This window comes from Ooceraea biroi, chromosome 8 (genome assembly GCF_003672135.1).
Source record: "Ooceraea biroi isolate clonal line C1 chromosome 8, Obir_v5.4, whole genome shotgun sequence".
In the NCBI taxonomy this organism is placed as follows: domain Eukaryota; kingdom Metazoa; phylum Arthropoda; class Insecta; order Hymenoptera; family Formicidae; genus Ooceraea; species Ooceraea biroi.
In genome coordinates, this window is record NC_039513.1 from 929,953 (window position 1) to 1,002,041 (window position 72,089).

The 72,089-nt window shown below is 38.2% G+C and overlaps 4 protein-coding genes across 4 annotated transcripts; 1 reads left to right on the forward strand and 3 right to left on the reverse strand.

The window, feature by feature from the left end:
* Positions 1 to 7,711: 7,711 nt before the first annotated feature.
* Positions 7,712 to 8,308, forward strand: LOC105278572. The gene has a single exon (XM_011337749.2). It carries the CDS (start codon positions 7,712 to 7,714, stop codon positions 8,306 to 8,308), a length of 597 nt encoding a protein of 198 aa, XP_011336051.2.
* Positions 8,309 to 18,488: 10,180 nt separating this feature from the next.
* On the reverse strand, positions 18,489 to 19,148 carry LOC105278573. Its single transcript, XM_011337750.1, has one exon. It carries the CDS (start codon positions 19,146 to 19,148, stop codon positions 18,489 to 18,491), a length of 660 nt encoding a protein of 219 aa, XP_011336052.1.
* Positions 19,149 to 27,887: 8,739 nt separating this feature from the next.
* On the reverse strand, positions 27,888 to 30,574 carry LOC113562419. The gene is made up of 6 exons (XM_026971852.1): positions 30,282 to 30,574; positions 29,102 to 29,226; positions 28,968 to 29,026; positions 28,699 to 28,761; positions 28,411 to 28,614; positions 27,888 to 28,302 (listed from the first exon to the last, which is right to left on the reverse strand). Exons 1-6 carry the CDS (start codon positions 30,572 to 30,574, stop codon positions 28,036 to 28,038), a joined length of 1,011 nt encoding a protein of 336 aa, XP_026827653.1. The 3' UTR covers positions 27,888 to 28,035.
* A 12,561-nt stretch (positions 30,575 to 43,135) lies between these two features.
* LOC105278958 lies at positions 43,136 to 55,758 on the reverse strand. The gene is made up of 5 exons (XM_026971853.1): positions 54,565 to 55,758; positions 53,372 to 54,284; positions 48,443 to 48,576; positions 45,105 to 45,247; positions 43,136 to 43,490 (listed from the first exon to the last, which is right to left on the reverse strand). The coding sequence occupies exons 1-5, from the start codon at positions 55,756 to 55,758 to the stop codon at positions 43,136 to 43,138; spliced, it is 2,739 nt and encodes a 912-aa protein (XP_026827654.1).
* Between the last annotated feature and the right edge of the window lie 16,331 nt (positions 55,759 to 72,089).

Consider the following 72,089-nt stretch of genomic DNA (forward strand, 5'->3'; position numbering starts at 1 on the left):
AATGGAAAATAATGTTAATTAATGTTAAAAAATTGATTTCGAGCGCACTATATTAATCTTTATTAAGTCAGCAATAACAAAGTACACACTTTTCTACCAAAAGTTGAAAAAATTTGTGAGCCGCTGGCGTTAGTTTTATCCAATGCGTACCACGTGGAGGTCGCACGGTCGGATTTACGCTTCGTTTTGTGTGTGGTGTATGTGTGTGCGTGCGTGTATGTGAGCGCTCACGGATTGCACGCAACTGGTGGAACGTCTTGCCGCTAGGCGGCGACAAGACGTAAGACGTTTCTCGTAAGTGAAAGAGTTCAGCTACATTACTTAAGATCGCGCATTCGTACTCACATGTGCTTATACTTACATACGCATACGTATACTGAGCTGTTCGGAGTTATTCTATTGGCGATTTTTGATACTGTCTGATATATCACCAGTTAAGGTTTTTACTTATTCCTTTACTTATTTTTACATTTCTTCTTTTCTTTTATCTATTCTGTTTTCTCCTCCTTCCGTTTTCTGCTCGTTGTTCTTTTACGATGCCTATGCGTCATTTATCTGAGACAGATTTTACTCGTATTGTGACTCTCCTACAGGAGAATCACAGTCAACGGTACGTTGCCAACCAGTTTGGAGTAAGTCCGTCCGTCATTAATCGGATTTATTCCCGGTTTCGAGAGACTGGCTCATACCATAGACGGCCGGGTCAGGGCCGTTCTCGTGAAACAAGCGCTCGGGAAGATCGAATGATCGTCTAGCAAGTTACAAAGAATCGCTTTGTATGCGCATGTAGAATTGCCGGCGATATTAATTATAGTCGACAGCATCCGATCTCGGCTTCAACGATAAGAAATCGTTTGAGAGAAGCGGGATTGCACGCTCGTCGACCAGTGCAAGTTCCATACCTTACCCATCGTCATCGTCGTCTACGAATACATTATGCTCATTCTTTAGTCAGTAGGCGACCTAGGCAATGGAATTCTGTACTGTTTACGGATGAGTCTAGATTTTGCCTTTTTGGCAATGACAGACGAGCCCGAGTTTGGCGACGTCAAGGAGAACGCTATTCCGAAAACTGCAACAGACCGGTTCGAGCTTTTCATGGTGGTTCCGTAATGGTATGGGCAGAAATATCTCGATTTTCATGAACACCTCTTGTAATTATCCCTCCACCAGGATTAACTTCTAGACGATATGTTCATGAAATACTAGAGCCATATGTTCTACCAATTAGAAATCGCATTGGTCAACGGTTTCGCCTAGTGCATGACAACGCACGACCGCACACTGCTCGTTACACCCAACAGTTTCTGAGAAACCATCAAATCGATACATTATTGCATCCGCCAATGAGTCCCGATTTGAATCCAATCGAGCATGTTTGGGATATGTTAGAGCGCCAAGTACGCGAAAACTATCCCAACATCGTCGATTTGGCTTCGCTTGTCACAGTTCTTTGCCGAACTTGGCAGCGAATCCCTCAAAGAGCAATACGTCGTTGCATCAATATGTGAAATCGATTGCGAGCAGTCATTTTGAATAGAGGCGGAAATACACGTTTTAAATTCTTTTTAGCGTTAAGCACTCCATCTTGCATTAATCACTAAACACTCCACATAATACATACGCACACACACGCACGCACACACATACACTCACACACAAAACGAAGCGTAAATCCGACCGTGCGACCTCCACGTGGTACGCATTGGATAAAACTAACGCCAGCGGCTCACAAATTTTTTCAACTTTTGGTAGAAAAGTGTGTACTTTGTTATTGCTGACTTAATAAAGATTAATATAGTGCGCTCGAAATCAATTTTTTAACATTAATTAACATTATTTTCCATTTTATCTTACTGAAATTTAGCAATTTCTTAGTTTTGTCCCATAAAACCACAGTGGCCACCATGAAAAAAATCTTATAGCTATTCGGCAAAGTTTTGTCAAATTCATGGTATTGAAAAGTATAAAAAAATGTGAAGAACAAATTTTTTTGTCATTCTGTACGATTGTTTTTAAGGTCAAAATGACAAAGTGAAAAATCATTCATTTTTACGTTATATTCATCCATTTTCAGCATGGTTACATGTTTTCGAAAAAATTTGGGCAAGTATACCGTTCAATAGAGCAAAGTTTCAGCTTTAAGAATCCGTTTTTTAAATTGCTGTGCGATGATTTTTACCGGAGTTATGAGCAATCAAAGTAAACAATGCCAATTTTTATTTAATCGGCGATAACTCAGTAACAAAAACTCGTAGAAAAATTAAAAAAAAGTGTTTTGTAGGGAAAACTTCATTCTTTTACAATAAAAAGTCGAGAATTTTCGTAGAATTTTTTTGATACGTGACAGACCTTCAAAGTGAAAAGAAAATTTCTTATTTTGTCCAGTTCGCAGTTTTTTGTATGTAAAAATTACCAAACGTCACAGACATTTAAACTCATGGCAACCGTTCGAAAGTAGAAGTTTCAAGCTTTAAAATCCTTTTTTTTAATTTAAATTTCGATCATTTTTAACAAAGTTACAGCTGCTTGAAGTTTGCCTATTTTTTAAGAAAAGTTTGGTGTTCCTCTAATTTTTGTGAGTAGTTCGCCTCTAGGCAAACTTCAAGCAGCTGTAACTTTGTTAAAAATGAACGAAATTTAAATTTAAAAAAAGGATTTTAAAGCTTGAAACTTCTACTATCGAACGGTTGCCATGAGCTTAAATTTCTGTGACGTTTGGCAATTTTTACATACAAAAAACTGCGAACTGGACAAAATAAGAAATTTCTTTTCACTTGAAGGTCTGTCACGTATCAAAAACAATCTGCGAAAATTCTCGACTTTTTATTCTAAAAGATTGAAGTTTTCCCTACAAAACACTTTTTAAAATTTTTCTACGAGTTTTTGTTACTGAGTTATCGCCGATTACATAAAAATTGGCATTGTTTGCTTTGATTGCTCATAACTCCGGTAAAAATTATCGCACAGCAATTTAAAAAACGGATTCTTAAAGCTGAAACTTTGCTCTATTGAACGGTATACTTGCCCAATTTTTTCGAAAACATGTAACCATGCTGAAAATGGATGAATATAACGTAAAAATGAATGATTTTTCACTTTGTCATTTTGACCTTAAAAACAATCGTACAGAATGACAAAAAAATTGTTCTTCACATTTTTTTATACTTTTCAATACCATGAATTTGACAAAATTTGCCGAATAGCTATAAGATTTTTTTCATGGTGGCCACTGTGGTTTTATGGGACAAAACTAAGAAATTGCTAATTTCAGTAAGATAAAATGGAAAATAATGTTAATTATGTTAAAATTGATTTCTAGCGCACTATATTAATCTTTATTAAGTCAGCAATAACAAAGTACACACTTTTCTACCAAAAGTTGAAAAAATTTGTGAGCCGCGGCGTTAGTTTTATCCAAGCGTACCACGTGAAGGTCGCACGGTCGGATTTACGCTTCGTTTGTGTGTGTATGTGTGTGGTGCGTGTGTGTGCGTATGTATTATGTGGAGTGTATTAGTGATTAATGCAAGATGGAGTGCTTAACGCTAAAAAGAATTTAAAACGTGTATTTCCGCCTCTATTCAAAATGACTGCTCGCAATCGATTTCACATATTGATGCAACGACGTATTGCTCTTTGAGGGATTCGCTGCCAAGTTCGGCAAAGAACTGTGACAAGCGAAGCCAAATCGACGATGTTGGGATAGTTTTCGCGTACTTGGCGCTCTAACATATCCCACACATGCTCGATTGGATTCAAATCGGACTCATTGGCGGATGCAATAATGTATCGATTTGATGGTTTCTCAGAAACTGTTGGTGTAACGAGCAGTGTGCGGTCGTGCGTTGTCATGCACTAGGCGAAACCGTTGACCAATTCGATTTCTAATTGGTAGAACATATGGCTCTAGTATTTCATGAACATATCGTCTAGAAGTTAATCCTGGTGGAGGGATAATTACAAGAGGTGTTCATGAAAATCGAGATATTTCTGCCCATACCATTACGGAACCACCATGAAAAGCTCGAACCGGTCTGTTGCAGTTTTCGGAATAGCGTTCTCCTTGACGTCGCCAAACTCGGGCTCGTCTGTCATTGCCAAAAAGGCAAAATCTAGACTCATCCGTAAACAGTACAGAATTCCATTGCCTAGGTCGCCTACTGACTAAAGAATGAGCATAATGTATTCGTAGACGACGATGACGATGGGTAAGGTATGGAACTTGCACTGGTCGACGAGCGTGCAATCCCGCTTCTCTCAAACGATTTCTTATCGTTGAAGCCGAGATCGGATGCTGTCGACTATAATTAATATCGCCGGCAATTCTACATGCGCATACAAAGCGATTCTTTGTAACTTGCCAGACGATCATTCGATCTTCCCGAGCGCTTGTTTCACGAGAACGGCCCTGACCCGGCCGTCTGTGGTATGAGCCAGTCTCTCGAAACCGGGAATAAATCCGATTAATGACGGACGGACTTACTCCAAACTGGTTGGCAACGTACCGTTGACTGTGATTCTCCTGTAGGAGAGTCACAATACGAGTAAAATCTGTCTCAGATAAATGACGCATAGGCATCGTAAAAGAACAACGAGCAGAAAACGGAAGGAGGAGAAAACAGAATAGATAAAAGAAAAGAAGAAATGTAAAAATAAGTAAAGGAATAAGTAAAAACCTTAACTGGTGATATATCAGACAGTATCAAAAATCGCCAATAGAATAACTCCGAACAGCTCAGTATACGTATGCGTATGTAAGTATAAGCACATGTGAGTACGAATGCGCGATCTTAAGTAATGTAGCTGAACTCTTTCACTTACGAGAAACGTCTTACGTCTTGTCGCCGCCTAGCGGCAAGACGTTCCACCAGTTGCGTGCAATCCGTGAGCGCTCACATACACGCACGCACACACATACACTCACACACAAAACGAAGCGTAAATCCGACCGTGCGACCTCCACGTGGTACGCATTGGATAAAACTAACGCCAGCGGCTCACAAATTTTTTCAACTTTTGGTAGAAAAGTGTGTACTTTGTTATTGCTGACTTAATAAAGATTAATATAGTGCGCTCGAAATCAATTTTTTAACATTAATTAACATTATTTTCCATTGTATGTATCTTACTGAAAGTTAGCAATTTCTTAGTTTTGTCCCATAAAACCACAGTGGCCACCATGAAAAAAATCTTATAGCTATTCGGCAAAGTTTTGTCAAATTCATGGTATTGAAAAGTATAAAAAAATGTGAAGAACAAATTTTTTTGTCATTCTGTACGATTGTTTTTAAGGGCAAAATGACAAAGTGAAAAATCATTCATTTTTACGTTATATTCATCCATTTTCAGCATGGTTACATGTTTTCGAAAAAATTAGGGCAAGTATACCGTTCAATAGAGCAAAGTTTCAGCTTTAAGAATCCGTTTTTTAAATTGCTGTGCGATGATTTTTACCGGAGTTATGAGCAATCAAAGTAAGCAATGCCAATTTTTATTTAATCGGCGATAACTCAGTAACAAAAACTCGTAGAAAAATTTAAAAAAAGCGTTTTGTAGGGAAAACTGCAATCTTTTACAATAAAAAGTCGAGAATTTTCGCAGAATTGTTTTTTGATACGTGACAGACCTTCAACGTGAAAAGAAAATTTCTTATTTTGTCCAGTTCGCAGTGTTTTGTATGTAAAAATTACCAAACGTCACAGAAATTTAAACTCATGACAACCGTTCGAAAGTAGAAGTTTCAAGCTTTAAAATCCTTTTTTTAAATTTAAATTTCGTTCATTTTTAACAAAGCTACAGCTGCTTGAAGTTTGCCTATTTTTTAAGGAAAGTTTGGTGTTCCTCTCATTTTTGTGAGTAGTGTATATATATATATATATATGTGCAAATATACAGGGTGGCCCATTTTAATTTATACAGTCGATTTTTTAAAAAACTAAAAGAGATACGAAAAAATGTTTTAGACAGACATGTCACGATTTCGAGGGGGACATAAGATGATACCATTGGTTTGACCTTGAATAGTCGTTTGAAGGTCACGCGAAGATCACCTTCAATTTCTTAAATTGAAACCCCAACTTTTTTTTGCAGATTCTTATTCTCCATCGAAAAGTAAGTAACTTTTGTCTGAAACATTTTTCCGAAAAATGTCATCTTATGTCTTTAAAATGATCTTCAAGATGAGTTTTGAGGACATTTTAAGGACATAAGATGACATTTTTCGAAAAAATGTTTCAGACAAAAGTTACTTACTTTTCGATGGAGAATAAGAATCTGCAAAAAAAGTTGGGGTTTCAATTTAAGAAATTGAAGGTGATCTTCGCGTGACCTTGAAACGACTATTCAAGGTCAAACCAATGGTATCATCTTCTGTCCCCCTCGAAATCGTGACATGTCTGTCTGAAACATTTTTTCGTATCTCTTTTAGTTTTTTAAAGAATCGACTGTATAAATTAAAATGGGCCACCCAGTATATATATATATATTATATACATATGACAAATAAAAATATTTTATTCATTATTACTATCCATTATTACGATAACATAATCCTTGATATTATACATAAATACATTTAAGATAAACCCGATGTAACGCCAGGAAGAAACCAAATAATCAATAATTATCACGACCAAACTGGCAGTTTATTGGAGGAAAACGCACAACGTTTCGATTGCAATTTCGATCCTTATCAAGTGCAAATACAATGTAAAATCTCTTTCTACAACAAACATGTAACAAACATATAATATAATGGTAGTAAACTTGAATAAAAGGAAAAATATAATTACAATTGAACAACTTACTGCCGAAAAGAAATTCAAAAGACGAGGTGAAAGACACGGAGAACTTGTAGAGACCACATCCGTGATGTGTGGAAAGTCACAAACAAGTGACACCAAGTACAAAACAAGTTACATATTTGCCAGAACGGTATCATAAATGCAAGACAGGTTTTCAATGTCCGTCTGAAGATTGATCGCATTGTTGTGTCTTCTAATGAAAACCATTTCAGCGATCTCCCTCTTTCTTCGCTTATGTTCACAATGCAAAATGTTAACATTGGTCCAATCGAATTTGTGATCGTTATGCGTTCTGTGCTTGCTGACAACAGACCAAGAACTTTCTTCCTTACGTATGTCTAATTGATGTTCTCTGATTCTAGTGTTTAAATGTCGCTTGGTCTGGCCTATGTAGCAAGCATCGCAATCCATACATTCAATTTGGTATACGACCTCTGTTTTTTCACCTTTGGGAACCTTGTCTTTACTTAACTTAACAAGTGAATCTAGCTTTTTATAATTTTTGTAATGAATTAGTTATATGGAAGCGGATCTCACTGATCACTTCATCTGATATACGTAAGTTGCTACCCTAGAAGTTCTTAACCATATCTAATACTAAGTTCAAACGATCGCTTTTATTATTTTTGTCGAAAGGTCGAAAGGATAGTTGAGAGTTTGTCGAGAAAGTTCGCAACTTACAGATAGACAACAGCGAACTATTGGTTTCTCTCGATGTAGTTTCGCTTTTCACCAACATACCGAAAGAATTGGTTAAAAAAGGCATAAAGAACAGATGGCAATTTATTTCTGCTACCACTAAGCTGAACTTGGATCAGTTTCTATATGGTATTAATTTAATTATGGAGTCAATCACGTCGTTCACTTTCGATGGAAAATTTTACGACTAGATTTTCGGTACTCCCATGAGTTCCCCTCTTTCTCCGGTGTTGGCTGACATCGTATTGGATGACATAGAGATTTCTTATTTCAAGAACTTAGATTTCGAGATTAAAACGTTTTACAGATATGTGGACGACGTTTTCACTGTTTTACCGGCTGACAAGATTTCTTATGTTCTTGATCTTTTCAACAGCTATCACCCGAGACTGAGTTTTACAACTGAATTAGAAGCTGATTGCTCTCTCAGTTTCTTGGACACCACTGTCATTAGCGTCGACGAGGGCCGCCTGACCACTAATTGGTATCGCAAACCTTGCTTCTCGGGCCGATACACTAATTATTTCGCGAACAACTCGTGGTCACATAAGATTAGTGTTGTCACTGGTTTAATAGATCGGGCCATTTTACTGTTAGACGGGAGATTCCATGAGGACAATATAAAAATAGTCAAATCTATGTTGTCAGATAATTGTTATCCACTCGACTTTATCAACAAACATGTAAATAATAGACTGAACACACTTAGGCGTAGGGGTTGTTTTAGGAATGACAACACAGCGGAACGTAGTAATTGTAACAATGACTCCGAAAGGACTGACAATAATAACAAAACCTTCTAGTATGTATTACGGGTTAATGCTTCCAAACGTTTTTATTAATTATCCACTAACAGTATTGCGTTTCCAATTGATGACTTTATAATAATTGTACAGTTGGACTTCTGTGGTAGGGTCGTTGGAGTACAGATTGAAAAGTGAGACGGGAGAGATAAAGAGAGATTTGTGAGGAAAGTGGATAGAGGAGAGAGAAGAGAGATAGGGGTTGAGAGAGAGGAGGTAGGGAGAAGGAGTGGCAAGTGGAGGTGAGAAGGGGGAGGGTGGAGTGAAGGAGAAATCAAGGGTGAAAGAAAGTGAAGGAAGGAGAGGTTAGAGAGATAGGAGACAAAAGTCATAGAGTGAGAGAAAAGGAGAGGTAACAAGTAAGAAGTAGTTAGTGGGAATTGGTAAGTGGTGACATCTCTGGGGAGAGGGGCGAAGGTGAGAGGTGACGATAGGTGGCGACAGGGAGTAGAGGAAAGGAACTGATAGAAGGTTATTTGTAAGAAGAAAATAGAATAGAGGAAAGGATGGAGGAGATAAAGAAAGGAGGAGTGGGAAGGGTAGGAAAAACGGAGACGAAAGTAAGAGAGAGAAGTATGAGTATAGGCAGCACGGGAAGTATAGAGGAATTTTTAAAGAGAAAGAGGGGCGATAAGGGGGAGGGAGAGGAAAAGAGGTTGACAGATGAAATTTTTAAAAGGAGTAGGTTGACGGAAAGATCGCCGGAGGGGAAAAACGTAATGGTGGTATTAAATAAAATATTGGAGGAGATAAGGGAGTTAAGGAGAGAGCAGAGAGAACAGAGGGAGGAGAGTAGAAAGGAGAGGAAAGTAATTAGAGAGGAGATAAGAAAGATGAGAGTTGAATGGGAGGAGAGGGAGGAGAGAGAGAAAAAAAAAGGGAGGGTTTGAGGAGAAGAGTAGAGAAGTTGGAGAGGAAAGGGGAGAAGGAAAGTGAGGGGGAGGGGATGGAAGAAGGTAGAAAAGTAGTAGAGAGGAAAGTTAGAGAGTTAGAAAGATGGAGGGAGATAGAGGAAAGGGAGAGAAGAAAGAGACATGTAATAGTGAAGGGGGTGGAAGTACAAGGAGAAGGGATAGAGGGAGCAGTGAGAAGAATCTGGAAAGAAATAGGAGCGGAGGCAGAGATAGAGGAAACGAGGGAAATAGGAAAGAAAAGTGAGAGAGGAAGGAAGATGATACTGGTAAAGCTGAAGGGTAGGGAAGGAAAGAGGGAGAAGATGAGCAAAAAAAGGGCGCTGAGAGGAAGGATGGAAAGGATAGAGGATGATCTGACGATGAAGGAGAGGAGAATGCAATGGAGGCTGGAGAGGAGGAACAAGAGAGAAGTATGGGTAAAGTATGCGAGGATATGGATAGAAGGGAAGTGGTGGAGTTGGGATGAGGAGAGGGAGGTGTTGGTGGATAGGGAGGGAAGAGAGAGGGGGAAGGAGAAGGAAGAGAGGAGGGGAAGGGTGGTGGGAGAAGAGAGGGAAGGGAATGGGATTGAAGAGGTAGAAAATAGAGGTGGAGGGAAGAGGAAGGGAGAGAGAGAGGGAGGGGGGAGAGAGAAGGATAAGAGTGGGGTGTGTGAGGGAAGGGGGGAAAAGAAGAGAGGCTTAAAGGTGGGGTTCTGAAATGTGGCGGGGGTGAAGGGAAAAGATGAGGGTTTTTGGGAAAGGATAAAGGAATGGGATGTGATAGGTTTGGTGGAAACATTGTTGGTAGAGGAGGAATGGGGGAAGATAAGGAACAAAGTACCAATGGAATTTGACTGGAGGGTACAGATGGCAAAGAAAGAAGGAAAAAGGGGAAGAGCAAAGGAGGGAATAATGATGGGAGTGAGAAAAGGTTTAGAAGGTGAGGAAGAGGAGGTAGGGGAGGAGAGATTAATATTGAGGGAGGTGAAATGGGAAGGGGAGAAATGGAAAATGGGACAGTATATATAAGGGAAAAAGTAGAGGAGATGTTGAAGACAATAGGAAGGATAAGGGAAGGAAGGGAGAGAGAGGAGGGATGGATAGTAGGAGGCGACTACAATGCAAGGACGGGAGAGAGAGGAGTGATGGAAGAGGGGTGGGATGGAGTGGAGAGGAGATCGAAAGACAAGATAATGAACAAACAAGGAGAGGAGATGATAAAGTGGATAGAGGAAGAAGGATGGGGGATAATGAATGAGGCAAAAGAAGGAGATGAAGAGGATGAGATGACGTTTACGGGGGGAAGGGGGGAGACGGTGATTGATTACATAATAGGGGATATGAAAGCGTGGGAGAGAGTGGTGAGAATGGAAGTGGGAGGAGAAGTTGATTCGGATCACCAATCGGTATCGGTATGGATAGATAGGGATGAGGAAGAGAGGGAGGGAAGGGAGAAGAAGGAGGAAGTGAAATGAGTAGAGGGGGTGGATTGGATGAGAGATGCTGGAGAGGAATTTAGGAAGAGAACGGAGGAATTTAAAGTTGGAAATGGAAGGGTAGATGAAATGCTGGAGGAAGTAATAGAAAGGGTGAATAGGGAGGTAAGAAGGAAGAAAAGGAGGGTGGGAGGAGGTAGGAAGAAGGGATGGTGGAATGGGGAGTGTAGAAGGAAGAAGAAGGAGGTGGAAGGATTACTAAGAGAGTGGAAACGAGGCAAGAAAAGTAAATAGGAATATATTAAAGGAAAGAAGGAGTATAAAGAGCTGTGTTGTAGGAAAAAGGAGGAAGAAAAGGAAGAACTCTTAGAGGAAGCAAGAAAGGTTAGAACGCAGAAGCAGGTATGGGAGGTGATAAACAAAGAGAGAAGGAAGAAGGAGGAATTGAATAAGGAGATAAAGATGGAGGAGTGGGACGAATATTTTATGGGGATGTTGGGAGGGGTGGAGGGTAGAATCAGATTGGGAGGAGGGAGGAGGCGATGGATGGAATGGGAAGGGGAGGAGGGAGAGGGAGGAGAGGAGGTGGGGAGGAGGAAGGGAACATAGAGTGGGAAGAGATAAGAGAGGTGATTGGGAAGTTGAAAAGAGGCAAGGCGGCAGGGGAAGACGGGATTCAGAATGAGGCATGGATATGGGGGGAGGGGAATAAGGCAAGCGTTGTGGGAGATTAGCAGGAGGGTATGGAGGGGGGAGGATTTTCCAGAGAGATGGAGGGAGGGGATAATTGTGCCAATTGCAAAAAAGAAAGGGGCGAAGAAGTTAAAGGAGCATAGGGATATCACCTTGATGCCGACAGCTTACAAGGTCTATGCCATGGTGTTGGCCAATAAGCTGAAGAGAGAGGTAGAGGAGAAGGGGATAGTACCGGAAAGTCAGGCGGGATTTAGGGAGGGAAGAGGGGTTATGGACAATATATACGTAGTGAATTTCATTGTGGAGAGACAATTGGAGAAGGGAAAGAAGATGGTGGCGGCGTTTGTTGATCTGAAGGCGGCATTTGACTCAGTGGACAGGGGAATTTTGAGGAAGTGTTTGAAGGAGATGGAAGTGAGTAGGAGATTAAGGGAAAGGATTATGGAGATATACAGAGAGACAAAGAGTGTGGTGAGGGTGGGAGAAAGATGCGGGAAAAGGTTCTGGACGGCGAGGGGAGTCAGACAAGGATGTCCACTGAGTCCACTGTTATTTAATATTTTAATGGCGGATATAGAGAGGGAAATAGGGAAGGATGGAATGGGTGGGGTAAGAGTGGGGGCAGAGAAGTTAAGGGTACTTAGCTATGCGGACGATTTGGTATTATTGGCAGAAGATGAGGAAGGTATGAGGTGGTTACTAAGGAGACTAGAAAGATATTTGGACAGGAAAGGATTGTTGGTGAATGTGGAAAAAACGAAAATAATGAGGTTTAGGAAGGCATGGGGAGGTAGAAGGAAGGAGAAGTGGTGGTGGAAAGGAGAAAGAATAGAGGAGGTAAAGGAAATGACGTATTTGGGATACAGATTCAAGTGGAATGGAGGGCAAGAGGCACAAATAAGAGAGAGGGTGAAGAGGGCGATGGGGGTTTCGGGACAGGTTTGGGGAATAGGAAAGAGAAGATTTGGGGGAGAGTGGGGAAGAAGAATGAAATTGTTTGACTGGCTGGTGGCAAGTGTTATAAGTTTTGGAGCGGAGGTATGGAGGTGGAAGGAATGGGAGAGAGTAGAGAGGGTACATGAAAGGTATATACGGTGGGTATTGGGAGTGGAGGGAAGGACACCGGGATATATGATAAGAGAAGAAGGGAAGAGAGAGAAGATGAGAACAAGATTGGGAAGGAGGGCGATGAGATATGAGGAAAGGCTGGAGGGAGGAGGTGGCAGTTTATGGGCGAGGAGATGCTAGGAGGAGGTAAAGAAGAGAGAGGGAAGGAAGGGTTCGAAATGGGAGGAGTAGAGGAAAAGCTTTTATAGGGAGAGGGGGTGTCGGTGGAGTGGGTAAGGAGGCAGAGGGAGGAGGGGAGGGAGATAAGACAGAAAGTAGAAGACAGGGATCTGGAAGTACAGCAGCAGGAGAGGTATGGAAGAATAGAGAGGTCCAGGTGGAATAGGTGGTACAGGGAATTGAAAACATTAGGCATACCTAGATACCTAAAGAAAGCAGGAAAGGAAGGAAGGATGATTAGAATCGCCAGATTTAGATTGGGGAATGAAATGAGGGAGGGGAGGTATTGGGAAAGGGAAGAGGATAGGAGATGTAGACTATGTGGATGGGAGGAAGAAATGTGGGAACATGTGGTGGGGGTGTGCAAAGGGAGGAGGGGGAGGAGGTACGGAAGAGATATTGGGGATATTGAAGGATGATGGGAGTGGAGAGGGATGGATGAAAGAGTTGCAAAGAAGGAGAATAAAAAGTAATGTGTGGGGGGAGAGGGGAGGACGAACGGACGGATGGACGGACAGACGGTGACGAGTGTGAGAGAGAGGGAGAGGAGGAGTGAGAGGGAGAGAGAGTAGAGCGGAGAAAGGTGTGATGTGGAGGAGAGAGAGGAAAGCGAGATATGTGAAGGGATGGAGAGGCGGAGAGCGGCGGCGGCGGTGGCGGCGGCGAGGAGAAAGAGAGAGAGAGAGAATGAGGAGCGGATACCCTCTGTGTTCCGCGGGGGGGGAAAAGCGAGAATTACGAGTAGCGATTGTTGTTTGTTTTGTTTTGTGTGTATTTTTATATGATGTAAAAGGAGCGGGAGTCCTTCCTGTACCCCGCAAGGGCAGGATAAATATATATATCTATCTATAATTGTACAGTTGCGCTAGAATAGGACCAGAATCTTTGGTCGAAACGTAGCGCTTGTGTAGATTTGTTTTGCTGGTTTTGGTCGAAAATAAAGAAAGTGATATCTTAATAATAACAAAAGTTTCGTTTGCATTCCATACATTCAAGGTATAAGCGAGACTATCTTTAATATCCTTAAAAGCTTTCGAGTTAACACAGTCTACACAGTTTATAAAAAGCTAGATTCACTTGTTAAGTTAAGTAAAGACAAGGTTCCCAAAGGTGAAAAAACAGAGGTCGTATACCAAATTGAATGTATGGATTGCGATGCTTGCTACATAAGCCAGACCAAGCGACATTTAAACACTAGAATCAGAGAACATCAATTAGACATACGTAAGAAAGAAAGTTCTTGGTCTGTTGTCAGCAGCACAGAACGCATAACGATCACAAATTCGATTGGACCAATGTTAAAATTTTGCATTGTGAACATAAGCGAAGAAAGAGGGAGATCGCTGAAATGGTTTTCATTAGAAGACACAACAATGCGATCAATCTTCAGACGGACATTGAAAACCTGTCTTGCATTTATGATACCGTTCTGGCAAATATTTTTTTTTTTATTTTATTGTTTACCGTCAGCATTAGCGTTACCCAGTGTGCACCACGTAGAGGTTGCTGATCGGTTTTGCACATTTTGTGGCCCTGAAAAAGACCGATTGCTCCGCTTTACACTACTCCATGAGATGTTCAAAATGTTCTCCAGCATTGTCTAAACATACGAGGACTGTTTGATAAGTACCCGATGACTACCATTAGATATCAAAGCAGAGGTGCCAGCGCGATACCCTTTCCATTTCGCTTGCCCTCACCACGTCGCACTGAGCCGTGAGCCGCGTCTGCAGACTGGCAACACTGATTGTACAGTAGCATTGGGTACATAACAAGTCAGAACTCAATAATCTGTAAAATCCTTCACCATTTTTGGACTTGATTGATTTTTAATCTGTAACACAACCTTGATTCGTCCTTACCATAGTACCTTAACCTTAGTCTTTATCATAGAAGTCCTGCAAAACTTAGTTTTGTTTCCATTTTATAATACTCAGCAAAACATTTATTCTCAATAACTCAAAATTTATTTATTGCATTCTCTAATCACTTATAAAATGGCTAATCTTTTAGAACGAGAGAGGATTGCACTCCTAATAATGCGGGGATGGGGTGATCGTGAAAGGTCTTATAATGAAGTTAGGCAACTTTTTAACGACACTTTTCGCAATGGAGGCACAGCCATTTCGAAAACTACTGTGCAAAGAACAATCCAACGCTACGCAGAAAAGTGTGGAGTGAAAAATCGAGTAATCCCAGGAAGACCGAGATCAGCGACGTCAGAGGAAAATCAACTGACTGTTGCACTATCATTTGTTGAAAATCCACATCTCAACACTCGCAAAGCAGCTCAGCATAACGACCTCAGTTAAAAGTCAGTGCACAGAATACTGAAACAGGTCAGGTTCCACCCGTATTAAAATGCATTTAGTTCAAGAACTCAATGAAGATGATCCCGATCGATGTGTAGATTTTTGTGAAACAATGATGTTGCGAATTAATAATAATCCCGCATTTGTTTCCAATATAGTCTTCTCGGATGAAGCAACTTTTCAGTTGAATGGCCATGTGAACAGGCATAATTGCAGATTTTGGTCTCGCGAGAATCCTCATTGAATGTTAGAAGCGCATACGCAATATCCTGCAAAATTAAATGTCTGGGCGGGGATAATAAATAACACATTAGTTGGTCCATTTTTTATTCAGGGCAATTTAACAGCCGATACATACGAAGTAATGTTGAGAAATGAAATACTCCCAGCAATTAGGCAAATCGTAAATGATGAATTCGCTCACACATGGTTTTAACAAAACGGGGCAGGGCCACATTACGGTAAGAATGTCCGACTTTTCTTAGATAGAGTATTTCCTCATCGGTGGATTGGCAGAAGAGGAGAAATCGAGTGGCCACCGCGTTCGCCTGATTTATCGCCGTTGGATTACTTTCTATGGGGATACCTCAAAAGTAAAGTTTATGAAACTAAATCAACGAGATTGGAGGATCTCCAGTAAAGAATCATTGACGAAGCTGCACTCATTAATTCGCAAATGATCAGAAATGCCACATCCGCCTTCTACGACCGACTAGCTCATTGTCAGGCCGTAAATGGTTTACAATTTGAGCACTTACTGTAAGAATGTTATTGGTTGCCGAACGCTATTTACAATTTCAGATTAGCAGCCGATCTAGCCTTAACTGGCCGGATCAGTGATCGATCTTGTCTTAGTTGGCTGGATCTCTAATCGATCTTGCCTTAACTGGCTGGATCTCTAATCAATCTTGCCTTAACTGGCCGGATCAGTGATCGATCTTGTCTTATTTGGCTGGATCTCTAATCGATCTTGCCTTAACTGGCCGGATCAGTGATCGATCTTGTCTTAGTTGGCTGGATCTCTAATTGATCTTGCCTTAACTGGCTGGATCAGTAATAGATCTTGTCTTAACTGGCCGGATCTGTGATCAATCTTGCCTTAGTTGGCTGGATGTAGAACACACGCATACGCACGCTCGCGCGCACGCATACACACAAACACACGCACGCACGCACGCACATGCTGATGGTAAACAGTAAAATAAAAAAAAACTTCCGTGTCTGTTATAAAGCGAGTATTATCATTGATCCGCCAAAGGTTGAACCTGAGTTTTCGGGATACGGAGGGCGTTTTTTAAAAAACTGTTTCGAACGAAAGTTACTTACTTTTCGACGAAGAATCAGAATCTGCAATAAAAAGTATGGAATTCCGTTTAAAAAAACAACGTTGCACTCCATATCACCTTGGCACGTTCACTCAAGGTCAAACCAATGACACCATCTTATGTCCTCCTCTGAACCCTACAACTTTTGTATAAAACATTTCTTTCAACAACGTAACCCCTCTTAGATATTCAGGAGTACCCATCTTTTTGACTCACCCTGTATAATTTAGAAATTGATATTACTCTTTCATACAATAAAAAGAATCAGGAAGACTTAGAAAGTACTCGTGCGAAGAAACTATAAGTGTACAGGGTGTTAATTTTCCATCGCCCACTAAGCACACAGTGTTATTCCTTATGAAAAGTTGAGTCAAAAAGTTCTGAACTATTTTTCTCTACGATGCTTAATGAAAGAGTTACATATTGTTAAATAAATACCAGCAAATAACGCCGTCATTTAGAAGTATATACGTCTGTGAGTCACACAGACTATCTTAACAGCATGAACATAGCGGCGGTGTACTCACGCACACTACCAGGTGCGCGGCTCACTGATGTACACTCGGCTAAAAATTCGCGCTGATTCCATTGACTTTACTCACTAATTACTACTTTACTAAGCTGTGTGCTTAGTGGGCAGTGGAAAATTAACACCCTGTATAGAAATCATATAATTTAGAAATTGATATTAATCTTTCATATTTTGAAATCTAGCAGCGCCAAGTTTTTTCTATTGAAAAATTTTATTTTTTTTCTGTCATAGTAAAAAATTTATTATATTTTTAAAATACATCTTTTCTTAAATATATTATTAGTGCGTACATTAATCTATCTACTTTGTTACAAAATTCAATCTTTATTTACGGATTACACAGTATGATATTAAAAACTCTCTTTTCTACATCTTTAGTTCACTTTTTGGACAACTGGTGAATTCTATTACGGAAAAATGTTGCGGTTTTGATTAAGTTATCTCAGAACACATATTTATAATCGTATTTAATTATATGTAGAATGTTTAATTTTCTATTTACATTTCACATACTTTTATAGTTGGCGCAATTATTTGATATCATTCGTTTTGTAGAAGAGTATATATCACTTGGTTTATTTTTTTTTAATTAAAGATACTACCACTTTGGTTTTTTTAAAAGGTCCAAAGATAGTTTTAAATATTAAAGGTACTACCACTTTACTTTATTCGAGACACAAAGATATTTCCAAATAGATTATCATTGTTTGTCGTGTACTACCACTTGGGTTTTGTCAAGACATATACCACACGTATACTTGGCGTTTTTTTTACTTTTGTTTAAAAAGGTAATTTTGTACGGTACTGTACAAACGACGATGATAATAACGACGTTTCTTAAATATAAATTTTGTTTACGGAGCGATAGATTCGTGACAAAAGAGTGATAAAAGGACTCGGGTTGGGATCGGAGTAGTACGTAGTGATCAGAGTAAATTTGAGCAATTTTGATTAACGTAACTAACGTTCAATCTTTAATGATAAGTGTGATACAAGATTCTACTGATATACAAGATGCCGTTTATGATTCGAAAACTGAGATAGACGTTCGATCGCGATCGCAATACGATACAGAGTGTGAGTATTCGATGCGCTTTGGTATCGGCCGTGTGTACGAAAAACAGGTGATATTGAAAGAGGGGGAACATAATACGCTTTGTTCGGTCGTATACGACCCGCGATCAGCTGTCCACAGCTGATTTGGTAAACATAAACTAGACGCTGATTAAGGAAAGGAGTTAGAGTGAGAAATTAATTACATTGGCGTTAACATTTCGCCCGCCTTGTCAACTGGAAGTTGACGAAACTGATTACTGAATGAGAAAACGATTAATAATCGGTTAAAAAAAATGCATACAATTTCAGAGAGAAAAAAGAGAACAAAGAATTAATTTTTAATGCGAATCTGGAGCCGTTGGCAACAAGCACAGCTTGACGATTGGTCTTTGCAAAGTAGCGGAGGCAGTCTTTATTGTCGCCACTCGAATCAGTCCGTCAGGGCCTGGATGCACGTCGGTGATTCGAGCGAGAGGCCATTTCGTTGGAGGAAAACGTTCGTCCTTCACTAGAACCAGGTCTCCGACTTTGTAATCCGTCCGAGCGCGGTGCCATTTTGCTGAGGTCTGTAACTGATGCAAATATTCAAGCGACCAGCGTCGCCAGAAGGAGTCTATTAATTTTCGCAAAAGTTGCCAGCGTTAGAAGCGATTCAGAGGAATGTCTTGCATTGAGGGCTCAGGAATGGTCGTGAGAGCGGAACCAACGAGGAAATGACCAGGCGTCAGAGCGGACAAATCCGCCGGGTCGTCGGATAGAGCAACGAGAGGACGAGAGTTTAAGATGGCTTCTACTTGTGTCAAAAAGGTTGAGAGTTCTTCATAAGTTAGGACTGTATCACCGATAATTCGACGTAGATGACCCTTGACTGATTTGACGCCGGCCTCCCATTTTTCGCCGAAGTGCAGCGTTGAAGGTGGATTAAATTTCCATTCTACTCCGTCGTTGGCGAGGATGTTGGCTATCTCAGACCATTCTCGCGTTGCGGCTCGGAATAGTCGTCTCAGTTCAGCATTCGCCCCGACAAAATTGGTGCCTTGGTCACTGGTGATGGTGGAGCAGATGCAGCGGCGGCTTGTAAAGCGCTTGTGAGCGGCTATGGACCCGTCGGTGGAGTAATCCGTGGCTATTTCTAAATGGATTGCAGAGCTGCTGAAGCATACAAAGACTATGAAGTAACCCTTGTAGGTTTTGGCGCCTCGTCCGCGGAACGTTTTGAGCGTGATGGGCCCGGCATAGTCGTCTCCGATGTTCAGGAAGGGTCGGTGTGGTGTCACCCGGGTTGCTGGTAGTTGCCCCATGTGCTGTTGTCCGCAGACTGTGCGCTGTCTCACGCAGATGACGCATTGTTGAATAAATGATCGAATTGGAATGCGCCCACCGAGGATCCAGAATCGTTGTCGTATTGAGGAGAGTGTTAGTTGAGGTCCGCCGTGAAGAGTGAGTAGATGATGATACCTTATAATCAGAGTGGTCAATGGAGATTCTCGAGAAAGTATGAGCGGGTGTTTCTCGGCTGGATCGAGTTGAGAGAGAAGGAAGCGTCTTCGTATTCGTAAATGTCCATCAGCATCGAGAAAAGGAGAAAGACGGAGTAAAGGACTTGAGGACGGAAGTGGTTTGTTATTTTTAAGAATTTGGATTTCGGATGAGAAGAAAGATTGTTGAATGATTTTAACCCAGATAAGAAGCGATGTATTGAGCTCCGATGGCGTGAACGGAGTTGGAAGTGATAAAGCAGAAGGAGATTTGCTAAATAAAGCTACGGCTCGCCGAACCCAGGCAGTGATACGAAGTAGTGTTGTAAGCGAGGAGTAATTATGGATAAGGTCCCAGAGATTCGACGAGAGAGTGGAATTGTAAGCCAGTGTGCGCGTCGTTGATCTTTGTTCGAGATGGAAGTTCGAGCCAGGTGCTGGATTGAACGAAGGCCAAGTGGTAGAATGATGCTGAAGCCACTGAGGTTCGGTCCACCAGAGTTGTTCTTGTTAAAGTCACTGCGGAGAGGCCCCGCGCGTTGCGAGGTCGGCGGGATTCTCTTTGCCGGAGACGTGATGCCATCGAGAATGTGAGAGCTCTTGAATGGTGGCGACTCGATTGCGAACGAAGTCTTTCCATTGGGACGGGGGACTTCTGATCCAGGCGAGAGCGACGGTCGAATCGGTCCAGAGGTGGACTGGAGCGTTGGCGAGTTTGAGCGTATCGCGAATTTTGCGCACATGTTTGACGAGCAATAACGAAGCGGAGAGTTCGAGTCGTGGTATGGTGACCGGTTTGATTGGAGCAACTTTTGATTTCGCACTAATGAGAGTGACCTGGGCTTCGCCGACTTGATGTAGGACTCGAAGGTACACAACCGCGGCGAGCGCGTGTTGCGACGCGTCGGAAAAACCGTGGATTTCCCCGGCTAAAGACGTCGAACTGCATCCGAGCCAACGCGAAACGGATAATGAAGAGACTGTTTCCATCGGCTGCATTAAGTTCTCCCACTTGGTTTGGAGATCGTCGGGTAGCTCTTCATCCCAGTCGAAACGGAAGGCCCAGAGTTCCTGGAGGAAAATCTTTGCAAGAATGACGACAGGCGCTAACCACCCGAGAGGGTCGAAGATCCGAGCGATAAATGAGAGCGCTTCGCGTTTGTTGCTAGAGCGACGAGAAAGAGAGACTGGAGCGGATTTGAATTTAAAGCAGTCAGAGAGCTGGTCCCATTGCAGGCCAAGAGCATGATGAACGGATCCAAAATCGACGGACAAGGTAGATGCGGAATCAAGATCTTGACGGCAGTTGGTCTAGAATGTCGAGGCTGTTTGAGATCCATTTTCGCAGTTTGAAGCCGCCCGCCTTAAGGACGGTGCAAGTCTATTTAATTCTTTCTTTTGCTAGAGATGGATTATCCGCACCCGAAAGAACGTTATCCACGTAAGTATCCTCGTTGATGATCTCAGCGGCGAATGGATGAGGGCCCCTTTTCGTGAACAAGCTGTTTCAGACAGACAATTGCTAAGAAGGGGGAGCACGTGAGCCCAAAAGTGACCGTGAGCAATTGATAAACTTGCGGAGAATCGAGCTCGGAGAGCTTCCAGAAGATTTGTTGGAGCGGCCAATCATCCTCATGCACCCGAATTTGGCGATACATTTTTTCGATATTGGCGGCAAACGCCAACCGATGACACCTCCATCGAAGCAGAACGTCGCTGAGATCGTTTTGCAGCTTCGGACCTGCATGAAGACAATCATTAAGAGAAATTCCCAGATTTGATTTTTGCGATCCGTTAAAGACCACGCGAAGTCGCGTTGTTGAGCTGGTTTCTCGTACAACTCCATGGTGTGAGAGAAAGAATTCGCGTGATGTTGTTGGAGAAGGAAAATTTTTCAACCGCATGTGATCGAGGTCCACGTATTCCTGCAAGAATCTTGCGTACTCCGATTTGAGAGTTGGATTGGAGGCAAAGCGTTTTTCCAAGCGATAGAGAGCCTTGAGAGCTGGAGACCTAGAGTCACCGAGATCGTCTATTTCTTGTTTTAATGGCAGCCTTACGATAAATCGTCCGGTCGCGTCACGCGAATGCGTTGATTGAAAGTGCTCTTCACACAGAGCTTCCTCGGGTGTTAATTTAGCATTGGATGTCGTCATGACCTCTTCTTGAGCCCAGAATCTTTGGAGTAAATCGAGAAGTTCGTGGTCGACCGAGCATTGGAGTCCTTGAATGCCTGTATCCTCTGACTGAGTTGGCTGATTAGCAGTTGAGATCGATCCGGAAAGAATCCAGCCGAGGGCAGTTTTTTGCGCGATCGGCCTTACCTCGACAGAGTCCGTCCTCCAGAATCAGTGCGTAGACTTGAGCTCCTAAGATCACATCGATTTTTCCTGGCACCGCAAATTGAGGGTCAGCGAGAGAGAGATTGCGGATGTGCGACCACGCGCTGGGCTTAACGAATGACGGAGGTAGATAGGCTGTCAGCTTCGGCAAGACCAGCGCGTCCACGCGCAGCGAGAAGGCCGAATTAATTCGGGACATGAATTTAAGCGACACGATTCCGTTGGAACAGCTGGAATGCTGAGCGCCGATTCCTAGGATAGGGATTGAAGCAGACTGACGTTTCAGATGCAGACGTTGTACTAGGTTTTCAGAGATGAATGAGACCTCGGAGCCTTGGTCCAGTAAGGCGCGAACTTGATGGTGTTCTCCTTGGTCGGATACTACAGTGATCAGCGCAGTCGCTAAAAGAGCTGGAAAGGCGGGAAGCTCGCGATGTTGAGCGATATGACTGCTGGTGGTTGGCTTAGATGAGGGCGGTTCCCGAGATGGTTCGATGGCCGATTGTAAAGCCTGTATCGTTTCCTGAGGAAGCGCGGGCGAAACCGAAGACGCTGTCGGTGATACTGTCGTTTCTTCGAAATGCAAAGATGAATGATTTGCTTTCGGCAAGTCCGGCATCGTTTAGCATTACGGCAAGCTTTCAGAAGGTGAGACAATTGAAGCAAAGGTGTTTTTGAGCGATAAACTCACGTCGTTGTTGTACAGATTTACCGAGATACTTAGCGCAGGAAGTTATATAGTGGTTCGAATCGCAGAGAGTACATTTTTTTCGATAGCGGCCGTGGTGAACGCTCGAGCGCTTAAAGGTCACGAGGCGCTAGAGTTCGCCTGGTTTTGTTTGCGAGAGGCGATCGAACCCTCTAGAGATTCAAACGTGTGAATCCGTGCTAGTAAAAATTCCTCAAGGGCCTTGAATGATGGCGGTTCAGACGACGATCCGAATTTCATTTCCCATGCCTTTATCGATTCGGGATCGAGTTTCCTTCCGACTATGAAAACGACGATAGGATTCCAATGTTCGGTTTCACAGCCTAACGCGGTGAGCGCGCCGAGGGCTTCGGTGATGTCACTCAGAAGTCGTTTGAGGTCAGCGGAGCACTCAGTCTTGACTTTGCAAGTCCCGAACAACAGAGAAAGCTGAGCGTTTATGAGAATGCGTTTATTCTCGTAGCGGTTTACTAGAGCTTCCCATGCGCAAGTAAAATTTTCGCCAGATATTGATGTATTTTTAATCAATTGCAGTGGTTCGCCGGACAGACTCATTTTAAGATAATGCAGTTTTTCGACAGTTGCGAGATCGTTGTTGTCCTTTATCACTGAGACGAATAAGTCGCGAAAATTTGTCCATTGCGAATAATCGCCTGAGAAATTCGGCAGGTCAATCCGCGGTAGTCTCTGAGAATGTGATCCGGTTTGTGCGGTTGGAACTGCGGAGGCCGCGCTGGTTGTTGCATCGGTCTTGAATCAATCAAGGAGCTCTAATATGAAGCAATGAGATTCGATAAATTTTTCTTCGTACGTGACGTAAAGATTACTGGAGAAATAGGGTAGTTTTGATACCTCCTCGGTGCGAAGCTGACAAAGTTTACTATGTTGCGTCTGGAAGCGCTCGCAGTTAGATTTGAGAGATTCAATCCGAGCCCTAACAGAGTTGCACGTAATTTTTGCAGATCCGAGCTTCTTGATATTGTCTATTGAACGCGTGATGGAACCGAATAACTCGTTTTGATAGTCGATAATGCTCTCCGGTTTAGCCATGATGAACGACCGTTTGTATAAAGAGTAGCACGTAGTACGTTGAGTTCTCGGGTGTGCGGTAGAAGAGATGGAATTCACGATTCAGCTTCAGTCTTTTAAATTGTTCGGTAGCAGCTCTCCCGTGCAGATTGATGTCGTGCTGGAGTTTGACCAAGTTGCAGTTGCGGGTAGCCACGTAGATCACTTTAAGAAGATGGCGAGAAGGTCGTGGAGATCACACACTAATGATTAATCCGGCTCGAAGGACCAAAATGTTTACGGAGCGATAGATTCATGACAAAAGAGTGATAAAAGGACTCGGGTTGGGATCGGAGTAGTGCGTAGTGATCAGAGTAAATTTGAGCAATTTTGATTAACGTAACTAACGTTCAATCTTTAATGATAAGCGTGAGACAAGATTCTACTGATATACAAGATGCCGTTTATGATTCGAAAACTGAGATAGACGTTCGATCGCGATCGCAATACGATACAGAGTGTGAGTATTCGACGCGCTTCGGTATCGGCCGTGTGTACGAAAAACAGGTGATATTGAAAGAGGGGGAACATAATACGCTTTGTTCGGTCGTATACGACCCGCGATCAGCTGTCCACAGCTGATTTGGTAAACATAAACTAGACGCTGATTAAGGAGAGGAGTTAGAGTGAGAAATTAATTACATTGGCGTTAACAAATTTCAAGATTTCGACTTTGCATCGCAATACCTCTACTCGTAGGGCACGTACACGACAACTGAGAACACTTTTATTATATTGTTACATCCGGGTTGGCCACCCGGTGTAGCAGAGCCGGGCGTTACAGCTGAGAGTCAGCTGGAAAGAAGACACGAGTTGACGTCTCCGGGGCGAATCAACATCTCCGCGGCAACGGATAAACAAGACGGGAACAACGAGTTGAAGCTCAGCTGCGATCCCAGCTGGACGTGTCGCGAGCCGTTCTGAATTGCCGCACGAATTGTATAGCCGACATTATAGAATAAAGTTTTTGTTTTAATATAATTCGCGAGAGTTATTTTCGCAAGCGCGCGAGTGATTGTGAGTGTGTGACGCGAGCGTGAGACGAGCGAAGTCTCCACCCGGACACGTAACATTTTGGGGGCTCGTCCGGGATCGGATCGACGAGCGGTTGCGAGTGATACAGGGACAAAATTTACAGACAGTTAGTGCAGTGCGATCCATGTTTCTACGGTCAATGTCAACCCCGAGGTCGCCGTGAGAGCAGACGCCGCAGACGCCGCCGCCGACGGCCGCCGCAGGGACGGACGCCCTGGCGACCATCTTAGCGGAGTTGCAGCAACAGCGCGCCGATTTTGAAGGGCGGATGGAGCGCATGGAGCAGCGTCTTATCCAGATAAGTTCCTTCCAAAACATTCCTTCTTCCGCTGCGATACACACGGGCACGGACGCAGACGCGAGCGCGGGTGCGGGTGACGGTGCGAGGGGCCGTAACGCGACGGGTCTGAACGCGAGCGCGGGCACGCACACGCACGAAAATAATGTGAAATTAAAACCGGACGTTTTCGACAGGTCGGTTCCGTTAAGGGAATTTCTGGCCCAATTCACATTGATCGCTTATGCGAACGGATGGAGTGACGCGACGAGGGCGGTCACGCTAGCGAGTGGCCCTCATTTGGACACGTTACGATTGGACACAGTGCAAATGGACACGTTACTTTGCACACGGTTCAATTAGACACAGTGCAATTGGACACAGGAATTTTAGATAGAGTAGCTATTGGACACCGCTAACTTGCACACCGTTTATTTCCACACCGTTCAGTTGCACACCGTGCAGTTGGACACGTAAATTGCACACCGTTCAGTCGGACTCCGTTCAGTCGGACACCGCTCAGTCGGACACCGTTCAATCGGACACCGCTCAATCGGATACCGTTCAATCGGACACCGCAATCGGACACCGCTCAATCGGACACCGTTCAATCGGACACCGCTCAATCGGACACCGCTCAATCGGACACCGCTCAATCGGACGCCGCTAAATCGGACGCCGCTAAATCGGACACCGCTAAATCGGACACCGCTCAATCGGACACCGCTCAATCGGACACCGTTCAATCGGACACCGCTCAATCGGACACCGCTCAATCGGACACCGCTCAATCGGACGCCGCTAAATCGGACGCCGCTAAATCGGACACCGCTCAATCGGACACCGCTCAATCGGATACCGTTCAATCGGATACCGTTCAATCGGACACCGCTAAATCGGACACCGCTAAATCGGACACCGCTCAATCGGACACCGCATCGGACACCGCTCAATCGGACACCGCTCAATCGGACACCGTTCAATCGGACACCGCTCAATCGGACGCCGCTAAATCGGACACCGTTCAATCGGACACCGCTCAATCGGACACCGCTCAATCGGACACCGCTCAATCGGACACCGCTCAATCGACCCGCTCAATCGGACACCGCTCAATCGGACGCCGCTAAATCGGACGCCGCTAAATCGGACACCGCTCAATCGGACACCGTTCAATCGGACACCGCTCAATCGGACACCGCTCAATCGGACACCGCTCAATCGGACACCGTTCAATCGGACACCGCTCAATCGGACGCCGCTAAATCGGACGCCGCTAAATCGGACACCGTTCAATCGGACACCGCTCAATCGGACACCGCTCAATCGGACACCGCTCAATCGGACACCGCTCAATCGGACGCCGCTAAATCGGACGCCGCTAAATCGGACGCCGCTAAATCGGACGCCGCTAAATCGGACGCCGTTCAATCGGACACCGCTCAATCGGACACCGCTCAATCGGACACCGCTCAATCGGACACCGCTCAATCGGACACCGTTCAATCGGACACCGCTCAATCGGACGCCGCTAAATCGGACACCGCTAAATCGGACACCGTTCAATCGGACACCGCTCAATCGGACACCGCTAAATCGGACACCGCTCAATCGGACACCGTTCAATTGGACACCGCTCAATCGGACACCGTTCAATCGGACATCGCTCAATCGGACACCGTTCAATCGGACACCGTTCAATCGGACACCGCTCAATCGGACACCGTTCAATCGGACACGTAAAAGATGCACACCGTTCAGTTGGACACGTATAAAGTGTACAGTTTACCTGGATATATTACAGCATACATATTAAAGGGCGCACGTGATGAAGTGTACAAAATCCGCAAAAATTATTATTTCTTATTCATAATACATAATCTATATTTCGTATCTTTTCACAGTTATTTTAATAATATTCCAATAAGTAGATAAAGAAATAAGTAACAATTTTGGCGGACCTTTTTACTTTGTCAAGTGCGCACTGTAATACGTATTGTATAGGTATCTACACAATAAAATTCATGTTCCGGAGACTACTGCACATTGTACTTTTTTTATTTCAGTTATAAGAGTACATCTGAAAGACATCATTATGTTAAATGTACTATATTAATTAAAATTAATATATAATCAATTAATGTTACTTTATATCATATGTAAAGTTACATTAATTGAATAAAACTTTTAATAAAAGATGAGAAACTTTTACTAAAATATGAGAAACTTTTAATAAAATATGAGAAATAATTACAATGAATATTACAACGAATATGAGAAACTTTTACTAAAATATGAAAAATAATTACAATGAATATTTGTAATAATAAATATGGAATAAAAATGTATTTATATAAACATTACCTAGAAACGTCCAAATATTAATATTCCTTTTGCCTAGTTTCTGCACTGCAATGTTATGGAAGCTTTCTACTATCCCAGATAGCACATAATATTCTGAGAATATTCTAAAAATGTCACGTCCTATATACGTAGGATATACTCCATATTATATTATAATGTGCTCAGAATATACTCAGAATATTCCCATGTCCGCAGGAACATTGTTCTCAAGATATCCTCAGAATATCGTCAATGATATTTTTAGAATATTCTCCGAATATTTTGTGCTGTATGGGTATATAAAAAAATTAATTTTTACCTATTTATGAATTAATATATTCTTAGTATATTTACTCCTGATCTTTGCTATTTGATATATATGTATACTATATACATTTTATTAATTATTTCCACTTACCTCACCACGGGATTTGAACCTTCGTCATTGAGCTCCACAGTCCTCGTTCTAGTCCACTACGCCATCGAGTATATTTAATAGCGGCGTTTTAAAGTCTGCTCTTAATATGTTAAAGAACACTTATGTACGAACTTAAAAATTCAAAAATATACATACAAATAAAATATTCTTAAACTTCGATAATTCTCAGAGAACCAACCAAAAACCATGCGGTATCAAGCGACAGTCAAGAAAACCGGTACCGGCAATATCGGAAATGACGTAAAATGCGCTACTATCTGCATAAATCGAAAGTATATTCTAAGAATATATGGAGAATATACGAAACATAATATACTGTAAAAGATATTAAAAGTATATTCTGAGAATATACGAAAAATAATATACTGTAAAAGATATTATTAGTATATTGTGAGAATATACAAGAAATAATATACTATAAGAGATATTGTAGGGATGTTCTCAGTATATTATGTTCAGTACGTACATTCACGGTATGTGTATAGAATATTCGAATATCATGTGCTATCTGGGATGTTGTTAGTACGTATAGGGCAACCATAAGTACTAATTCTAGATGCCATATTTGACCAGGAAAGCCTCAAATAGGATGTGAATTGTAAAATATCAGGATATTCACTAGAAAGTAAATCGGTTTCAGCTTGTATAATGAATAAAGCTTCTTGAAACATATCTGGTGGTAGTAAAGGCAATGCCATTGTCATGGAAAGTATAGTTTTTGGAACATTTGAAAGGCGTAATTTTCGCCATTTACGCAGTACAGCCTGTAAAAATGAAAAAAGCAATGGAGTTTAGTTCAAGTAATACAATTAATATTTTATTAACTTTACACTTTTTTTGAATAAATTGTACCTTTTAATTGTTATACATACTTGATTGAAATGGAACCAACAGCCAGTTAATTTTGCTCTTGGAAACTTCGTACTAAGCGATTTTATTGCAGCCATTTCAAAATCGCTCATTATAAAATTAATATTTTCTTTAAGTTGTGGTATCAGTTGTATAATTTTATCCCACAAAACATCATACATAGTAGCTGTACGTACATCACACAATATGAATAAAGTTGCAATTCCCTGAAAAAATAAAATTGTTTGATGTTTGATGTTTTAAAAATCATAATTAATAATTCAAAAATGTCAATCAAATAAATATCTTACTGTATCCATATACCGCATATGTACAGAGTAGAGCTGCGCGATATGAGGCTTGCGTGGAAGGACCTTGAGAGAGATATATCGAATTTTTTTATAATCTAAGACTCAAAATTATATTATGTACTATTTATGTAATAAATATTATATATTTTGCTACTAAATATACTGTTATAAATATCATTATAAATAATGCCGTTATAACAATTTGTTTGCCACTGTAATATTATCGCAATTTTATGTGAAAATTTTGTATAGAAAAAACGGATACTTACAGAAAATATCCCATCCACATAGATTTCTGTAGCGGATGACAAAGCTTCTAGTAAATAATTTGTTCATAAAATTATTGCAGTTTTCCCGTCATTTGTAGTTACGCTTTCTTTATACACATTTTTTAGTATATCACAGTTTTCCAACATATCACATAATGATGCTAATGTATCAGGTACAGATGGCTGATTGTGTACACGTGCACGTTGCATGTTACATCTTATAGCCGGAAAACTCAAATATTGTGCTGCATCTGGATTGCTGGAGAGAAAAAGAACATTGTAAGTAACTAAAACAATTATAAACAGAAACCCTGTTCAAAAAGATACACATTTATTCATTGCCATAAGCATTACATGAGTTTCTTTAGTAGAAAAAATACGTATTAAATTGTTTCTATAGAATTTTAGAAAAATAAAAATTTAATGTCTTTTACTAAAAACAAAATAAGCAGTTCCATGATATTAAGTAGTTCAGAAAAAGAGAAAAGGAGAGAGAAATATTCTGCAGGAATATTATTAATAAAAATTTATTATATATATTCTCTCTTGTTCTAATATGATAGAACTGTTAATGTTGTTTCTAATAAAAGATATTAAAACTTTCATTTTTTATTTTGTATAGAATGCATTACATTTATGCTTACTGATTCAAAGTTAATATACTTTATACTATAAGTCTGTGCACGATTAATGAGGAACTTTTAAACATAATAATAAATATGGTAAATATTGCTCTTTTCGAACTTTGATTCTAAATAACTTCCGAACGGATAAACGTATCACCTTCGGAGTTGCGTCCAAAATTTTCTATTTTATCCCAACAGTCTCTTAAAAGAGTAGCCCCTCGAAATAATCTAACATCACAATCTAGCTTCACGATTTTTCAAAACTTTGAATCTTTTTCAAAATATAAGGGGTGGAAATTGATTTTGGGAACACCCTGTGTATTACACAAGCGCGCGCGCGCACACACACACACACACACACACACACACATATGAATATATAGAATTTTCAAGAATTTATTAAATTATCATTTTCATTAGGAAGATTACCACTTATAATGTTAGCATTTAATGTTAGTCATATATACATATGATTAAAAAAATGATGTTTTATACAAATAATTTTAATGCATTCTTTACAAAATATTTCAAGGAAAAACATGTTATAAATTATTCAAATTTGTTAATAAATCCAATCGCAACGTAAAAGTATCTTTATATTTATATGATATAATGAAGTTCTGTAATGTGCAGTGGAAATTATGCAAAATCAATATTATATTATATAAAATAGATAAAATAATTTTACCTTCTGCAAATTGAATCAAAGATTTCTTTAAAATCAATGTAAGTAGTGCGACAAAGCCTTAGCATTTCCTCTTTCATTTCAATTTGTTCTTTGACAAAATTTGATCTTGGATGATTATGTTCTTCTAAAACACGTACACTATTGTCACCCTGAAGGATAACTGCACCTCGACATTTCGTTACCCGACGTTTATTGCATCGAAAGATATTATTATAGCGACTGTCCACATGATATACATAATCATCATAAATATATATATTTATATTCTTCTGTTTTCCAGGCATAACTTCCATCTGTAATTGAGGGATACTTTCTTAATTTGGAAATACGCCGAGTAAATATTATAAGTAGCAAATTATATGGATAAAACAGTTTTCTTAAAATATAAATAATGAATATGTAGGAATCTTACTTAAAAATTTTAATGCAATTTAATTTAATACTCATTCCACTCACAAATATGTTGCATAATAGCAGATCTTATTCTATTTATATTGTCATAAACGAATATATCAATAAACGAATATATGTATATCGCAAACTGACAAATAAGTAAAAAGAGATGTTTTGTCGAAATCCTTTAAAATATCATAACAGCGTAATGATTCAGAAGACACAACAGTCGAATGAGCGTTTACTGCAGATAAATTCTTTTACAAATTTAACACATTCGATCAAAATAAATTTTAGCCTGTATGCTCGTGTCGTCGTTCAGTTCCTCGTGTCGTTACTCTTGTCGTAATAACGCTTCTGTTGTAATCTCTGTGCTTGTGTCGTGTTTCTGAAGTAAACCGTTTTGTGGGGAAAAACGCACAATATATCTTAAAAATTCCACGACGTTGTTTCTGCATCGTAAATTGATATATTCGCCCGAATGGTATCTATCTCGACGTAAGCGTAAGTAATCGACGAGATGAGAAATACAATATTTGCTCTTATATTGAATGTTTATTTGCGCATTTACAGTATTACATTAAATTGTTAAAGTAAAGTCTACGATACTTTCATTTTAAGAAAGTTATTTTGATCGAATGTGTTAAAATTGTAATAAAAGTAGAATTTATGTGCAGTAATTGACGCTCTTTCACGCTCTTGTGTCTTCCGAATGATTACGCTATAATAATATTATTATACGTTCTGCTTTGATATTCATAAAAAGACTAATAATTTCAAACAAATGCTTGAAATGTAAAATTATTGTTAATAAATGCAGAAATTTATTCGTCTCTTTTAATTTGTTTTCTAGCTTTATTAAAAGTATTGCGTGTTTTTTCCTTATTTTCTAGATGGAAGAAATTTGGACTCTAAATGGAAAGCAACCTAATACCACAGTTTATATTTACAATAATTATATTTATTACAAAGATTCTCGTAATAAGAGAATTCTACGATGTAATACTCGGCGATCTACAAAATGTCCTGGCAGTGCATATATTGATGAAGATTGCAAAATACATTTAATTCATGATCACATTGAGAGGCAAGAGATAATAGAGCAGTCTATCATGAAATAAGAGATGATGAAACTTTGTCGGGAGACATCTTTATCGTTAAAAGAGATATTTGATACTGTTTGCAGAAAGTACGTATTATTATTAATGACTTTAATTAAAACTCATAAACTATTTGTAAGTGTCTTGCTTTTCTATACAGATATCCTGAAACAGCCATAAGATTGTCGTACGCAACGATAAAATCTACATTGTACCGTGAAAGGATGAAACTTCGTCCAAATTTACCGAAAAATATGGGAATTCTTGCTGTGAATTTATCAACGTACGTGCCTCTCGAAGGATTTTATAAAGGATGTGTGACCTACAGTGATGGAAAGAAAGCATTGATATTTACAAGTAATGAGCTGTTAGAAGAACTGCAAAAGTCAACAGAACTTTACATAGATGGCACATTTAGTGTAAGTTCATAATAGAATGTAATATTATTATATCATGTTTCTATATATGTAGCTAAATGATATATTTAAATTATATTAATTGATTTCAGATTGTTCCGCGTATGCCATTAATGAATCAAATGTATTCGATTCATACCCGATACATGAATGTAGTGAGTATAAAAAGTATGCTATATTACAGTACGTACAATTGTCAGCTTGTTAGAATGGTATATGTACATATATATATATCATAAGCTATTGATTCCCTTGGAGTTATAATTTACATATTGCACTCCAGTACATACACATTAACTTACACTACATTACATACTATCTTAACCTATCTTAATCTAATACTTATTCTAATGTTACTCTATACTTAATCTAATATTTATTCTAATACTTAATCTATCTTAACCTACCTAAATCTACTTCTACTATTATCTAACACACACATCTCACCTTCGCACAGCCCTAATCTATGTAGACTTCCATTTCCGTTTACAAACTTTTCTTTCTCTTTTCTCTCATCCTCTTTCTCTCATTCACTTCTTTCACTCACTTGAATTTCATACCTCTCATTTCCCTCCCCTCATCTGCTCCAAACTCCTCAGCCACCCTTCGTTAGAATGGTATATGTCATATATCATTTAATAAATAACAGAGCAGACAAAAAAATAATAATTGGATCATGTTGTAAAATCGGGTCATAAAAAACAAATAATTTACACACATATATACATATAATATTTATGGAAAATATACTATTATATTTATATATAAAAAACATATATATTTATATAGATACTTTTTGCAGGGTATTAGTATGATCTTTGTCTTATGTGAAAGTCGCTCTAGTAATATGTATAGAGCTATTTGGAAAAGAATTGTAGAATTAGTACCAATGCTTCAACAAAATTTAAAGTTCATAATGAGTGACTATGAGATAGCTGCCATGAAGGTAATAAATGAACAATTTCCTGCAGCAGAAGCTCGTGGATGCTGGTTTCATTTCAATCAGGTATTTTAATTTTTATTTCATACTTTTCAATATAGATAAAATATAGATAAATCATAAATGTAAAAATTAATTATGATACGTATAAATACAATTATAGTTTTAAAGTTTCACGGGTATTTACTTTATAATGCTTTACAATTTACATGATTAAGTATTTATAATGATTAAAAACTTAAATTATTATCAAATTGTTTCTGTCTTTAATGAAAAAATGGCTATGTTCATGAAATGTTATTATTAATGCATCTCGTGAAATGATAGCCGTCCGCAAAGATCTAAATAATTATGCTTTCAACAAAATTCTATTAAAATTCTATTAGCAAAATTAAATTATAAATTCTATTAACTTTATTGCATGCTGATCTTTCTATTTTTCATTTTTACATTCCATTAAGAAAGAACCCAAACCAAGGGTCGAGACGTGAAATTTTTCTCCTAATATACTCTGTACCTTTAGTAATCTTCTCAGTTAAGTCGATCTCAGTTAATCGATCGAATTAAAGTTACACTTTTTTGTAACTTGAAATATCATACACAATAATATACAATAACATTTATATACACTTGTAGGCACTTTTGCGTCAATGGAAACGACTAGGATTAATGGATGCACCAAGAAGCGTTTTATTTATGACTATGATTATGGCATTACTTCCTTCTGATTGCTTTAAGAAAGCACTTTCTATTATTCAACTTGAAGCTAATCAAACTTCTTCTAAATATCCTGCTATTAATGATTTTCTTACGTATGTTCGTAAGACCTGATTACCATTGGCATCAAAAGTCAGTGTTTATGATTCTCCTGTAAGAACAAATAATATGTATAACAGAGTTTCCATAATGTAGCAGGAAAAAGATTCGGCAAAGGCCATGAAAACGTTTGGAATTTCTTAGGTAATATTGCCATATTTTTAATATTTTAAATATTCTGCAGAAAATAGATTCAAAATAATTTACATTTTAATTAAAGAATTGTTGGCCTAGCATACTATCATGTCTCTTGGTTAACACATTTTTGTACTTCATAAAAAATTAATAGAATATCCTTACAGATAATCTACGCAAATTGATAATTGACGAAGAGCTAAAACTAAAACGTCTACAAACATCCGAAGTAAGTGGGCATCGTGCAAGTATAAAAAACAGAGCACGAGATTGTAAGATACTGGAAGCTCAAAAGAATTTTGCAATTGGCAGGTTAATTAATAAAACTTATTTTTTAAAGATATGATAAATAATTGTAGCAATATGTTTTAATACTTTCAATATTTTATTTGTTGTACATTTTTTTATTAAAAATTAAATAATATTATACATCTACTTCTTAATACATTAACTGCGATGTTGGTTATTTGTAATCGATGTCTATCATTCAATGATTCCTTACGATTACATTCATGTACATTACATTTTATTTTTATATGGTTAATAATTAAAATTCCAATTTAATGTACACAGTAAAATATGTAAAATTCGCTAATAGTCAATGTGTTATATAAGAAGATTAATATAAATATTTTGAAATGAAAGCGGTTTTATGCTTAGATAAAAGATATATTGTTTTAAAGAAGATTACATTTAAATAACGTTACGTTTAACATTATATAATGGGTAGCATATATAATACATCATTATATGTCAGATGAGTATCAAGATAACATAGTAATAAATATACTAATACATTAATATGGTAATAAACTGCAATTATTATAAATGAAGTTATTTTCTATTTATATTAATTGATATTTTCTACTATGTACAAAAATGTGAAGATGAGGTCGCTGAAACATCTGCATAATATATTGCACCATTTTGTATTATGCTGTTTATATTTTAGTGACTTTATCTTAATTATTTAATATATCATAATAGATCAATTAATATAACATGAATAGCAAATAATTTCATTTGCAATAATTGCAATTATTTATTACTATATTATCTTGATACTGCAGTAACAGTAATACACACACACATATGTACATATGTATAGTAATGTCAAGATCAAATATATAAGGACAGTACCTAGTGAATATTCACTTTATATAAGTTTCTGGAATATTAGTTCGAATATACAAGTCCCACTGTATAAGAGATAGAAAACAGGAACAATTTACGGAATTTTTGTTCAGAAAAAAATACTGTTTTTTGCTGCAAAGTATTAACGCAATTACTCCCGTAATTATTACAATTATTATAATTATACAATCTTCTATATCTAACTACCAAATTTATCTTTAATATAAATATTCTCCATATCCTGTTTTAAACAAAACAATTTTTGTCAAGTATTTTTCATGAAGCCGCTTTGAAAATAAACATAAATATTTATATTTATTTTCATATTTGTAACATTTTGTATTCATATTGCAAAGTTTTAAAAATTTTTATATTGCTTGTTAATATTTCACTAGGTATCATATCTAATGAAACTATTTCTTATTTTTACAGATTAAATCTCGAACATTTCTTACGCATGTTTACCGATAGATGTGAAAATATTCTGAAGGCCAAATTACTTTACGATGGTAAATCTACTATCACTGATTATTATTAATAATATTTGAAAGATAAAGGTAAAAGCGGTTTAATTAGACATCATAAGCTTTAAACATTAATTAAATCAATCAAATTGCTTGTTTAGATTGAATTAAATTCGGTCAGGTTCCTTCTTAACTCAAATTAGATTGATCTAAATATTCTTCAAATAAACTGTGTCTAAATACAACACTTATATAAAGTAATAATAATAAAAGTAGCATTGTTATAGTATAAAAATCCTTCTTAATCTTATACTTATATAAAAAGTAACTTTATGATATGAAACAATAACTTTATGAAAAGTAACTTTATAAATGTAAACAATTATATACATTCTAATTGTGTAAAATACATATTAATAACTTTTTTGTTGATTTTAAGTACTTATATGTTACAATATTATATTGATAAAATATTAGGAATATTAGAAATATAAAATATAAAACTTAAATAACAATTCTTAAATATTATAAATTACATTTCAATTGAATAATGAATTTTCTATTTTCTTTGATTAGTGTAATTGTCTTTTGCTTATGAAAAATTGAAAATTTTGCTATTGAAAATATTAATATCACACTCCTTTGTGCAGAAAGTAACAATCATGTACATAATTCAACGTTTGATGAGCAAATTGATGAGCACATTGAGCAAGATGCTCAATTTGTGCCTTCTCCAATACAATCTAACATATTGCACCATATTGAAAATGTCATACAAGTAAATAAAGGTACAACAATGCCAGTACAAAAATTATTGAATTGTGAAGAAAAGAATAATTTATGCATAAAGCGACAAACAAGAAGAAAGCTGTTAAGTACTGATAAAGGTAAGAACGTAAATTTCAAATCCATGTTTGAAAGTGTCACATTCTTTTTTAATCTAATTTCATAATATATTAGATAGCAATAATTTATTAAGTTTATTTTTATTATTTTTTCAGTAGACATATTCTCTAACTTCGTAATGGCAATTCTCTTATTGTTACATATTGTTGCGCAGTTATTTTCCAATGTGTTTTAGCTGTGCAATGATACGTTGCACTAACGATGCGTTACAATAACGAAATTGTTGCTACGAAATTAAAGACTAGATCTACTGCTAGTCACTCCTTACAGTTGACTTGTTTGATGACAGAAGTAGGAAATGACTCTTCTTGCTAGTTTCAAAGAAAAAGATATATATGCGCCTGCGCATAAATCTGCATAACTAGACTTTGTCTTAATTTCATTTTACGGCTGTTTATTTACTATCAAGAGAAAAGAATAGGTTTCGGAATATTTTATAACTAAAGTGATCTAAAATGTTGGTGAACGCAAATATCCTTTTGTAAATGAAACGCACTCTCAACGTGTCATTTCTCACTTCTGCTGTCTCAATGTAATGTCCGCGGCGAATAGTAGTCTAAGAGTGTTAAAGTTTTATTAACACGTTAGACACATATTTTCAATATGTAAACTTATTTCTATTACTTCTGCTTATATTCCTTATTTGACAGTCAATTATTTTATAAACTTCGTTCCTTACATATTTATCAACATGTATGATAAATTATAAAGCTAACTATATATTTATATTGAACATGTTTATATAAATCTCTAAGTTATATTTTACTTTTCTTATAAATCTATCATTATTGCATTGCTTTAATTCTTTTACTATTACATTATATTTATTGACAGAAAATTCCTATGGAGGAGACAAACACGCACAAAATGTTACACAATTGCCAAAATTATCTGTCGTTTTGCACAGAATAGATGAACCATTAAAGAAACGTTACAAAAATAGAATTTACTTTCTGCAAGGTAATGATCTATTACAATACTTTATGCTTTAAATTTAAGTATTTGTTATTAAGGCCCGGTCTTTTATTATCTGGTTAACTTGTGGTTTAGGCAAATTGCATACTTCAGTTTAGTGATTTAACCAATAGAAAAACGCAATTTTTACTTTAACATAAGATTAACTCTAAACCACAAGTTAATCAGATAATGAAAAACTGGGCATTCGCCTAAAAGAATCGAAAAATAAAAGATTACTAAATAAAGTCATTTTGTTATACTGCAACGTTAGATCACTGTTTTACTTGTACAGACTTACCGTCAACTTTATCAATATTACTATATTTAAAAAATTCTTTTGGTATTTTAAAAATATTTTTAGAAGTATTCTAGAAATATTATTGAAAAATATAAAAACTGATTCTTTTATTTGAAACAAGCGAATATCACCTTAATCATCTGTAGACAAACAAGAAAAATTTTCTTTTTTATAGATGTTTATATAACAAAGAAACGCCAGAAAATGATTAGAGATATTATTTATCAGTATTTTCTCTCCTTTACATTTACACATGACCATATATACACATGCGCGCAATATAACAAATGCAATATTAATTGATAAGGCTACATTACTTTGTGTTTGAATTAAAATGATACTTGCCCAAAATATTTGTTCTAATCTTTTCATTTTCAAAAATGTAATGTTGTGTAACATAATGTAACGTGATTACGCCTTTATGGGTAAAATTATCAATTGTATTGTAGCAAAATGAGTTTAAAACACGTCTAGCATATTTGTATTAAGGTTACATAAAATCATATGTATAGTTGATTGGAAAAAATTAACTTCATCAGACAAAAATGATAAAAAGCATATAACAATATTATTTGAAGTTGGATGTCACTACTAAAATATCTGTCATTATTAAAATAACTATCGTTGTTAAAATGATGCATACTATTTGCTTTATCAAATTGACTCTAAACTTTCGATACTAGTTTACAGCTTTTCATTTGTCCAGTTCGTTTCCTAGAATAATCATTATTATCTTTGAAAACATGTTTGGTCAATTTTACTCTTCTGACCTTTTTTTATGCAGAGGGTGCAGCCATATATGAAGTGCGAAAGATGATTACAGATATCTATCCACAGACGCAAATGAGAGCAACTGCTTCGTACGAGATCTTCCACTTTATACCGTAGACTGAACGCTGCAAGATAGTCAAAGTACATCCAAGGAACAATATTTTTCACCAGCCGTTTGTACGATGTGTTATACGAACGAAAGAACACACGTTTTCATACCCTGCGGCCATCTCGCTTGTTGTTTGCGATGCCTTGAACGGTTACAAGTTATAATATATGTAACTTATGACAATTATATTCGAGTTATAAGACCAATAAGATTTACAGTCCAAACTAAGTATTTGTTCGTAAAAAACGGACTGCTCTCTAAAAGTTCTAGATATAAAAACGCAGTCTTAATTGAGAAGGCAAAATTATTTTGTTAGAATTAAAATGATATCTATGTGCAATACATTTGTTTTTTAAAAGATATCTTAGATGTCCTGTTATGTAATGTGATTACGCGGAAAATTATTAATTGCGTATATCAAAAGTTTGAGTTCGTAATACACGTATAGCATATCTGTATGAGATTACAGAAAATCTTATGTATATTGATTGACGAAAATCAACTTTAGCATGATGAAAAGCGTATAATAATATTACTTGAATTTAACGTCACTACTATAATAACTGTCGTTGCTTAAATAACTGTCGTTGCTAACATAAATGTCGTTTTTAAAATAACAGTCGTTGCCACAAAAACTGTCGTTAAAATAATGCATATTATTTGCTTTTTCAAGTAGATTTTAACATGTAACTACAAGTTGGTTTACAACTTTTTCTTTCCCCAGTTTATTTCCGAAAATAGTCAGTAACATGTTTGACTGTAGAAGTTGAAGTTTTTAAGGGTAAAGAAAGGAGGCTAAAGTTTTTCTCTAATCAATATACATATTTTGTTATTATAGTGAGATTTTATTTTATATACAGATTTCTGTTGTACAAATGTAACATCAAATAGGGTTTACTTTTCCTTATTCAACTTTTTCCTTTATCAACTTTTCACTTCTCTAGTTTATTTCGGACAATAGTCATTATTATCTTTGAAAACATGTTTGATCATAAAAGTTGAAGTTTTTAGAGCTAATAAAACAGAGCTAAAGTTTTTCTTTAATCAATATACATAGTTTGTTGGTATAATGAGATTTTATTTCATATATAGATATTATTTTGTAAAAATGTAACATTAAAACTTATTTAATTTCCTTTATATTGTTCCATTGGATATACGTATGTTACATGATGCTAAGTATTGCGCTTCTAATCTATGTTATAAAGCTTTATAAAGATTTTTGAGATATTAAGATTATAAAATATAAAACATTATTTTTAAGTACTGCGATTCCATCTATCTATTTTATAAAGCTTTATAAGGAACTCTGAGATATTAAGAGTACAAAACATAAAATATAATTTCTACCTCCGATAATAAATCATAACAATTTTAAGAAAATGCTATTATACGCTGTTATGTCTAGTACTACAAAGAAGTGAATATTGTGTAGAATAATACACATTACATGAGCTGTGTATACAAATGTACGTAACACCAAAGACTGAAGCTACTTCTTATAATTTTGTCGTAAAAACAGACTGCTCTCTAAAATTTCTAGATATTAAAAAAGGCAGTATTATGTGATAAGGCAAAAGTAGTTTGCTGCAATTAAAATGATACTTATACATCTTTCTTTTAATATGTTTCTCTTAATATATTTCTTTTAATATGTTTCTTTTAATATGTTTCTTTTGTAAAAGATATCTTAATTATCCTGTTATGGAATGCGATTGCGCCTTTGCAAACAAAATTATTAATTGCGTTATGCCAAAATGAGATTAATTTCCTAAAACACGTATCGCATATTTGTATTGAGGTTAAATAAGATCTTATTTATATTGATTGGAGAAAAGTAACTTTATCAGACAAAAACGATAAAAGGCATGTATCGATAGTACTTGAATTTAGTGTTACTATTACAATACCTGACGGTGCTAAACTAAATGTTGCTAAAATAACTGTCTTCGTTAAAATAACTGTCGTTGCTAAAATAACTGTCGTTAAAATAATGCATATTATTTGCTTTGTCAAGTAGATTTTAAAATGTAACTACAAGTTAGTTTACAATTTTTTCTTTCCCCAGGTTATTTCGGAAAATAGTCATTATTATCTTTTTCGACATGTTTGATCATAAAACTTGAAGTTTTTAGAGCTAATAAAAGAGAGCTAAAGTTTTTCTTTAATCAATATACACAGTTTGTTCTCATATTGAGATTTTATTTCATATATAGATTTTATTTTGTAAAAATGTAACATTAAAACTTATTTATTTTTCTTTATATTGTTACATATGCATATACATACATGTGTGTTATATGATGCTAATCTATTGTATAAAGCTTTATAAATAATTTTAAGATTTTAAGATTTTAAAATATAAAACAGTAATTTTAAGTACAGCGACTCTAATTTATCTATTTTATAAAACTTTATACTGTATCTGAGATATTATAAAATATACAGTATTATTTTTGTCTCAAATAATACATCATAATTTTAAGAAAATTATATTTTACGCTTTATATATAGTTACGAAAAAATGGAAATTGTCAAGAGTAATACACATTGCATGAACACAACTATGTATGCAATTATACACCAAAGATTATAGTTACTTCTTACAATAATATATGCTATTAATATTGAATATAGATACTGAGATTTTATTAGGTTGTTCATTAAGTTCTGCGGTTTTCTTGATAGATAGCGTTTGTCCATTGAAAAAGATAGCATGCATCGCCTGAACCGCGGATTGCCGAATACTCCGTGACAGGTTAGACAACGCTTGACATTTCGCCAGAGTCTTTGTTGTGTTTTGACGTGTTGTGTGTACGCGCTATTCATTGAAAATGGAGGATCAAAAGGTGCATTTTCGGCACATTTTGCTATTTTTCTTCCGCAAAGGAGTAAAAGCGACGGACGCACAACGTGAGATATGTGGCGTGTACGGGGACTCGGCCATAAGCGCTGACACTTGTCAGCGTTGGTTTGCGCGCTTTCGTTCCGGAGATGTGAACGTCTCCGATGCTGCTCGCTCCGGTCGTCCATCCACCACTGACGACGACCAAATCGTGGCCGCAATCAAAGCAGACCGACACCTGACGACGCGGGAGATCGCGGAGTGCTTCGACATCGCCCATACAACGGTTGCGCAGCGATTAAAACGGCTTGGGATGTCGAAAAAAGCAGATGTTTGGGTCCCTCACGAGCTCACCGAAAAGAACATTTTGGACCGCGTCATGATCTGTGAATCCCTGCTGAAATGGAACTCGCTGGAGGCCTTTCTCAAACGGGTGGTCACGGGAGATGAAAAATGGGTGGTATATAACAACATTCGACGCAAGCGGTCATTGTGCGGTCCGGGTGAGTCGTCACAATCGGTTGCCAAAGCGGATTTGCATCCGAAGAAAGTGATGCTGAGTGTGTGATGGGATTGGCGAGGCGTCCTGTACTTCGAGCTGCTTCCGCGCGGTCAGACCATCGACGCCGAGAAGCATTGCGCTCAGTTAGAAAAATTGAAGCAGGCAGTGGCGGAGAAGCGGCCGGAATTGGCGAACAGGAAGGGCGTTGTCTTCCACCACGACAACGCCAAACCACACACTGCTTTGGTGACCAAGAAGAAGTTGAAGTGCTTTGGCTGGGAAGTCATGCAGCACCCACCATACTCCCCAGACCTTGCGCCGTCGGATTACCATCTGTTCCGGTCACTCCAAAACAATCTCGACGGGCAGCGCTTTACTTCAGTGGACGATATTCAAACGTACTTGAAGGACTTTTTCGCGCAGAAGTCGCGCGACTTCTACAAACGCGGCATTATGTCCCTTCCAGAACGTTGGCAGAAGGTGGTCGATCAAGATGGACAATACATTCTAGATTGAATAAATATGTAAGTACAATAGATTTATGTTTTAATTTAGGGCAAAAAACCGCAGAACTTAATGAACAACCTAATATCTTACAGCGTTATAAATACTCTTTATGCTATTAAGATAATAAAATGAGAAATATTTATATATCGTATAATAAAGTATAATACAAGATAATAATTTAGGCTGTTGTACGTTAGTACATTTAACATAATGATGCATTTCAGATGTACTCTTATAACTGAAATAAAAAAAGTACAATGTGCAGTAGTCTCCAGAACATGAATTTTATTGTGTAGATACATATACAGTACGTATTACAGTGCGCACTTGATAAAGTAAAAAGGTCCGCCAAAATTGTTACTTATTTCTTTATCTACTTATTGGAATATTATTAAAATAACTGTGAAAAGATACGAAATATAGATTATGTATTATGAATAAGAAATAATAATTTTTGCGGATTTTGTACACTTCATCACGTGCGCCCTTTAATACGTATGCTGTAATATATCCAAGTAAACTGTACCCTTTATACGTGTCCAACTGAACGGTGTGCATCTTTTACGTGTCCGATTGAACGGTGTCCGATTGAGCGGTGTCCGATTGAACGGTGTCCGATTGAGCGGTGTCCGATTGAACGGTGTCTGATTGAGCGATGTCCGATTGAACGGTGTCCGATTGAGCGGTGTCCGATTGAACGGTGTCCGATTTAGCGGTGTCCGATTTAGCGGTGTCTGATTGAGCGGTGTCCGATTGAGCGGTGTCCGATTGAACGGTGTCCGATTGCGGTGTCCGATTGAGCGGTGTCCGATTGAACGGTGTCCGATTGAGCGGTGTCCGACTGAACGGTGTCCAACTGAGCGGTGTGTCCGACTGAACGGAGTCCGACTGAACGGTGTGCAATTTACGTGTCCAACTGCACGGTGTGCAACTGAACGGTGTGCAAATAAACAGTGTGCAAGTTGGCGGTGTCTAATAGCTACTCTATCTAAAATTCCTGTGTCCAATCGCACTGTGTCCAATTGAACCGTGTGCAAAGTAACGTGTCCATTTGCACCGTGTCCAATCGTAACGTGTCCAATTGAGCCGCTCGCACGCTAGCTTCGTGCTTAAGGGGAAAAGCGCGTGCAATTCTTGGTGCGTTAGAGAACCCCGATTCATTTAGTTACGCGGATTTAACGTCGAAGTTAGAGTTACGTTTCGGCGAGAGCGTGTACGCTCAAAACTATTATATGCAGTTTACTAACCGTAGATAGAAAGAAGGGGAGGATTTTCCGACGTTTGGCGCGGAGCTCGAGCGGCTCTCGAGGCTTGCGTATCCGGAATGTTCGGGGGAAGCGCGAGATAAAATTGCCTGCTCGCAGTTCGTGGCCGCGCTCTCGGATAGTCACGTAAAGCGAACGCTGCAGTTGGAGGGTGTCGCGTCTCTACGTTTAGCCATCGAGCGGGCTAAAACGATCTAAATTAGTATCAATAAAAATAGTTTCGGAAAAAGAAAGTGGGAAAATAGCGAACGAGGCTCCGCCGCGGCCGGGGAAGCTAGGAAGCGCGGAGAAGAGTCAGAGAAGGGAAATGGGAAATTCAGGAGGAATGGGAGGAAAACTGGAGCAACGGAGAGAAAAGAGGTTGAGTGTTGACAGTGCGGTTCGAAGGGTCACTTCCGCTCGGAGTGCCCAGCGCTCAAGGATAAGGGAAACTAGAGTTTGCCGAGTTTCGCGGGGCTGGCCCGGCAGTGGAGGCTCAGGCCCCGAAGTGCGTGGTATTCGGACGCATAAGCGCGCCGCGCGGAAATTGTTTTTGTTTTCGTGGCCGGGTGAATAATAAAGCGTGTATATTTAGAATCGATACCGGTTCGGACGTGACAATTGTGGACGAGAGATTTGTCGATCCTCTTGTTAAGGGGCAGGAAGTAGTACGTGATTTCGGTTTGCGTTATCCGACGGGTGAAAGAGTTCCTGTGTTGTGTAAGGTAAAGTTATGATTTCTTTTGAGAAAACCACAAAGAGTGATATTCTAGTGACATTCATAAAATATCGTATGCGATATTTTTCGATGTCGGCGCTCACACGGCAGCAAACCTCGGGGCAAAGCCCGCAGCTTCAATTGAAGTGTTTCAACAAATTCTACTTCCACGTCCACGAAGACAATAGTCGCGTGGCCCCTGGGCAATGTTCGCTTGGCACTGCCTTGACGGAACAGCTAACGGCTGAGAGTGACTGGCGAGTCTCCAGCGCTAAAAAAAACTGAAGTTTGCTGACTAGGGTAGTTCCCTAACAGAAAAACTACGCGCGTCTGGAGGCGACAAGGTGGCAGCATCTACCACCAGAATCGGATACGGTAGACTAATCACCTACTTATCTTAAATACATGATTGCTGAATCCTCTATGAGTTTCAACCGGATGGATCTAAGGAAGACGACATTGGCAAGGAAACGGACAAGAATTGGCTACTGGAATGTGAGAACCCTTTATGAAGCATCAAAACTAGCACAACCACTGAAATAATGTAACCAATATAAATTAGAAATACTTGGCATTAGTAAGATGCGCTGGACTGGCGCCGGAGGACATATAACTGCTACTGGTGAGACAATTATTTTCTCGGACAAGCAGGTTGATGATGTACACGAAAGTGGAATGAGGATGGTTCTGAGTAGAAGTGCAAGTCGATGACTGCTCAGTTGGAAGCCAATATCAAATAGGCTGATTATGGCCTGTTTTAAAATGCAAGAAATCTAACAATTGTCTAATGCTACGCACTACTTAAGTATACGATCGAACGTAATTTATTATACGTTCAACAAGCGCGGAGATCGGTGCGGTAACATCATCATAGGGTATCTAACAGACGACATCGACGATCAATATTAAACTCTCATTCCGTATCTCAAAATGTTGTACAGTATTTTTGTTACTGTAGCGGATACAAAGGAAAGTAAGAACTGGCAAAGATATAGTTTTAGTTATGGCAACTAGAGATGATAGTGTTATTCATTGTTCCATCGTTGTTCCAAATAGCGGCTCTAGAAAATCGGAGCACCCGTCAAAGAAGTTGCAAGGTTTAAAGATAGATTAGAAGAGTTGTGTTTGTAGAGTGGCGGCTTCGTTCGAATCCTGAGAAGCAGTCATTGTATTCTCAATAAAGTTACTGTGTAACGGCTGGACAAGAGACTTCTTTAGTAATTAACCAGTGAAAAATCCTGACAAGTAACTAAAGTAACTAAAGTATTATACTTACTATCTAAACTTATCAGCAACATTATAGTAAATATCTTAAGTCTGATCTACAATATGCTCTTGGCATCTTGTTTCTTAAATCTCTTCTCTTATCTAATGCTTTCTCGACATACCTGATGACAATTGTGTTTCTTGTCACGTGTTCCTCGTCTATTCCAAAGTTCAATTTTCAACTTAAAAGAGTCTGTCAAGAAACCACAATACAAGACGAAAAGAGCAAGAAACAAGACGCAAACATTTCATTCTAGATCTTTATAGATAGGATTCAATGTTTTAAATCGTGTATATTATAATTGGACTAAATTTTCTCCAGAGTGTGTGCAAGTGCGAGATACATTATCTCTGTATTCACTGTTCGATTGATTTGTTTTAATTATGAAATCCGACTCGTAGTTCAATGAAATGGCTTGAAACTGTTCTGCTGCTGGTTTGTATTGTCTAGGTAAAACCTATCAAGCGATACATCTCATTCGGAAATCAATTTTACAGTTCGCGTCATCTTCTAGTTAGGATTTCACACCATCGAAACTATTATGACAATCAAGTGCATTACAAACGCATATACTTCCACTTAAATAAAGCGGTCTCAGAACGTTTGGAACATCTTCGTTTTTGGCGAGAAGTGCGTCCATTGTGAGACATTGTTGCACAGCCCGCAACATTCCTCGCGATGTTTCTCCATCTATGAGATACCGCAGCCGCAGAAGACAACGAGACATTATCCAGCATACCCAATATGCATATAACAATTTCTCTTGGTAAATATGTAACCAAATCAATCTTCCTTTTATTCTGGTGACGAAAGTGGGACATTAAACTACGGAGAGCTTCCATTAATGTGCTTTCCGCCACGTACGACGAATAACTGATGAGTAACAACTCACTGGGAGCCATATATATGAGATTCTTCCCCAACATTAGCAACTCCCCACTAGGTTCTCCCCACTGTTAAGGGAATCCTGGAGTTGCTAGTAATACCGAAATCTAGTGACTTTTTTTGTAAACGCTTTACTCTTTATTGGTTTTACAGAATGAAAAATCCTTCTCCACGATAAAAGTACATACTGAAGTACATTCAAAAGTGCTTGATTTTATATAAAAAATAAAGAAAAATTTTTAACTTACAGTTTTCTTATAGGTTTTGACCTAATCTCGTAAAATGATTTCCTTAATATAAAAGTTTGACAGCTTGTACGCACAAAAGTGAGGCACTTTTGAATGAAGACAGAATGAACGAATATGAGGCGGTTTTTAGAAATGAATTTAGAAGCGTAAGAGAAAAGAAAAGCGTGTTTGAAAATTTTTTACATACATCTGGGTTAGAAATCATGGTCAAGAGTCATGCCGACTACAAGATTAGTTGCTCGATATTGCGAGAGATGGCGCTACTCGATATGTCCCCTCGACGGACGCGTATTCGGGCGCTGGGACCGGCGGCGTTGCCACATATCCAGAAGGAAAAAAGCAAATTGTGGCAACAACGCGACGGACGATACGGCTACGGCAATGATAGACGTGGAATACGGGACCGTGTCGGCATCAGTGCCGCGATACGCGCCTCTGGCCCCCGCACCAGCATATGCTTTATATTTTCTACAATATAATTCTTTATGCACTTTGTACGTACAAAATATGAATGACCCCGACTCGGGATAGAATGAAGGATTATTAGGGCGCTTTTAAAAGAAAGTTTTCGCGCGTAGTAAAAAAGAGACGTTTCTGCAAAATTTTTTATGCATACGATGTGCGTGAAATCAGGGCCAAGAGTAAAACGTATGTCTGTACATATGCTGTACGTACATATTTACGTACAGACATACATTTAATTCAACATAAAAAAATTATTTAATTCCGTGTGCCCCAGCTCGCGACCTCCCCTTGAAAGTGAGAGAGTGTTGCTTTGTATATTCAATGAAAGTATATGTAGTATGTAATACACGATTACTATTATATATGTTTTTTTGTATAAATGTATTTTTTAATATGTATCTGATATATATCCTTTTTTTATTATATAATGTATTATGCTAATATGCTAGAAGTATTTATTATATGATATGAATTTTATTAATCATATGTATTACATACCATAACTTTTCCTTTATATATGAAGCAATACTTTCTCACATAAATGTAACGAGATACATACGAGATGCATAAAGAGGAAATCAAAATTAAAAATATACTAGATGTATGCATTCGTCAGTCATTCTTTACACTTGCATGTATATATGTAGTACATGATTTAAAAAATTCATATATGACAAATATCTCTTGTATGTTAGCATAATACGTACATTGTTTAATAAAAAAAACACATACCAGGAATCGAACCCGTGACAAACTGAAACTCATAATTGCGCGAGACGCTACACCTAATATGCCACGCTATGCGTCACAACTACAAGTATCACCTTTATTTTAACTTATATCGTTCACTATTACTCAATACAATTCTCAAGAAGATGCAAGAATTATTAAAAAAACTCTCGACGAGACAAATGTTCCTCTCTCTTTGCTGGAGCAGAATATTTTACCTCTGCACAGCAAAGTGACTGATGAATCTTTTTAGATGCATTTTTATGCATCGTCAGAGAGACGTTTCCTTTCGAGACACAAAGCGTGCAATACCTGGAATCTCCTCAGCTCATTGACGCTAGTAATAGCGACATGAGCATTCAAATAATTAGAGGGAATTGTACCGATCATTGGCGGTGCATTTTCTTTGACGGTTCCAAACTGCATGTGTATGACAGTATACCCGGCTGTACATATAACAAATTAGCAGCAAAGGATAAAGATTATATTCGCAAACGTTTCCCACTAATAAACGTGAGCGATATAATTTTTGAAAAGGTGCAAACACAACCATAGTACGAGTTGTGGTCTTTATGATGCCGCCTTTGCTACAGCTGTAGCGTTGAGAAAAGATCCATGCGAGGAAAAATATTCCAATGACATGAAACGCATGAGACGTCATTTTCTTACTATTTTACAAAGTAAGGAACTGACGCTTTTCCCAACATAAAAATGTACAACAAAGCCAGATATAGAAAGAAAAGATACATAGAAAGAAAGGATAGAAGAAAAGATAGAAAAAATAGATAGAAAAATAGAAAAAAGATAGAAAACATAGATAGATAGGTAGATATAAAGAATAGAGCATAGAAAAAGGTAATGCATAGATAACATTATAATTATTATAAAGCCATTTTACACTCGATGTATAATTTAGGACATAATTCGGAAAGCTTAGAAAGCGTATTAAGAAGAGAACGTTTGAAATATATTAGAAGTACATCTATACATAAATAAATAAATAACTCATCTAATATACCGTACAAAAAATATAAATAGCATTAATGAAATTATATCCTTCATTCGTCGTGAATTATAGATTGGGTAAAGTGACCTTTACACAGCAAGTACTAAATCATTTTTGACCGAGTTTCGAGTTTTTAAACTATAATATCGAATTCGTTATGTTGAAAACGATTACGGAGTTCTCATAACAATCTTGAAGAGAATATAATTACTGAAAAGTCTAAGATCCACAATTCTATTTTTAACATGAACGAAATATTAATTTAAAGATGACTCAGAACAGTCGAAAATAATTTAGTACTTCTCGTATGTAAAGGAAAAAAGCGCATATGCCTTTTATCTAATATAATACTTAAAATGATATGTATAATACATTCGAAATTACGCCTAAGCTATAATTACTGCGGCTGCTATGATTTATTATTAAAGTTATAGCAAGACATATTAGATAAATAAGTTAATGGGAACAACAGCAATAAAACTTGATTTATTTATCACAGAGAGATCATTATTATGTACAAAATAACATATCTATTTTGCATATAATAATCCGTGAGAAATAAAATGTTTCTTAATATTATTTTTGTTGTTTTCAATCAATCAATTATATATTTGTCTTGCTATAATTTTTAAAACTGTTGAAAACACATTACAGATAGACATGCAAAAGTCTCAGTAAATTTATTTAATATTAATCAATATATCTCCCATGAAATGTCTCTTGTGAGAGTAATAAAACTTTCGTACGTTTTAAATGTCTGTGTGAATCGGTTATTTCATATCAATATAGTTTTGCAACAAACTGTACTTTATTATTAGAAAGTTAATTGCGTTAAAAGTGATAATTGTTAAGAAGTAAAACAATTGTTTATTTGTTAAAGTATGTACTGCAAAAATATATTGATATGAGAAAACCAATTCACACAGATATTTAAAATGTACGAAAGCTTTATGACTCTCACAAGAGACATTTCATGGGAGATATATTGATTAATATTAAATAAATTTACTGAGACTTTTGCATGTCTATCTGTAATGTGTTTTCAACAGTTTCAAAAATTATAGCAAGACAAATATATAATTGATTGATTGAAAACAACAAAAATAATATTAAGAAACATTTTATTTCTCACAGATTATTATATGCAAAATAGATATGTTATTTTGTACATAATAATGATCTCTCTGTGATAAATAAATCAAGTTTTATTGCTGTTGTTCCCATTAACTTATTTATCTAACATGTCTTGCTATAACTTTAATAATAAATCATAGCAGCCGCAGTAATTATAGCTTAGGCGTAATTTCGAATGTATTATACATATCATTTTAAGTATTATATTAGATAAAAGGCATATGCGCTTTTTTCCTTTACATACGAGAAGTACTAAATTATTTTCGACCGTTCTGAGTCATCTTTAAATTAATATTTCGTCCCATACAGCACAAGATCGTTCTATGATCATTCATAGAATAATATCAGAGAATGTTTAGAATATTCTCATATAATGCTTCAGAGTTTCTGTGAACCTTCTATGGAACATTTGAAGTAGACAAAAACTCACATTCTCTGAATGTTCTATAAATATTCTGTAGAATATTCTATGAACATTTCACGTATGTTTATGGACTGTTTCTATATATATTCTATAGAATATTCTATACTCTAAATAATAAGTGTTTGAAATTTCAAACACTTTCGTTGTCGCCGTTTTCAAGATGTTTATTAATGTTTGACATTTCAAACAGTTATAATGTTGGGTTTGTGGTTGGTGTTTAATTATATTACCAGAGAGGAACCTGAGAGCGACCATGCCCCTGTATTTTGTGTAACGCTATTCGGTCGCTGATTCGAGCGCCATCGCATCCACTTTTTGTGGATGTCGAAAACTACGAAGCCACATCCACTTTCGCGCGGTGTACATCCACTTTACTGTCGATAAGTAGTTACTCGAATCGGTGCGAATGTGCCAACACATTAACAAACTGCTGAAAAGCAACGAAAATGACATATGTTAATAACAATACGCGCATAGAAATGTGTTCACATCTATTAAGATATGTGTATTCGTATAAAAAATACAAAAATACAAAAATACACAATTCTAAGAAGAATTTATATAAAATATTATTAGGTATGTTCATTTGGTTTCAATAAAGCGCAATATCTGACAATTTGTGTTCCTCTGTCTTATTACTTATTTCTTACTAGCTCTTTTTGTTGCTACTGTTATTGTTTTTATACGAATGTGTTTTCATGTTATATGTCGTTCCTCAAACGTTTGTTTGAAATATCATTTCACATATGGAGTGTATCAAAACTGACGGACGAAATACACTCCTTTATAGAAATTTATTATTGATGCGTGTCATTGCCACTCACAACAAATCCTCTTAAAACTCATTAAAATAGTTAGTTGCTCGTATGTATTTGGTACCAAAATAATCTAGAGGCAACGTACTATCGAAATATATCAATATCCGAATTTGTTGCTAACTCTAACATGTGGAAAAACATTAGTTTATCACGGACGCTCGAGCCGCGCTGCAAGTTTCTTCAACCGACGTTTACAGAATTAGTTGCTCGCACTCTTTTGGTCTCAAATTGTTCCTTGCATCACAGGCTATCGAAATATATCAATACCTGAATTTGTTGCAAACTCCAAAGTCACAAAATAACCAGGTACGTGATTGCGCGACCATATACGACAGGTAAAGGCAGTTATTGACAGAGTGTTTAAACAATTTGTTACTAATTCGATACAAGGTATAAATTATTTCTTACTATCAGTAATATATATTTTTATATATTACTGACTACACATGCTGTATTAGAGAGATGTAAAGGGAAAAGGTAGGCGGTCCTTATAAGGATCGCGTGATCGAAGCGTGCTCGATAGCGGCGAGCAATTAGAAGCGTCGCGGCAAGAATCAAAGGCTGGCGGTAATACCTAAAGTGACATGTTTTTCGCTGCGAGAAAATTTGGAGCGACCGCTTGCGCTTGCCGCAGCGAAAAACATGTCACTTTAGGTATTACCGCCAGCCTTTGATTCTTGCCGTGACGCTTCTAATTGCTCGCCGCTATCGAGCACGCTTCGATCACGCGATCCTTATAAGGACCGCCTACCTTTTCCCTTTACATCTCTCTAATACCGCATGTGTAGTCAGTAATATATAAAAATATATATTACTGATAGTAAGAAATAATTTATACCTTGTATCGAATTAGTAACAAATTGTTTAAACACTCTGTCAATAACTGCCTTTACCTGTCGTATATGGTCGCGCAATCACGTACCTGGTTATTTTGTGACTTTGGAGTTTGCAACAAATTCAGGTATTGATATATTTCGATAGCCTGTGATGCAAGGAACAATTTGAGACCAAAAGAGTGCGAGCAACTAATTGTATAATCAAACGAACTTACCTGTAAGTGAAGTTCGATTGTGATTATGCCTGGTGTCTCGTCCGGATGGAAATATTATGTAGTCATGCTTTCTTGACTGCATTTCCAACAGAGTTCATAGTAAAACAAAAATCGCGCCCACGCCCGCCGCGCCACGCGCGGCCCGCGGCACTGTGCGCGCCCGGAACCTCATTATTTCAAAGTTGCGAGGCAAATAGTCGAATATAGAGGGAGGGAAGAAGCCAAAGGCTGTGGGTGGGAAAGATCCATCCGGACGAGACACCAGGCATAATCACAATCGACCTTCACTTACAAGTAAGTTCGTTTGATTATACAATTATGCCATAGTGTCTCGTCCGGATGGAAATATTATGTAGTTGTTTAAAGCACGATTTGCCATAATGTTGACATTTATTACCAAATGTAAACATTCCAACTAAATATGTAGGAACTTAAAACACACTGTTCGAGAAGATATAATATATCACCTATGACACATCAGACGAAAGTAAGGCGTGTTAAATGAAAGAGTTATATTAAGTATAAAATATGGAACTCATGGTCCGTGTCGGCTTAAGATCGTCCTAGACGAGACACAGGTTGAAAATTAAAACACAAAGCACATTGGGTGCTCCTCAAGAATAAGGTCAAAGAGAAAACTATAAAAAGAAAAGAAAACAGCCGGTATCTATATGATCTACTACGAGCAAAGAGCCGTGGGGCATGGTCGCTGTAGCTTAAGATAACAGAACCGATCTGCTAAAATCTGTAGGGTTAATTATCGGGCGGTTATAAAACCTAGCAAAAGCTTGTGAGTCACCCGACCAACCTGCAGCCCGTTTAATGATATCCAGAGCCACTCCATTTCGAGCGGCTAGCGAGGTCGATGCATGACGAGTGCTATGAGCAGAAAACAAATCGCCCTGTACTCCGCAATCTTCTAGTCCCGCGCGAATCCAACGACTGATCGTTTGTACCCCTACAGCTTTATGGGGTTTCGTGTAAGCTAGAAATAAAGCGTCGCAATCGGGTGCACGAAGACCCTCGGTGATGTTAATGTAATGTTCGAGAAGAGAGACAATGCATAGCTCTGAGCACTGTAAGAACCGGGGGAAGGTAAGTAGCGGTTGCGATCGACCGGGGACTGACGTCTTTAAGCGATCTGGTATACGAATGATAACCTTATCAGGAGAAAAAGATATGTGCGAAATCTTAATAGCTGATATTGTTTGAGCACGCTGACCAGAGCCGAGCGCGAGGAGCAGCGTTAACTTCTTAGAAATAGTGGCCAGCGACACGGAAGAATACGGAAATATGGTAGCTAGTTTCGCGATAACTGGTGCAGGATCCCATACGAAATCGTATCGAGGTTTTTGCGGTTTAAGAACACTCGCACCTCTACAAAAGCGCTTAATCAACGAATGATTACCGATCATAGTAGTAGAAATGAGAGAAACTGCTGAGCGTATATTGTTCAGGGTCGAGTAGGATCCCACGTGCTGGAGCTCCTGAGAAAGAAAATCCAGAACCTGGTTGAGTTCCGGCACATAGGGCGATATCTGATTTTTCTGGCAAAACATCCACCAGCTTCGAAGAGGTCGAGTATATTGTTTAATCGTACCCGGAGAGAGTGAAGCGAGAAGTGTGTCTAGAGCTGCTGGAGGGACGGCCTGCAATTGGAAGGCCTCCCTGATAACCTCCCTGCTGCCAGGGAAAGGTTTCTCCACTCCGGGTGACGGTCCCTGAAAGGAGATTATAGTAAAAATCGCGAAGGTGGTAAAATGATAGGATCAGAAGCCAGGAGATTAAGAAACATCGGGAACCACGATTGGGCAGGCCACCAGGGCACAACTACAACTCCTGTGGCTTCCTCATCGAGTATCCTACGCAATACCCTGGGGATCAGCACAAAGGGAGGGAAGGCATAAAAATAAAATTGATGCCAAGACAAGGTGAACGCGTCAACCGCCCAAGACCCGGGATCAGGAAACCAAGAGGCGTAACCGAGTGTTTAGTGTTTGCCACTGATGCAAACAAGTCTATATCGAAGGGGCCAAAGTCTCTATCAATTCGCTTAAACGCCTGACTAGATAATGACCACTTAGTATCGGTATCCGGGACTCTCAATTCCGCATCTGCAATAACATTGTCGACGGAAGCGATATATGAAGCGAAGAGATAAAGATTGCACTCCTCGCACCATTTCCAAATGTCTCGAGCGATATCGGACAGGAGTGGATACTGGACCGAGCCAAATTTATTTACGTATGCTATGGCAGTAGTGTTGTCTAAACGAAGAAGGATGTTGCAGCCCCGGAGATCCATCGCGAAGCATCTCAAAGCATAAAATGCGGCCAACAATTCGAGCGCATTAATGTGGAGGGTCCTAGTGTCGGCTATCCACCAGCCGTGTGTACGCTGGTCTCCACATGCAGCACCCCAGCCGGTTAGAGATGCATCGGAAAATATTTCACGGGCGTAAGCGCTCAAACGGATTGTATTATTCTGATTTTTGTCAGAAAAAATTCGAAGCCACCAATCGAAGTCTTCTTTAAGGAAAACTGGAATTGACATCTGCTGGTCAAAATCCCCAGCGTGGGCCTCCAGAGCCAAAAACTTCTGTCGCTCAAACCTCTTTGTATATAGAAGTCCATACAGAACTGCAGGACAGACAGATATAAGTGAACCAAGCATGCTTGCGAACTCTTTGATAGTGCACCGAGATTTACGCGACATGTTCAGTATTAGCGTTCGAAGACGTCGCCGCCTATCAGGTGGGATAGATACCGATTGTTGAACGGAATCGAAAATGAAGCCTAAATATTTGCGTTTGGAAGAGGGTACGAGCTCCGATTTAGAATAATTGATGAGAAAGCCTAGAGACGAGAGTAAGTCCAGTGTTTCACGAACATTCTTCTGGCAACTCTCCTTTGAATCTCCTAAGAGCAGAAAATCGTCGAGGTATACGACAGACGGAAACCCCTTTGCTCGCAACACTCTGACCACGGGGCGCACAATCTTCGTAAAGATGTAAGGCGCCGTGGATAGGCCAAAAGGCAGAGACGTAAACTCGTAGACTATATTTCGCCATCGGAAGCAAAGGAATCGTCTATGGGAAGGATGCACCGGAACCAGCAAATACGCGTCCTCAAGATCCACCGAAGCCATCCAAAAGTTCGGTGTCATGAGACTAACAACAGTCCGCCAATCCTCCATTTTGAAGTGAAGAGGAGAGATATACTCATTGAGATCACGCAAGTTTAAAATAAACCGCATACCGCCTGATGATTTCGGGATCAAGAAAAAAGATGACAAAAATTGGCCCGCGGTAGGTTCAGCAATAACTAGAGCCCCTTTCCGGCAGAGACGCTCGATCTCTGCTGTGCAGTGAGCCGCCTCTCTCACGGAGAAGGCTGGCTCCCACAGGAAAGAGCGAGGTGGGGGAAGCCGAGAAAAAGGGATCTTGTACCCGGTGATAGCTTCTAATGCCTGGGGGTCGGAGGTTATTTCTCGCCAACTGCTCGCGAATCCAGCTAAGCGGCCTGCTGACCGTTCCGGGTTTAGCGCCGAGTCCGCGTTCGGGAACGGGACGCCGATCTCCTGGAGTGGCTCGGCCTGGAGTGGTGCTGGTCCCTCCTCGCGCGATGAGCCGAAGACGTCTGACGAGGAGGGGGCTTCCTGTTTTCCGACTGCTGTTGGCGTTGCTGTACCTTTCGAAGCGGTAAGTTCGTCTGTTTCGGATGATGCGGTGCGGGCTGTCGGGCTTGCTGCGACTGAGGTGTTTTCCGCGCCATCTTACGAGCAACCTTCTCAATGGACTGAGCAGCCTCAACGTCTTGTGCGAAATTGCTTCCAAACAGACTGTCATCGATGGGAGCCGAGTCCGAGGTCGTTTTCCCCAAAAAATTCAGAGACGGAACAATAAATGCCCGCCTCGTTTGCGAAAGCCGAAAATGGTGGTCAGCGAGCAAATGCATGCCTTCCGCAATTTTAGCAACTGCGGCCTTTCCATCCGGCGACGCCAAGAGACCCTCAATTTTGAAAAGGTCGGACAAGCCGCTGCCAAGGGCGTTCAGTGACGCTCCCACCTGCGCCTGGGCCTTCATTTGATGTTTGTCCCGGGTGAGAACTGTAGCGGCCAGATTCGGAAGAATTTCCTTATTTAGGCATGGAGGGCGAAGAAAAGCCACATCTTCTTTCGGTTCGTGCTTCACGAGGAGATCAGATTTCAGCTCCTCCGTAAGACCGGAACGAGCTTCACTTCTGAGGGTGTTTAAGATAACGGGCAACCACGACGTCGCAGCGGGCGGTTGTGACTGTTCCTTGAACAGATCCTGAAGCAACCCGTAGGACTCAGAAGCAGGTACCGCAGACGTATCAGGTTCAACCACCTCCGTGACCACCGGATCAGGAAAGGAGACCACCTGCGATTCTCCAGCATGAGGAGAAGGACTACTTACTGCAACAGAAGAGACGAAATATAGTAGGAATGAGCAGTTGGTTATGTCATCTCCCGGAAACATCACGTTACCAAGGGAAGAAGACATACCTAGGTCGCCGCCCCAGCTGTCCAAAGCCGTCTGTTCGTCTACATTTCGCTCAACAGGGACAGAGGCCTCGCCGGGCATGTCCGCTGCAATGTCCGCGCACGGGACGTGACTCGTCGGTCGTGGAATATCCCCCGACGTCTCGCCGGATGTCGGAGGGATACGATACTAGAAGCGCGTAAACAAGTCGCTCAGGGCTTGGAAAAAACGATTCCGAGATGAAGAGCGGCGCACAGGCAAATCCCGCGACGAGTCACTCAACGGTTCCCTCGTGTAGGAGAGGTTAGAACGTGATCGCGATCTCCTATTATGACGTTTTGTGCGATGCTTGCGCCTGCTTCTCCTTGACGAGCTAGATGAACGATGACTCTTGTACTTCGGCATGGCTAGCACAATGTGAAAGCACACGAAAATACACAAGCGAAAGAACAAAAGTGTGAACTCAGTTGCAATCTGCGAGAACAGAAAACATAATGAGGTTCCGGGCGCGCGCAGCGCCACGGGCCGCGCGTGGCGCGGCGGACGTGGGCGCGATTTTTGTTTTACTATGAACTCTGTTGAAAATGCAGTCAAGAAAGCATGACTACATAATATTTCCATCCGGACGAGACACCATGGCATAATTCTGTAAACGTCGGTTGAAGAAATTTGCAGCGCGGCTCGAGCGTCCGTGATAAACTAATGTTTTTCCACATGTTAGAGTTAGCAACAAATTCGGATATTGATATATTTCGATAGTACGTTGCCTCTAGATTATTTTGGTACCAAATACATGCGAGCAACTAACTATTTTAATGAGTTTTAAGAGGATTTGTTGTGAGTGGCAATGACACGCATCAATAATAAATTTCTATAAAGGAGTGTATTTCGTCCGTCAGTTTTGATACACTCCATATGTGAAATGATATTTCAAACAAACGTTTGAGGAACGACATATAACATGAAAACACATTCGTATAAAAACAATAACAGTAGCAACAAAAAGAGCTAGTAAGAAATAAGTAATAAGACAGAGGAACACAAATTGTCAGATATTGCGCTTTATTGAAACCAAATGAACATACCTAATAATATTTTATATAAATTCTTCTTAGAATTGTGTATTTTTGTATTTTTGTATTTTTTATACGAATACACATATCTTAATAGATGTGAACACATTTCTATGCGCGTATTGTTATTAACATATGTCATTTTCGTTGCTTTTCAGCAGTTTGTTAATGTGTTGGCACATTCGCACCGATTCGAGTAACTACTTATCGACAGTAAAGTGGATGTACACCGCGCGAAAGTGGATGTGGCTTCGTAGTTCTCGACATCCACAAAAAGTGGATGCGATGGCGCTCGAATCAGCGACCGAATAGCGTTACACAAAATACAGGGGCATGGCCGCTCTTAGGTTCCTCTCTGATATTACACGCGTAAGGTGTTTGATTTTCTACTTAATTGAAATTTCCTGCAAATCAAATATTTATATGTTTTAAGTCTAACGAATTTGTAGCGCGTAGTGGATGAATTGGTTCCTAGAGCGAGAGATTACTGCATCTTAGTCCGACTATCAGATTATCAGATATTCCCAGTGTATCGCGATTTAATAAATACCTTGTTAGGCAACTCTTGCTCGCGAGAAACTGCGCCGCGAGCACTATCTGGTTTGTTGAAATTTTGTAAGAATTCAGTGCTTAAGTTTGTAAGTGTTTGTTTCATAAATGTGTAATTAGAAAGTGTTTTAAATATAAATCTGTTTGATGTTCTAATAATCAAACACAAATTGTGTTTTATTTTGTTCCCGTTTAAAAATCAAACGTATATATCTTTTTAATTTGACTCATGTTTGATTTTAGCAAAACAATTTTAATATATATGTATATAGCAATGTTTGATACAAAAGTGTTTGAAACTCAAACGCTTTTCCACTTGCGTTTGATAAGTCAAACATTATTTCTGCTTAAATGTGTATAATTCAAACACTTACGATGAAGCCATTTTTAGAGTGTATAGGATATTCTAGGAATATTGTGGGAAATATTATAAGAAATAAAACATTCTAAGGATATTCATTGAAATATTATTAGAATATTCTGAGTACTTACCAAATAACATTTAGAACATTCGTGGAACTGTTTATGAATATTCTTTTCGAATATTCTTAGAATATATGGAAATCATGTTGTTAGAATATTCTCCGAATATTTTGTGCTGTATGGGGTTCATGTTAAAAATAGAATTGTGGAATTCTTAGACTTTTCAGTAATTATATTCTCTTCAAGATTGTTATGAGAACTCCGTAATCGTTTTCAACATAACAAATTCGATATTATAGTTTAAAAACTCGAAACTCGATCAAAAATGATTTAGTACTTGCTGTGTAAAGGTCACTTTACCCAATCTATAATTCACGACAAATGAAGAATATAATTTCATTAATGCTATTTATATTTTTTGTACGGTATATTAGATGCGTTATTTATTTATTTATTTATGTATAGATGTACTTCTAATATATTTTAAACGTTCTCTTTTTAATAAGCTTTCTGTTCCGAATTCTGTTCTGAATTACATCTGATATACATCGCGTGTAAAATGGCTTTATAATAATTATAATATTCTCTATGCATTGCCTTTTTCTATTTGTTCTATTCTTTATATTTATCTATCTATCTACCTATGCTTTCTATCTTTTTTCTATTTTTTATATCTATTTTTTCTATTTATCTTTTCTTCCATCCTTTCTTCCTATCTATCTTTTCTTTCTATCTATCCTTTCTTTCTATCTATCTTTTCTATTTATCCTTTTTTCTATCTATCCTCTCTACCTATCCTATTCTGTCCACATTATTTGGAAATGCAAAAAATTCTTTTCTTTAATATTACATCAAATTTTATTATTGCAATATTAGGAAAAGAAATGTTTTGCATTTCCTCCTGATGAAAGAGACCATGATCATCTTCTCGCGGTTTCCGTTGAGTAACAATTTCTTCCTTTAATTTTAATACATATGTATTTGCTATTAACAACGTAAAAAGTATATACTAACAGAATACTTTTTACGAAACAAATAACATTTTAGTTAATTTAAAAGTAATTTGTAAATTACTTTATAAATCTATTTTTCTTGTATTAACAATAATAAGTATACTTATAATTAATAGTTTTATACTTTTAAATTAATGACGCAACTTTTTTGTGCAAAAGGCGTACATATTGACCAAGAACCAATATTGGATTTCTATTACTTATTTATTCTATTATTCTATTATTCATTAATTGTCATTAATCTTTCTGTTCTCTTCAACTCTTTACTTATTATATATATTGTTGTACAGAACATATTTATTATACATTTTATTTGAACGATTATTAATAAAATAAATACGATGAGAGAGAGAGAGAGAGAGAGAGAGAGAGAGTGAGAGAGAGAGAGAGTGAGAGAGAGAGTGAGAGAGAGAGTGAGAGAGAGAGAGAGTGAGAGAGAGAGAGAGAGAGAGAGAGAGAGAGACATGAGCGATAAGATATGCTAAAGAAGCCTAGACTAATTTTGCGAGCGACGGCGAAGTCTGCTTTCAGCCCGCTATAGCTATATTGCGCTTGTCTACTGCCCCGAAGTTGGCCGAAGCGCGGCGCGCTCACGTACACGGTTGCTTGCTTGTATTGTATATTGCCGCATTTCGCCAGCAATTCTGTCGGTAGTTGTCAAGTCTGTCGGTGGTGTCGCTATCGGACGGTCGCTGTTACGAGAGCTAGTGAAAAAATAGTTCACTAGCAACTCCAGGATCGCCTTAACTATTATTCAATGTACGATGTGCTGAATGCGGCATCGTACTTCCCATTTCCGATTCCTTGTTCCGATTGCATGTCACCGCTGCATGCTCTGCAAAATATTACCGTATGTATAGAACGATAGTTGAACATTGCCTCCTTTTTCTAACACATTCGGAAAGCCGCCGAAAAGTAACTTTCAAAATTGTTTAATATACATATAATGTCCTACAGATTTTATATTACGCACACAACCATCTTAAATTATAGATAGCGTGTCGAAAGAGAGCTTGAACATCCAGAATTCGAATTACATACGTACATTACATGTTGTGTAGTGGTGTATTTCGTTTAGATGTTAGGATTTTACTGCATCGAAACTGTTATGACAATCAATGAGACAGAGGTCTGTCGGCATTGTTGTGCAGCAAATTACATTTTATCTCACAGACTGAACAGAACATTTTTCGAGTGTCCTATTCCCATCGTATCTACATCATCTCAGAAGAATTCATACAACGATACCTCTTTTGTGCCTCCACTGTAGCTTAAGCAACATAATTCTTCATCTGTGAAAAACAGCAGGCGTAAAGCCAGATAGATATCGTCCAACTTAGTGATCATCCGACATGGTAAGACCTATTTTTTGCCTTGCAACAAAAAATATTTTTCGCCTATCATAGTACTTAACCCTCAAACACCACACCTCCTGAACTATGAAGTTTTACTTCGTTATCACTACGCAGCGTCGTGCGCATTAAAGCTGCTAGATGACAGGACTTCTGAGAAAGATATCAAGCGACGCGGTAGCTTCGCGACGCCAAGTACATAATCAAAAATAAGGTTCCGAACAATGAGAGTCACTGTATAATATCGAGTTTTACCAATTTCATTGCATAAACGTCGCGCGCTACCAAGTAGCTTATCTGTAATTCATACCATTTGACAGGTCATATCAACTTATGATTAAAATATCTCAGGAATTAAAGCCGTAATCAAAAATCAACGGCACAATGTCGTTGACGTGATGCAATGTCGTCGTCGTTGTTGTCGCCGTCATCGACGTGGTGCAACGTCATCGTAGTCGTCGTCGTCGTCGATGTGGTGCAACGTCGTCGTCGTTGTTGTCGCCGTCATCGACGTGGTGCAACGTCATATTAGTTAGTGAGAAAGGGATTGACTGCACCAATACCACGAATTTCATTGCATAACGTCGAGCACTACCACATTCATTGCATAAAATTATAAAACTCGTAAAAATAGTTTATGTGAAAGTAAAGTTATATTGTTAAAGTTATAATAAAAAATATTGTAAATCACACAGAGAAATTTTGTTAGGAAAACAGAAAAAAGTATAAAATATATAAAAATAATTTACATTATATTAAAATCAAAAGATTATTCTTAATAAAACTTATTACAAATTGCATCGGAACGATGTACGTGTTAGCATGCAAAATAATTGATAATAAAACCTCTAAAAAGAAATTATGTAATACTAATTATATGTTCAAAAAAATATAAAACTAAAATATAGTCAAATTTTAAAAATTTACAAAAAAGTGAGGTCCCTAAAAAACCTTTTTTAAAAAAGAAAAAATATATACGCCAAGTACATAAAAACTCCCAACTTGTCAAAACTCAAAACTAAATATGAAATCAATAACTAAATAATAATTAACTAGCCAAGTATCTAGAAGCAGTTTGAGTATTTTACCCAAACGTTTTCCATGCATACTCTCTTATCGCATGACGACATTGAAGTACTTGGCGTGCCCGGAACACATTAAAACGTCCTGTCCTACCTAAGAGACACAAAATCATTTGCAAGTCATTATTGAAAATCATGAAGATACAAGATACAATACAAATCAAGATATTGAACAAATTTACAAGAATACATGACCACTGCGGTTCGGGCACGCCAAGTACTTCAATGTCGTCATGCGATAAAAGAGTATGCATGGAAAACGTTTGGGTAAAATACTCAAACTGCTTCTAGATACTTGGCTAGTTAATTATTATTTAGTTATTGATTTCATATTTAGTTTTGAGTTTTGACAAGTTGTGAGTTTTTATGTACTTGGTGTATATATTTTTTCTTTTTTAAAAAGGTTTTTTAGGGATAATTTTATTTTATTAACTCACTTGTTGTCATGAGTGACAGAACGAGAGAGTGAGAGCGAGAGCGAGAGCGAGAGAGAGAGAGAGAGAGAGAGAGAGAGAGAACGAATGCATATTTAAAATATTAAATTTTCCTGCTTTTTGTTGACTATCTGTTAATAATGTCTTTTTCTGAATGGAAGTAGGAAAATTAAGCGACGCGACGCCAAGTACATAAAAAAAATTAATAGCCGTATGAGAAATTGCCGCTTGACACGGCACTGGCGCGGCATCGTCGAGGCGCTACCAAGTAGCTTATCCGGAATTTCACGTCACCCTAACTTTCGATTAAAATATTTCAGAAACAAAGATCGTAATAGAAAATCTAATGATACTTTTATTATATAATGTTGATACGACCTTTCGATTGCGAGTAACCCGAATAAAATTGGTGCAGTCACTCTTGAGATCTCAAGTCGAGTCCATAAAAGTAGCACTTATAAGGAACAGTATTCAGTTTTTAGTCTTACATTCAAAGCGAGTTTGTCCGCCAAGGCGCGTTTTCATGTAACTAAGGTGCAGTGACTCGCTTGGTAATAGTCGGCGTATCGCCCTAATTTATTCGTTGGTAAAGATTAACGCGCGTGGATCAAATTTAATAACAACAATTTAATTAAGTAATTAGTTTTCTCTGAAATTAATATAACCTAATTAAGAGATCGCGAATCCGCTTGCGCTGTCTTTTTCAGAATCGTTTCTAGTTGTTTCGTTTGTAGTTAAACTTTCAAAAGTTATTAACATTTGTTTAAATAAAAAATAGCTAACTTTGCCATTTGTTAAGATATCGCAAATCCGCTTGCGCTGTCTTTTTCAGAATCGTTTCTAGTTGTTTCGTTTGTAGTTAAACTTTCAAAAGTTATTAACATTTGTTTAAATAAAAAATAGCTAACTCTGCCATTTGTTAAGATATCGAGAATCCGCTTATGCTGTCTTTTTCAGAATCGTTTCTAGTTGTTTGGTTGGTAATTATGTACTTTAACGGACCCAGCCCCGATGACCTTGACCTTGACCTTGACATATGTTGTCAAGGTCACCCTCCTGAGTGACCTTGAAGAGGTTCTAGCCGTCGCTCGTTATTTATTAAAAGGTTATTAACAAAAGAAGTTTAATAATTTTGCACGAATTTTCAGCTGTCCACGCGAAGTAAGGACTTGAGTTTGACATATATTACAAAGGTCACCTTCCTGAATAACCCGCACTAGGTTTCACCCTTCGCTCGTTGTGTGTTAAAAAGTTATTAACAAAAATGTTTAATGAATAAAGTATAATTTTACGATACCATATACGTTTACGAAAGAGTATATTTGATGGAATTTTAGCTTTAAATCAGAAATAGGTTTGGGTTAGGTTAGGTTAAGTTAAAGCAGAGAATACTTTGTACTTAACTTTTTGTGCTTTTGATTAAAGTGAAGAATACTTTGTACTTATATTAAAAGAAACTATTCTATATATTAACAATTCACTGCTTTAAATGACTTTCCTTTCTTCGTTCATATACATATTCGTCGTTTATATCTTTCAATATTCAATATTCTTTCAAAATAATTACTATATTTTCGAAATTTCTTTTGTTAATAACTTTTTCATAAACAACGATCGACGACTAAAACCTAATGCGGTTTATTCGGGAAGGTAACCTTTGTAATATATGTCAGTATCATGTTCTTGATTCACGTGGACAGCTAAAAATTCGTGCGAAATCATTAAACTTTCTTTGTTTATAACTTTTTAACAAACAACGAGCGACGGCTAAAACTTCTTCAAGGTCACTCAGGAGGGTGACCTTGACAACATATGTCAAGGTCAAGGTCATCGGGACTGGGTCCGCTAAAGTACATAATTACCAAAAATCCCACCTTGTACGCAACAAAAAATTTAAAAAACTATTGAGAAAAATCAAAATTAAATACGAAATCAATAGTTAACTAGCCAAGTACATCTAGGTACATCTAGGTACTTCTAACAAGGGAACATCGGCAACTGTGAAATTCAAAAAATCTGAAACTTTGCATAACAGAGTAGAGTAGATGGACCTAATAAGGAAACAATTTTCCGTTGGGGCTGATATTCACTTTCAGGGGTGGAAACACCCCTTCGAAAAATTCGGATTTTTTCTTTCTAAGCGAATATCGTCGAAAGGATGAGAGATACGTAAAAATGTTTCGAATAAAAGTTGTATGGCTTCAAAAGCGCTTTATATCTGTGTATACAGATTTTTCAAAAATTTAAAATTTTTTTAATACCCCCACCACTCACCCTTTTTTGGAAATTTTAAAATCTTTTTGCAACGACAATAAAACTTATTTTACGCCAAATTCAACCATATATAACAAAGTTATAAAATTCCGAAAATATATTTTTGAGAAATAATTGGAGACACCCTTATATACGTATGCTGTCCGCACCAATCTTATCGGCTCGTTACTTGGCTACTTGGTTACTTGGCAACAGTCTTTCTTTTTTTCATTATGAATTTCCACAGTAGGAGATAACGAAGGAACGAGTATTCGTAATAAATCTAATTAAATAACTAAAGAATTGTTTCATATTGTTTCATTAATTTTATACATAACAATAGTTAACGTACACAGCAAAAACACAAATAGGCAAAAAATAAATTATCATCTGTAATAATAGAATAGCACAGCGCGATATGAATAGCGTGAAAATAAACAGATGCAGTAATACATTATGCATCATGCATATAAATCATACAGTTTTCTGATACATAGATGTATATTCTGCGACGTTAAAAATCGTGCTAGCCCGCGATCCGCCGGGGTCGCGGGGAGACACGCGCAGGTAGCCGGTAACGCTATAATATAACGATATGCCTTCACGAAGAACACGTGTCGTTAGACACGGCTTCCGGTAATCGAGAATATTGGGCGCCAGGTGTGACTCGCACCAATCGAGACAAAACGCGAAACGGTAACGTGCTAGCTCCTCGGTAACTACACGAGCGAGGATCGCATTTTATAAAGTTCTGGAGAAGAAGAGGTCGTGAGCGAGAGGCTTAGCAATAAATCACACAAGAGTAATAGGTAACAAATATATTGAGAATATCCATAGACCAATAGTAACAATGGTATCAATAAACAAGTACAGGCTTGAGCGTAGGCTTTAAAGCGAAACAGCAATTCCCGCGAGCCACGCGCTATACAACATACATGACTCCTCGACAATCTACACGTACCCGAACCGAAAGCGAAAACGTCGCCAGGCGGAGGACAGATCGCCGTTGGACGCTACCGCGACGAACCTACGACCGCCACGCAACCACGATACGATATGCAAAGCCGGAACACGAAATCGTTACCGTACTCGAAAAACCCGGATCGACACGATCCAACGATACGATAGACGCAAAACGATGCGACACGCAAAATCTCTCTCGGCATGGATAACGGTACCCTTCGCGACACAACGAGACGATACGCAAAGATACAAACGCGATACAAGCGAATCCCGATACGCAATACTCGAACAACACAATACGCGATACAACTTGACTGGAGCCGGCCACCCGAGCGAGAGGACCCGATAATCCCGGTACTCACGCCTCACGGCGTTTCGGTAACCTCGGGATCTTTAAGACTGGCGTAATTACGGCAAATTCTTCGGGGCCGGCGGGCCTCGAGTTTTCCGTCGGTGGCGTACTACTTGGAACAACAAGTACAACGGTAACAACGATATCAAGACGCCGGACTCGCCACCGAGGCTCGAAGTGCCGCTTTACCGGGAATAAATGAGTCGTCGAGCGAGGACCTTACAATATTTGGGCGCTCGTCTTGCGTAGTCTTCAGCTCTCTGATCGGGCCCCTCGGAATCGCTCCTTGACGTCTCGCATCGATCGCAGCCGAGCTCACAGTGCCGATCCGTGGATCGCGTCGGGAGGGCCTTGCCAGTCCGCGCATCGCTCTGCGCAGCCGACTTGGTCGCATGGTGCCGTAGCTCCGGCGCCTCGGGCCCGTTGCCTCCGCAATCACGCTTCGATGATGGTGGTTTTCTCCCGTCTTGCTGATCGGGTGGTGTTGCTGCAGACTCACCCCCTTTCGTGCGCCTTTCCTTCCCGTTCGTACCGTTCGTCCTCCACCGGGGTGGCCAGGCCCCGACAGGGACGATGCCAATATACAATTTCTTCGCCCGCTCTGGCCAGCGGGCGCGCTCGGTACCGGGAACATTGGCGACTTCTCGCTATTGCTGACGAGCAGGTCCCCTGCTCGGTAATCGGAGGGTGCGGCAGGTGACGGCCTCAGCCGGGTATTTAGCTGGCTATTGGCACACCTCGGTTCCTCCCGACTCTCCGGAACACAGGGCAGGCCGCCTCGGGGATCCTCTCCTCTCCAGGCTGCCGGTGTCTTCTTCGCCCTCGTTTATACAATCCGTAGACTCGGCAATCCTCTCCCGACACTCCACAATGACACAACCGCGGATAGTAACCCTATAAAACAAAGGCTCAAACACAAGGGTAGTCGCTCCCACTCGGGTGGAAGGAACGACTCCGGTATTCTCCCTCGGTCGAGCAATGCCCTTGTGACGAACGCCGGGCGTCACGTCACAATTCATAAGCCAGATATTGTCAACACGCCTACATTGATGCACATTTGATGAAATATGTAATTCCAGACAGTCAATGCGACTGCTAACAAAGATACTTATGAACACCAAATTAGCTAGAGTTCTATAATCTTTCAAAGTTAACAGGTTTCGTTCAATTAATATGTATTCATAATTGTGATTATATAATTTCATTGGTTTATACGTCTCATTGATTAGATCATCATACATTTAAATAGAAACAAACAAACTACAAAAGACTACAATGTTGAAAGAAATATGTATAGAATGCTCTAATTAATTATGCAGTAGGAATTACTTACATTTCTTTATTACCTTGGTCTCTTCAACTATCCAGCATAAAAATTTCATATATAAGACAATAGTGGACTGTCAATATTGTTATCTTTATATATATTTTATTATACGATCTATTTTATAACTAATCTATTTTAATCTATTGTGATCTATTTTATAATTCATTTAGAATCTGTTTACTATATAACAATTGCTTACGCTGCTTTCCATACATATCGTGTTATTACAATAGAGAATTAGAAATTAAATATTTATTCGATATAGTTGTTACAAGAATGATATTGTTCAAAATAGTGTTCAAAACAATATTTAGATATTTCGATATTTATTGTGATAAACGGGAAATCAAACCCTCTGGTATACGAAAGAAACGCCAGGAATACAACCATCAGAAAAATACACATACATAAATAATGATACAAAATTTAAACATATAAACAAAATAGATCTGAGTAAATATAATATAACAGAATACCGTAGTTTTAAAATAATAACAGTTCAAATATATACATATCTTAAAATAGCACGCAAAATAGATTTGAATATAATATAATATAAATATAATATAAAATATAATATAATATAAAATAAGTAAAATAATATAAAAATTGTAAATATAATATAAAAGAATACTGTAGTCTTAAAATAATAACAATTCAAATATATACATATCTTAAAATAGCACACAACGCAAATGCAAATATAATCACAAACATAAATTATAACAAGTGATTCGACAAAAAGCTTTTAATAGCCCGAGGGGTCAAAAAGAAAAGATCCAATTGAAGAGAAAATTTATCCGCCATCCCGCACATACGATTTAGCGGCTTATGTTGTCCATAAGAGGTACTATGGTGTCTTATAAAGAACAGATTATTATGCCTTAGGGACTTTTCAGGAACATGCAAGTTAACGCATTCCAGCAGCTCCGGGCAGTCAATGCGACCACAAATAAGATTACATAAGAACATCACATCAGTTACCGATCTACGATTCGTAAGTGTCAACAGGTTCAATTCGGACAAAATAAATTCGTAATTGTGATCACATATATCCATCGGTTTACCAAGTTTAAAGCTAGCGCTGCGTAGAAAACGATGCTGAATTCTCTCAAGTATTTCACACTGATACGCTTGATAAGGAGACCACACAATTGAAGCATACTCCAACTTGGGTCTCACGAGAGAGCAAAATAAATGTCTCAGCGTGTTAACATTATTAAAAAGTTTACAAGCTCTATTTACAAAACCCAGAGTCGAGGACGCAGATCTCGCAATCAAGTTAATATGCCTTTCAAATGACAGGTTACTGCAGAATGTTACGCTGAGATCACGAATAGAGTCAACGGTACAATAACGGTACAATAAACAATAATAAGTTTTGCACCATGCACAACGTATAAAAGCCATTTTACCACAAATACTACATCTTGGTATAATTTCTTCTTCTTTGAAATAACAATAATTAATTGGATTCTCAAACCTTTCAGGCCGTGTTGACAAATAGCCACTTCTGTACCAACTATATTTAAATAAATTTCAGAATCTTGGAGAAGAAAGCTGATTATGTGTCAAAGACTGTAATTTATAATGTTATTACGTAAATGTAAATTCACATCATAATTATGTAAAATAACACTATCAGAAAAACTTCGAACAAAATTTTTCCAGATTCTAAAACCAAAACCGTCTAAAGGTTGTACATAAGCAGTCTTTTTTTTTTGGTATTGTTAAAATATTTACTTGTTTATCTTGTGGTATAAGTTCTCTTAATTGTTCCGGGCAATGTCCCGTCCATGAATCTAATAGCAACAAGCTAGTTGCTTCAGTATTTCGTAGATATACCTCTTGAAACCAAGTTTTGAAATGTTGAGTTGTCAGTTTTCCAGATTTCGAAGCTGCTATGTACATATTAGAAGGACGAAAAAGATTATTTTCAACTTCTGGTCCAACAAATGTGCCGGTTGATTCTTTTAAGACTATATATAGAGGTGAAAGAAGATTTCCATCCGCCGATATAATTGGCATAATGGTATAGCTGTGAGTCATAGAAGATAAGGATTGGATAGTAGCTTCGACTCTCTTTGTTCCCATATTAGTTAATGTTCTTCCGAAATGTATTTCTAGATTAAAACTGCTTTCATCTGCGTTATAAGTTGAGCCTTCACCGATTACATTAATATGTGGTTTTACTTGATTTACAAATTCTTCTGCATTTTGGCGTATTAGTGGATCAGCTTGTACATGAGATTGCATTTAAATGCTGTTATTTTACGCGACGTAATGCGGTGCGCTTTTTTAAAATTCCATATCCACCACCGTCCTGCTTTAAATGAAACAAAGTCCACTTCCTCTTTAGCTTCTAGCGCCCATCTTCGTAAATTTATGTCGTGAACGATAGATCCTCTGTCAATAGCTTCTTGGAATTTTAGCAGTACATATTCGGCGATATATATAAGTTCATCTCTATTTGTGCCTCCACGCATTACATATGCTTCCCATCTATACAATTGCGTAGAAGATTTTACCTAAAAAGGAAAAACCATTCAATATACTAAAACTTAAATTGAAAAATATTAAAATTGATGCGCAACGAATGCAAATGAACATATAATATAAAAAATTGAAACCGTCTTATTTCTTTTCATTATCTCCTATGGATATTTATACATATTTTACATTCATCTGCTTTTGGTTCGTATTATGTTTATTTTTGAATCACAATTTACCTTTTTAAAACGATTCTGTACAGTAGCAACAGATAAACGTCCCCTTTTTCCACTGTTCCAATGTTCAACCGCTCTTTTTTTATAATCTAGATCTATACTTCCACCTTCGTTATCTATAATGCAAACTTCATCGTCATCGTAATTATCTTCTTCAGCATCAAAATTATATGAGGTTATAAGTTGTACCGTTGTACGTCGTGTGGTCCTGCTGGATTGTCAAAATCAAGTCCCCAGTTGTATTCGATCATAACATCCTCATTCATAGTACTTCTTATTAGATCAGAAATTGTATCGTGAAGCTCTACTTCACGATGATTAACAGGAGTGATACCGAGATTTGCAATGTGAAATGTCGTGATTAACATATTTATAAGAGAGGGCTCCGTTTGCCTACATTCCCAATTGCCTACAGCTTCGTTTGCCTACAACATTTTGCCGACAGCTCCGATTGCCGACATTCCCGATTGCCTACAGAGCGATTGCCTACAAGCGCTATTGCACACATGTAATAAATAAAAATACGAATGTACATTTGCGCACATGACATTATTGCGTACATACATATTGCACACATGACTTTATTGTACACATACATATTGCACACATGACTTTATTGCACACAAGAAATAAGAAAGTTGCATTATCATTTTGTACACATGACTTCATTGCGCACATGCCTATTGCGCACATACACATTGCACACATGGCTTTATTGCGCACATACACATTGCACACATGACTTTATTGCATACATGAAATAAAGGATAACGTTCCGAAAACGACTTACCCCCGATTTCGATGAGACTTGGTACAAACCTTCCTTTTTGGTCAAACTGAAAGCCCTTAAAAGGATTTTGTGCGACTAATATGGAAAGATCACTTTTCACCATCAAATACTATAAAGAGTACACGAGGCGCCCTAAACGAGGTATGACAGGTTTCTATAAAAAATTGAATATTTCTATGCAAAGTAGGATGCTTTTATTTAGATTATGAGAAGATTAAGTTAAAAATAACCTAACCCAAACCAACCCCGATTTTTTATTTAAGATCGTCCTTCGTCTTGCAAAGTACATGCGTGGATACCGTGTGTTCCGCCCCCCCCCCTAGGGGGAGGGCTCCACTACTGTTAAAAATAACCTAACCCAACCCAACCCCGATTTTTTATTTAAGGTCGTCCTTCGTCTTGCAAAGTATATGCGTGGATACCATGTGTTCCGCCCCTCCTACGGGGGGCTCCACTACTGTTAAAAATAACCTAACCCAATCCAACCCCGATTTTTTTATTTAAAATCGTCCTTCGTCTTGTTCATCTTTTATTGTATCTAAATAATTACCCTCTTTTCATATAATCTAACTCAATTCATAACTTCTTTCATATAACATAATAATAAGAGTATATAACAGTCAAATTCCAATTTCTGGTATTTGATGGTGAAAAATGATCTTTCCATATTAGTCGGACAAAATC

Bases quoted from the DNA above. Each gene is read 5' to 3' on its own strand.
- LOC105278958 (XM_026971853.1), bottom strand. From the start codon at position 55,758: ATGGAGGATTGGCGGACTGTTGTTAGTCTCATGACACCGAACTTTTGG. The intron at 48,577-53,371 runs GTTGGTCGGGTG...TTATATGTACAG, and splicing joins TATCATTAAACGGGCTGCAG to CCGGGTATACTGTCATACAC. The intron at 43,491-45,104 runs GTATTTCTAATT...CACACCGTGCAG, and splicing joins GCGCATCTTACTAATGCCAA to TTGGACACGTAAATTGCACA.
- LOC105278572 (XM_011337749.2), top strand. From the start codon at position 7,712: ATGAGTTCCCCTCTTTCTCCGGTGTTGGCTGACATCGTATTGGATGAC.
- LOC105278573 (XM_011337750.1), bottom strand. From the start codon at position 19,148: ATGGGGCAACTACCAGCAACCCGGGTGACACCACACCGACCCTTCCTG.
- LOC113562419 (XM_026971852.1), bottom strand. From the start codon at position 30,574: ATGGAAGTTATGCCTGGAAAACAGAAGAATATAAATATATATATTTAT. The intron at 28,615-28,698 runs GTAAGATATTTA...TTATTTTTTCAG, and splicing joins ATATGCGGTATATGGATACA to GGAATTGCAACTTTATTCAT. The intron at 28,303-28,410 runs GTATGTATAACA...TCATTTTTACAG, and splicing joins GTTGGTTCCATTTCAATCAA to GCTGTACTGCGTAAATGGCG.